At 43.1% G+C, this 71838-nt stretch overlaps 4 protein-coding genes across 6 annotated transcripts in view; 3 read left to right on the top strand and 1 right to left on the bottom strand.

The window, feature by feature from the left end:
- LOC311125634 (inactive serine protease PAMR1-like) overlaps positions 1-7100 on the top strand; it is a gene marked incomplete at both ends in the record, with an annotated part of 14389 nt that extends 7289 nt beyond the window's left edge. Inside the window, 9 exons of the mRNA XM_084199667.1 lie at positions 1814-1928; positions 2124-2341; positions 2580-2687; positions 3246-3446; positions 3706-3933; positions 4368-4434; positions 4869-5110; positions 5509-5825; positions 6528-7100. Of these exons, the coding sequence (XP_084055793.1) occupies positions 1814-1928; positions 2124-2341; positions 2580-2687; positions 3246-3446; positions 3706-3933; positions 4368-4434; positions 4869-5110; positions 5509-5825; positions 6528-7100 (2069 nt within the window). The remainder of the gene's footprint in view (positions 1-1813; positions 1929-2123; positions 2342-2579; positions 2688-3245; positions 3447-3705; positions 3934-4367; positions 4435-4868; positions 5111-5508; positions 5826-6527) is intronic.
- A 21893-nt stretch (positions 7101-28993) lies between these two features.
- Positions 28994-37251, top strand: LOC311125635 (excitatory amino acid transporter 2-like; the record flags this gene model as incomplete). Its single annotated transcript, XM_084199668.1, has 9 exons — positions 28994-29123; positions 30948-31100; positions 32375-32734; positions 32843-32969; positions 33218-33451; positions 34226-34420; positions 35468-35602; positions 35793-36003; positions 37159-37251. The coding sequence occupies 9 exons, from the start codon at positions 28994-28996 to the stop codon at positions 37249-37251; spliced, it is 1638 nt and encodes a 545-aa protein (XP_084055794.1).
- Positions 37252-41094: 3843 nt separating this feature from the next.
- Positions 41095-49215, bottom strand: LOC311125622 (uncharacterized protein). Its single transcript, XM_084199649.1, has 5 exons — positions 49035-49215; positions 44560-45921; positions 44149-44211; positions 43771-43849; positions 41095-43661 (listed from the first exon to the last, which is right to left on the bottom strand). The coding sequence occupies exons 1-5, from the start codon at positions 49120-49122 to the stop codon at positions 43481-43483; spliced, it is 1773 nt and encodes a 590-aa protein (XP_084055775.1). The 5' UTR covers positions 49123-49215; the 3' UTR covers positions 41095-43480.
- Positions 49216-56757: 7542 nt separating this feature from the next.
- Positions 56758-60406, top strand: LOC311125627 (methylthioribulose-1-phosphate dehydratase-like). 3 transcript variants are annotated; one of them, XM_084199660.1, is made up of 8 exons: positions 56758-56999; positions 57505-57761; positions 58173-58273; positions 58454-58502; positions 58629-58746; positions 59082-59217; positions 59489-59656; positions 59901-60406. In XM_084199660.1, exons 2-8 carry the CDS (start codon positions 57696-57698, stop codon positions 60016-60018), a joined length of 756 nt encoding a protein of 251 aa, XP_084055786.1. In that variant the 5' UTR covers positions 56758-56999; positions 57505-57695; the 3' UTR covers positions 60019-60406. The 3 variants fall into 3 exon arrangements, with proteins under 3 accessions (XP_084055786.1, XP_084055787.1, XP_084055785.1); XM_084199661.1 differs by lacking the exon at positions 57505-57761 and having other exon boundaries at positions 56759-56999; positions 59901-60405; XM_084199659.1 differs by lacking the exon at positions 56758-56999 and having other exon boundaries at positions 57331-57761; positions 59901-60405.
- Positions 60407-71838: the final 11432 nt, after the last annotated feature.

A 71838-nucleotide genomic window follows, 5' to 3' on the forward strand; every position in this document is an offset into this window, starting at 1 on the left:
GTTTGGCCATAATGACCATCGTTATGTTTGGAGGAAAATGGGTGTGGCTTGCAAGCCGAAGAACACCATCCCAACCATGAAGCACGGGGGTGGCAGCATCATGCTGTGGGGGTGCTTTGCTGCAGGAGGGACTGGTGCATTTCACAAAATAGATGGCATCATGAGGAAGGAAAATCATGTGGATATATTGAAGCAACAGCTCAAGACATCAGTCAGGAAGTTAAAGCTTGGTCGCAAATGTGTCTTCCAAATGGACAATGACCCCAAGCATACTTCCAAAGTTGTGGCAAAATGGCTTAAGGACAACAAAGTCAAGGTATTGGAGTGGCCATCACAAAGCCCTGACCTCAATCCTATAGAAAATGTGTGGGCAGAACTGAAAAAGCATGTGCGAGCAAGGAGGCCTACAAACCTGACTCAGTTACACTAGCTCTGTCAGGAGGAATGGGCCAAAATTCACCCTACTTATTGTGGGAAGCTTGTGGAAGGCTACCCGAAACGTTTGACCCGAGTTAAAAAATTTAAAGGCAATGCTAACAAATACTAATTGAGTGTATGTAAACTTCTGACCCACTGGGAATGTGATGAAATAAATAAAAGCTGAAATAAATAATTCTCTCTACTATTATTCAGACATTTCACATTCTTAAAATAAAGTGGTGATCCTAACTGACCTAAGACAGGGAATTTTTACTAGGATTAAATGTCAGGAATTGTGAAAAATTGAGTTTAAATGTATTTGGCTAAGTTGTATGTAAACTTCCGACTTCAAATGTAACTGCTGGAACTACACACTACTTTATAGCCATGTAGCATTGTAGCTAACTACTGGAACTACACACTACTTTATAGCCATGTAGCGGTGTAGCTAACTACTGGAACTACACACTACTTTATAGCCATGTAGCGGTGTAGCTAACTACTGGAACTACACACTACTTTATAGCCATGTAGCAGTGTAGCTAACTACTGGAACTACACACTACTTTATAGCCATGTAGCAGTGTAGCTAACAACTGGAACTACACACTACTTTATAGCCATGTAGCAGTGTAGCTAACAACTGGAACTACACACTACTTTATAGCCATGTAGCGGTGTAGCTAACAACTGGAACTACACACTACTTTATGGGGCGGCAGGTAGCTTAGTGGGTAAGAGCGTTGTGCCAGTAACCGAAAGGTCGCTGGTTCTAATCCCTGAGCCGACTAGGTGAAAAATCTGTCGATGTGCCCTTAAGCAAGGCACTTAACCCTAATTGCTCCTGTAAGTCGCTCTGGATAAGAGCGTCTGCTAAATGACTAAAATGTAAAATGTAAAAATGATAGCCATGTAGCATTGTAGCTAACAACTGGAACTACACTACTTCATAGCCATGTAGTAGTGTAGCTAACTACTGGAACTACACTACTTTTTTTGCACAAAGAAAATGTGTGAAGTAGACAATAATGTCCTTTCTTTTTCGGCATCAGACCTGCCTAATTCTCACTAGAAAGTTCTTATGTTTAATAGTCTATATTACACATTCTGTTATCATCTGACTCCAGAGTGATCTATTCTTGCAATTTTGTATTCTATGACATTTCAGATTTATATATGTAACTTTAGTTAAGTAAACTATGTTTAGAACTTTAGTGTAGCTTAACTTCTGTCAATGTGATGTAATTGGTAGCTTGGTAAACTATATTTTCAGAGTAGCTTCCCCAACACTGTTCATTACAAAAAAATGTAATGACTTGCTGCAAACCATAAAAATGTTACAATCTTTTTGTGTTGCATCATGTGAGCTCAGAGTATGTGTTCTTGTTCCTAGCATGTGGAGGGGTGATTCGTAGAGCCCAGGGCCACATCATGTTGGAGAGTTACCCCATCAATGCGCACTGTGAGTGGAGGGTGCAGGTAGAGAGAGGGGAGAACGTGGAGCTCAGGTTGGTCCCTGAATTGATCATACTGTACTATACCGTCAAAAATCATTGAATCGCTCATTGGTTTTCATGAAGTTGAATGGTATTCTATGAGGAAGTTGTCTGTCACAATCCATGGACACCGGATATAGATTTGTATCTTCTCCTACTTAACAGCCGAACATAATCATAACCAAGACCTTGTTTGGTTCCGTCCAGGTTCTCCATGCTTAGTCTAGAGCCTGACCTCAACTGTCACTATGACTACGTGGAGCTGCGGGATGGTGACAGCCTGAGCTCCCCTGTCATTGGCCGGTTTTGTGGGAATGAGCTGCCTCCACCAATCAGAACCTCTGGAACCAGGCTGCACGTCCTGTTTGTCTCAGACGGCTACAACAACTTTGATGGCTTCTTTGCCACTTTTCAGGAGATCTCGGGTAGCTACAGGCAGGGATTATTGCCATCATGAACAACACTTTAGCATAGATTGTTGCATGTCCTTACATGGTTATATTTTGGCCAATATTATTTAAATGATTTTAATCCATCAGCCGGTCGGTCAGTCAGTCATCCTGTCTGTCGCTCATCCTGTCTGTTTATTCAAATTATTATTATTCATTATCATTAATAATTTGTCTAATTGTCTGTTTGTTTCATAGTTGTGCTCCCTTGCAGCGTGCAGCCCCTCCCCTTGTCAGCACCATGGCACCTGTTTCCGGGACCCAGTACAGTCTTTTCGCTGTGCATGTCTGGCAGGTTACACAGGTCAACTCTGTGAGAATGGTTAGTGATCCGTCTGCTCCCAATAACCTAATTTCCCCACCAAACAAAGTGAGTTATTCATTTCATTCAGGTATTATAAAACCTAGCTCTACTGCTTGCTGGGAGGATAACCTTTTACTGCAGTGGGTTAAAATCAGGGTCACACAGAGTGTTTCTTGGTCGTCTTAAACAAATCTACTCTGAAAAAAAAGTATACACCTCACACACATGGTTATGGGCTTTAAAAAGAAGACACCTGCACCATGTCAGATATAGAGTTGAAATGTCTTCAATTTTGAGTTTGCATCCCAATATTACACTATATATACACAGAAGACTGAAATATAACAAAACTGTTTTACATAGAAACACTGGATTTTCATCAGTAAAAAAAAAAAAATCTTTAATACAAATATTAACATTCCACCCATGAGGCCAAAGAGGGCGCTTTCAGGGTCATTTCAGGAGTCCAGACCAAACTGGGGATGGTTGATATAATATTTCTACACAGACCACACTCTCTCTCTCTCTCTCTCTCTCTCTCTCTCTCTCTCTCTCTCTCTCTCTCCCCCCTTCCAGTTGCTAGGAGACAGGTGTGTGTGTTGCCGGCGAGGCCCGTGAACGGAGAGCTCCTCTCTGTGTACGGCCTGGGGGATGAACTCCTGGCTGTTCAGTACCTGTGTCACCCACCCTACACACTGACTGGCACCCCCCAGAGGACCTGCCTGCCCAATGCCACCTGGAGTGGCACAGTGCCCATCTGTGGAAAGGTAGATAAAGGTAAAGTTCAAGATCATGGAAATGAATGGATCAACTTTATTGATCCCCAGCACAGACAGGAATGAAGCAGACATGAGTACTGATGGAACAGGTACATTACATTAGATGATGCCTCACGTGTCAATAAAATAAACGACACAATGAAAACAAGAAGAGAGTACACAAGGAATGAACATACGTGACAGAGTCATGGTAGACCATTGAATGACCAGTACATTTCTCAATACATGATTCTCCTCCCTCTCTTCACCTCTCTCAGAGCCCATTAGACCCAGTCAGAGGGGTGCAGACCCAGTCAGAGGCCCGGGGAGGTGTCCTCCTCCAGCCAGGCTGCACCATGGCTACCTCCAGCTGGTCCGGGGCTCTGGGGGAGGTCCTGACACAGTGGACTACTTCTGTAACACCTCCTACATCCTGAGTGGAGGCTCCCGGAGCACCTGTCTCTCAGACGGCTCGTGGAGTGGCCGGCGACCACTGTGTGTGAGAGGTATACTGACAGCAATCAGTCAGTTGGATAAAACCCCTGCACATGTTTATCCACATTTATAAACTGAGTTGTTCGAGCCCTGAATGCTGATTGTCTGAAAGCCGTGGTATATCAGACCGTATACCACAGGTATAACAAAACATGTATTTATACTGCTCTAATTACATTGGTAACCAGTTTATAATAGCAATAAGGCACCTCGGGGGTTTGTGATATATGGCCAATATACCACGGCTAAGGGCTGTATCCAGGTACTCCATGTTGCGTCGTGCTTAAGAACAGCCCTTAGCCGTGGTATATTGGCCATATACCACACCACCTTGGGCCTTATTGCTTAAATAACATCAGACTGTACAGTGCTTTAGTGTTGTTGTTTAGGTTATTGGACAATACTGTTGATTACGTGGTTAAGTGCTCTTTCTCTGTGTCCACAGCCTGTCGAGAGCCTAAGGTATCTGAGCTGGTGAGACACAAGATTGTGAAGCCAATGGCCCCATCCAGGTATGACCCGTACTAACACTACTATATGTCTCATTCTGACTGTTTGTATGTCAATCTGTACAAAGCCGGCACCTTGGGTGAATTTAAACACTGCTACTGGTTTTTAGAGTGGATTAGGTTTTATTTTACAGCAGAGGTGTCAAACTCATTCCACAGAGGGCCGAGTCTCTGCAGGTTTTAGTTTTTTCCTTTCAATTAAGACCTAGACAACCTGGTGAGGGGAGCTCCTTACTAATTAGTGACCTTAATTCCTCTGTCAAGTACAAGGGTGAAGCGAAAACCCGCAGACACTCGGCCCTCCGTGGAATGAGTTTGACACGTGTTTTACAGACAATAACTTCCCAGTAAACATTTATTCTATATCTATTTTAAACGTGTCCATTGTTAAGTGTATTCTCCTTGTCCATAGACACCTTCTCTGTCCCCTACTACAGGAAAAGTCCAGTCCACAGGCTTTACACCTCGTCTAGGCATAAGGTCTATGACCCACCCTCCTCGGGGAAGCTTCCCAGCACCCAAGACCCTACCCTGGGGGAGTTACCCCGTGGTTTCCACCACCTGTACACCAGCATTGATTATGCGTGTGCCCTCCCTCTCTACCAACACCGTGGTAGCCCCCGGCGCACCTGTCTGAAGACAGGCAGGTGGAGTGGGCGTCATGTCTCCTGCTCGCCAGGTGAGGGCAGCACTGACTTATAGAAAAGCTGCAAAGAAAGGGAGATGTACTCAAACTTAGTCAGCCAATGAACAGATTCGTTTTTTCGAATATGGTCCAACTTTATTGGATCCATTTATACAATTTAGTACACATTAATCACTGTACAAGTGTCCCTGATACATTTACGTCATTTAGCAGACTCTCGGGTTAAGTGCCTTGCTCAAGGGCACATTGACAGATTTTTCACCTAGTTGGCTCGGGGATTCAAACCAGCAACCTTTTGGTTACTGGCCAAACGCTCTTAACTGCTAGGCTACCTGCCTCCGCAGGTGTACATGGAGGTTAGAAACATAGTCAGAAAACAACCTATTTCCTCTCCCATCTCTGACACCTACTCCTCTCTCTTTCTGTGACAGTGTGTGGTCAACTCCCAGCAGCCTTTAGCCCTCAGAACCTCACTGAGATTGGCTGGCCCTGGCATGCAGCCATCTACCTACGCTCCCCCAGCATCCGCAGTGCTGGCTCTAGCCTACAGGGGGCACCAGAGGAGGCCTCCTCTCCCTGGCAGCTGACGTGCAGTGGAGCTCTAGTCACCCAGCTCAGTGTGCTGGTGGCAGGTCACTGCCTGGTGGTTGCAGGAGTGGGCAAGCCCCAGTGGGTAGATCCAACCAACATTAAAGTGGTGATGGGAATACACAGCCAGGGCCAGATGAAGACACTGCAACAACTGCAGGTGGGTGTGAGTGATACTAGGCTAGGGGGATGCTGTTTATTTTGTATTTATTTTATTTAACCTTTATTTAACTAAGCAAGTCAGTTAAGAACAAATTCTTATTTACAACGACTGCCTACTTGTAAAGCACCCCCGGCCAAAACCTCCCCTAATCCGGACGACGCTGGGCCAATTGTGCGCCGCCCAGCTGTATCTACACAGGGCGTAAAAGTGTGGGCGTGATACACTTTATGTAAGGGAAAATCAAGTCTGGCATTTCAAAGTGGAAATTACAAACTTCAGAAGCCTTTCTAAACCTCAAATACACTACAAGTTTTACCTTTCTGCACTGTTCTCCTTCAACAGGGTGATCAAATTAAGATCCTACATCTGTATGACACACTGGTATAACTAATATATTGTCATGTCAATGGGAGATGTTGGAAACTAAGGTTGGGAATTTGTCCTAAACAATTAGACCTCCTTGCGTTATGCACAAACACTTGTCCCCTCCAGAGAACAGATTGTAGGAGTGTTGTCGCCAACCGCACCGACCAAATCTCAATGCACATGGCAAGTCTGTAAGCTGTGCTTAGGTCCTGCCAAGTTGCATGCTGGGGCACTTATGTGTTTAGACTGAGCCAAGCAAGCTGCCACTGCTCTAACTCTCTGTACGGCATTCATTTTGGTTCGATCTGCCTCATGTCTCCTCTGATCCAACAGGTTTCCTCTGTCTTGACTCATCCCAGCTTCGATCCTGTGACACTGGACTCAGACCTGGCTGTTCTGAAGCTACGGGACAAGGCCAAGATCAGTGAGCGTGTGCTGCCCGTGTGTCTCCCCAAAATGCAAGGCGGGGAGGTGACCGCCACACAGGGCTATGCCACAGGCTGGCTCCTTGCATTTGAATCAAGGTCCAGTTCCAAACCCAGTGTAGCCGGCGAGACAGCCCAGACTGGAGTGGTCGAGCTGGGGGATGTCGTTCAGTGCGAGAGGCAGTTTGCTCTGAGCGGGGCCCCTGTCACCATCACTGACAATATGCTGTGTACAATGCACCACCCTCTCAATCCCACCAAGCCTTGTCCCACTGTCAGTGCAGGCATCACAATCATACCATCTCCTGCCACTAAGCCATCATCGGGTCCTTCGGAGGGACAGGGGGACAATAGTGTTGTCTGGGAGCTTCTGGCTTTAGAAAGTTTTGGTGATGAGAAATGGAACTGTGGCCCAGTGCTTTACACAGTCCATGCCCGGATAAACAACTTCAAAGACTGGATAGAGAAAAACATGAAGTAGATCTCTGATTTGACTCCACGTCTCAGCCACTGTCACCATCATCGACAGTCTGTTTTTTATTTTCTAACAACTCACTTCCTCACTGTGCGAGTTCCCTGAAATAGATGGCAGGGCTAAGCGCTTGGCAGTGTATTCTGCTGAGCCAATTGGAAACTTCCTAAGACGAGATGTGGGGAGGACAGTCATCCCTGGCACTATTTACTATTATGTATATTTTGCACTAATTACTATTATGTACACTGAACAAAAATATAAACGCAACATGTAAAGTGTTGGTTTCATGAGCTGAAATAAAAGACCCCAAAAATGTTCCATACGCACAAAAAGCTTATTTCTCTCAAATGTTGTACACAAATGTGTTTACATCCCTGTTAGTGAGCATTTCTCCTTTGCTGAGATAATCCATCCACCTGACAGGTGTGGCATATCAAGAAGCTGATTAAACAGCATGGTCATTACACAGGTGCACCTTGTGCTGTGGACAATAAAAGGCCACTCTAAAATGAGCAGTTTTGTCACACAACACAATGCCACAGATGTCTCAAGGTTTGAGGGAGAGTGCAATTGGCATGGTGACTGCAGGAATATCCACAAGAGCTGTTGCCAGAGAATGTAATGTTCATTTCTCTACCATAAGCTGCCTCCAATGTCTTTTTAAAGAATTTGGTAGTACGTCCAACTGGCCTCACAACCGCAGACCACGTGTATGGTGTCGTGTGAGCGGTTTGCTGATGTCGACGATGTGAACAGAGTGCCCCATGGTGGCGGTGGGGTTATGGTATGGGCAGGCATAAGCTACGGACAATGAACACAATTGCATTGTATCGATGGCAATTTGATTACACAGAGATACCGTATTTGTATTTATTATGGATCCCCATTGTCTGCTGCCAAGGCTGCTGATCCACGCCCCTACTTTTTTTTAAGGTATCTGTGACCAACAGATGCATATCTGTATTCCCAGTCGTGAAATCTGTAGATTAGGGCCTAATGAATTGATTTCAATTGACTGATTTCCTTATATGAACTGTAATTGTTGCATGTTGCATTTATATTTTTGTTCAGTATTTATTTACCACTAATTACTATTATGTCTATTGATTTACTACTCATCCCAAGGAGAATGATGACTGCAAATGTCATAACCATATCATAACCATATCATAAGCATATCATAACCATAAAATAACCATATCATAATCATATCATAATCATATCATAACCATATCATATCCTTGTTTAATCCGGGGTTAAATACAAGCTTTTTGTACATTTTGGATAATTTAAATAACATAATAATAAATATTTTTTTGTTGAATGTATGTGTGTACTGAACTGTACTGAACTGTCGAGCCCTATGTACAGTAGGTCTATGTACTATACTATACTCTATTATACTGTACTGTACTATACTGTATTGTTCTGTATTATACTCTATTATACTGTACTGTACTATACTGTATTATACTGTACGTACTGTGTACATTAAATGTAAGTGTGAAAGTGAATGTGTGTTGTGTGTATCTGCGTGTCTGTGTGAGCGAATGTGAGCCTCACTGCAGACAGTCAAACATGTGCTGTCACTCATTGGGGAACACTCAGAGGATTTGCCGTCCTTATCCTTCTGTTTGTCCGACTCAGACAGACACCTCAGCTTCCCCCCAGCTCCTCAGACAGACACCTCAGCTTCCCCCCAGCTCCTCAGAACAGGATGTCTGTTTGTCAGACTCAGACAGACAGCTCAGCTTCCCCCCAGCTCCTCAGACAGACACCTCAGCTTCCCCCCAGCTCCTCAGAACAGGATGTCTGTTTGTCAGACTCAGACAGACACCTCAGCTTCCCCCCAGCTCCTCAGACAGACACCTCAGCTTCCCCCCAGCTCCTCAGAACAGGATGTCTGTTTGTCAGACTCAGACAGACACCTCAGCTTCCCCCCAGCTCCTCAGACAGACACCTCAGCTTCCCCCCAGCTTCTCAGACAGACACCTCAGCTTCCCCCCAGCTCCTCAGACAGACACCTCAGCTTCCCCCCAGCTCCTCACAACAGGATGTCTGTTTGTCAGACTCAGACAGACACCTCAGCTTCCCCCCAGCTCCTCAGAACAGGATGTATGTTTGTCAGACTCAGACAGACACCTCAGCTTCCCCCCAGCTCCTCAGACAGACACCTCAGCTTCCCCCCAGCTCCTCAGAACAGGATGTCTGTTTGTCAGACTCAGACAGACACCTCAGCTTCCCCCCAGCTCCTCACAACAGGATGTCTGTTTGTCAGACTCAGACAGACACCTCAGCTTCCCCCCAGCTCCTCACAACAGGATGTCTGTTTGTCAGACTCAGACAGACACCTCAGCTTCCCCCCAGCTCCTCACAACAGGATGTCTGTTTGTCAGACTCAGACAGACACCTCAGCTTCCCCCCAGCTCCTCAGACAGACACCTCAGCTTCCCCCCAGCTCCTCACAACAGGATGTCTGTTTGTCAGACTCAGACAGACACCTCAGCTTCCCCCCAGCTCCTCAGAACAGGATGTATGTTTGTCAGACTCAGACAGACACCTCAGCTTCCCCCCAGCTCCTCAGACAGACACCTCAGCTTCCCCCCAGCTCCTCAGAACAGGATGTCTGTTTGTCAGACTCAGACAGACACCTCAGCTTCCCCCCAGCTCCTCACAACAGGATGTCTGTTTGTCAGACTCAGACAGACACCTCAGCTTCCCCCCAGCTCCTCACAACAGGATGTCTGTTTGTCAGACTCAGACAGACACCTCAGCTTCCCCCCAGCTCCTCACAACAGGATGTCTGTTTGTCAGACTCAGACAGACACCTCAGCTTCCCCCCAGCTCCTCAGACAGACACCTCAGCTTCCCCCCAGCTCCTCAGAACAGGATGTCTGTTTGTCAGACTCAGACAGACACCTCAGCTTCCCCCCAGCTCTTCAGACAGACACCTCAGCTTCCCCCCAGCTCCTCAGAACAGGATGTCTGTTTGTCAGACTCAGACAGACACCTCAGCTTCCCCCCAGCTCCTCAGACAGACACCTCAGCTTCCCCCCAGCTCCTCAGAACAGGATGTCTGTTTGTCAGACTCAGACAGACACCTCAGCTTCCCCCCAGCTCCTCAGACAGACACCTCAGCTTCCCCCCAGCTTCTCAGACAGACACCTCAGCTTCCCCCCAGCTCCTCAGACAGACACCTCAGCTTCCCCCCAGCTCCTCACAACAGGATGTCTGTTTGTCAGACTCAGACAGACACCTCAGCTTCCCCCCAGCTCCTCAGAACAGGATGTATGTTTGTCAGACTCAGACAGACACCTCAGCTTCCCCCCAGCTCCTCAGACAGACACCTCAGCTTCCCCCCAGCTCCTCAGAACAGGATGTCTGTTTGTCAGACTCAGACAGACACCTCAGCTTCCCCCCAGCTCCTCACAACAGGATGTCTGTTTGTCAGACTCAGACAGACACCTCAGCTTCCCCCCAGCTCCTCACAACAGGATGTCTGTTTGTCAGACTCAGACAGACACCTCAGCTTCCCCCCAGCTCCTCAGACAGACACCTCAGCTTCCCCCCAGCTCCTCACAACAGGATGTCTGTTTGTCAGACTCAGACAGACACCTCAGCTTCCCCCCAGCTCCTCAGAACAGGATGTATGTTTGTCAGACTCATACAGACACCTCAGCTTCCCCCCAGCTCCTCAGACAGACACCTCAGCTTCCCCCCAGCTCCTCAGAACAGGATGTCTGTTTGTCAGACTCAGACAGACACCTCAGCTTCCCCCCAGCTCCTCACAACAGGATGTCTGTTTGTCAGACTCAGACAGACACCTCAGCTTCCCCCCAGCTCCTCACAACAGGATGTCTGTTTGTCAGACTCAGACAGACACCTCAGCTTCCCCCCAGCTCCTCACAACAGGATGTCTGTTTGTCAGACTCAGACAGACACCTCAGCTTCCCCCCAGCTCCTCAGACAGACACCTCAGCTTCCCCCCAGCTCCTCAGAACAGGATGTATGTTTGTCAGACTCAGACAGACACCTCAGCTTCCCCCCAGCTCTTCAGACAGACACCTCAGCTTCCCCCCAGCTCCTCAGAACAGGATGTCTGTTTGTCAGACTCAGACAGACACCTCAGCTTCCCCCCAGCTCCTCAGACAGACACCTCAGCTTCCCCCCAGCTCCTCAGAACAGGATGTCTGTTTGTCAGACTCAGACAGACACCTCAGCTTCCCCCCAGCTCCTCACAACAGGATGTCTGTTTGTCAGACTCAGACAGACACCTCAGCTTCCCCCCAGCTCCTCACAACAGGATGTCTGTTTGTCAGACTCAGACAGACACCTCAGCTCCCCCCCAGCTCCTCAGAACAGGATGTATGTTTGTCAGACTCAGACAGACACCTCAGCTTCCCCCCAGCTCCTCAGAACAGGATGTCTGTTTGTCAGACTCAGACAGACACCTCAGCTTCCCCCCAGCTCCTCACAACAGGATGTCTGTTTGTCAGACTCAGACAGACACCTCAGCTTCCCCCCAGCTCCTCACAACAGGATGTCTGTTTGTCAGACTCAGACAGACACCTCAGCTTCCCCACAGCTCCTCAGAACAGGATGTCTGTTTGTCAGACTCAGACAGACACCTCAGCTTCCCCCCAGCTCCTCAGAACAGGATGACACCCTTACAGCCAATGGAATTACACAATGGGAGATTCTTAGTTGGATTTCCTTGACTCCTCGCGTCCTCTCTCCTCGCCCCCTTCTCAAGACCCATTGGAGGAGAAGGTCAGAGGGGTTTTGAGAAGGAGGCGAGGAGAGAGGACGCGAGGAGTCAAGGAAATGCAATTGAGATTCTTCCCGTGCATGCTGCCATAGCAACAGTCACTACCATGGTTAGTGTGGATATCAACGGGTAACCCAAATCTAATGTATTTGAGAAATGGTTGGAATGATGTACTGAAGCTGCTGTTCCTGTTCTCTAAATCAATGAGTCATGTAATAACTGTACAAATTCTCGCTCAAGTGGAGAAGGCAGGTACACCAATGAAAATAAAAAATAATTGTGATTTAATTGTGATACTCAGGAAGACACCATACCAGTTTAGTGGCCTTGCGGTTAAGTAATGCTCTTGTTATAATGAAAACCAAATGTATCTTTAATAGAGATCCATGGGACGTTAGGTGATCGTTCTAGACCCTTCAAACTCAACTCTGGTAGTAGAAGCCAGTTCCACTGCGTTTATTCACTGTTCCCCTCTAATCAGGGAGTGATTTAGACCTGGGACACCAGGTGTCTGACATTAATGATCAGGTAGAACAGAAAAGCAGCAGGCTCCGGACCTCGTAGGGTCAGAGTTGAATACCCCTGCTATAGACTTTCACTTGGAGGTAGCTTAGTGTTTAAGAGTGTTGTGCCAGTAACTGAAAGGTCGCTGGTTCTAATCCCCGAGCCGACTAGGTGAAAAATCTATTGATGTGCCCTTGAGCAAGGCACTTAACCCTAATTGCTCCTGTAAGTCGCTCTGCTAAATGACTAAAATGTAAATGTCATGATACTGTAAATGGTGATGGAAGCCTGATAATCCATTGCTTTTTAGCTTGGAGTACAACCTCCTCCCTCCCCACACCTTTCCATCACACATACACACCTGCATACTAACACCTGAGTGTTTGTCTGAGCTGGACAGAGGGAGGTGCCAGGCTTTCCTGTACTAACAGAATAGTAAGAGTAGAAGCTGTGGGGAAAGACCTGATGCTGCCCTTGAATGAAACTACGCACTTGCATCATTGAACACAGATTTGAAAGGATTTCATTTTCAGAGTATTCAAGGCCTATGTCTGAGTGAAAGTTTCAATATCTAGGGCCCGTATCCACAAAGTATCTCAGAAAAGGTCCTAGGAATCCTGTTAAACCCTGTTTTAAGACTAAAAAACCTACCAGCCCCGAAAAAACTCTGAGCTATAGGAGTAAAATCAACCCATAAAAGTTTCTCAGCTGGTAATCACGAAAGTTTGAGGTATCGCAAAGGAAAGATATTGATGACGTTCATTGACATTGTTGCAAATGACTGGGAATAACCAATCGCGATGAGGCATCGCCAGCTGTGAACTCTACAGTACATCAAATGTTGCAATGATAAAATATTTTATATAATTTTCGCCTGACACGATCACTTGCCTTCTCTTAATTATTGCCCAATATGTTGGCATGCATAATTATTATATTTCTTTACCAATTCTAATGGTTGTTAAAAGCAGAATTTGGACAATATTACTGTTACATGAACACACTCGTCACTCCCGATTAGTTGCATACAACGCTGCGTACAACATTGGAAACGTCTATAGTTTTCATCGAACACAATCAAAGTTAACATAAACCCTAGACGCCTTCTATTGCCCAATTTATAGGCATGCCCAATTTAGGAATATTTTTGTACAATGTGATATTGCGTTTCAAAGGGATAACTTGAAATAACATGATGTACTGTAGGTAATTAAATAATCGAAAGAAAAACATGTTTATTTATTAGTAGGCTATAAGTATTTAGGTCTCGTGAAATCATTGTCAAAGGCGCAAGAGATACTGTTGCATGTAGGTCTAGATTATTTATAAATACTGTTGTATGTAGGTCTAGATTATTTATAGATACTGTTGTATGTAGGTCTAGATTATTTATAGATACTGTTGCATGTAGGTCTAGATTATTTATAGATACTGTTGTATGTAAATCTAGATTATTTATAGATACTGTTGCATGTAGGTCTAGATTATTTATAAATACTGTTGTATGTAGGTCTAGATTATTTATTGATACTGTTGTATGTAGGTCTAGATTATTTATAAATACTGTTGCATGTAGGTCTAGATTATTTATTGATACTGTTGTATGTAGGTATAGATTATTTATAAATACTGTTGCATGTAGGTCTAGATTATTTATGGGCGGCAGGTAGTTTAGTGGTTAAGAGTGTTGTGCCAGTAACCGAAAGGTTGCTGGTTCTAATCCCCGAGCCGACTAGGTGAAAAACCTGTCGATGTGCCCTTGAGCAAGGCACTTAACCCTAATTGCTCCTATAAGTCGCTCTGCTAAATGACTAAAATGTAAATGTCATGATACTGTAAATGGTGATGGAAGCCTGATAATCCATTGCTTTTTAGCTTGAAGTACAACCTCCTCCCTCCCCACACCTTTCCATCACACATACACACCTGCATACTAACACCTGAGTGTTTGTCTGAGCTGGACAGAGGGAGGTGCCAGGCTTTCCTGTACTAACAGAATAGTAAGAGTAGAAGCTGTGGGGAAAGACCTGATGCTGCCCTTGAATGAAACTACTCACTTGCATCATTGAACACAGATTTGAAAGGATTTCATTTTCAGAGTATTCAAGGCCTATGTCTGAGTGAAAGTTTCAATATCTAGGGCCCGTATCCACAAAGCATCTCAGAAAAGGTCCTAGGAATCCCGTTAAACCCTGTTTTAAGACTGAAAAACCTCCCAGCCCCCAAAAAAACTCTGAGCCAGGAGTAAAATCAACCCATAAAAGTTTCTCAGCTGGTAATCACGAAAGTTTGAGGAATCGCAAAGGAAAGATATTGATGACGTTCATTGACATTGTTGCAAATGACTGGGAATAACCAATCGCGATGAGGCATCGCCAGCTGTGAACTCTACAGTAGTCAAATGTTGCAATGATAAAATGTTTGATATAATTTTCGCCTGACACGATCACTTGCCTTCTCTTAATTATTGCCCAATATGTTGGCATGCATAATTATTATATTTCTTTACCAATTCTAATGGTTGTTAAAAGCAGAATTTGGACAATATTACTGTTACATGAACACACTCGTCACTCCCGATTAGTTGCATACAACGCTGCGTACAACATTGGAAACGTCTATAGTTTTCATCGAACACAATCAAAGTTAACATAAACCCTAGACGCCTTCTATTGCCCAATTTATAGGCATGCCCAATTTAGGAATGTTTTTGTACAATGTGATATTGCGTTTCAAAGGGATAACTTGAAATAACATGATGTACTGTAGGTAATTAAATAATCGAAAGAAAAACATGCTTATTTATTAGTAGGCTATAAGTATTTAGGTCTCGTGAAATCATTGTCAAAGGCGCAAGAGATACTGTTGCATGTAGGTCTAGATTATTTATAAATACTGTTGTATGTAGGTCTAGATTATTTATAGATACTGTTGTATGTAGGTCTAGATTATTTATAGATACTGTTGCATGTAGGTCTAGATTATTTATAGATACTGTTGTATGTAAATCTAGATTATTTATAGATACTGTTGCATGTAGGTCTAGATTATTTATAAATACTGTTGTATGTAGGTCTAGATTATTTATTGATACTGTTGTATGTAGGTCTAGATTATTTATAAATACTGTTGCATGTAGGTCTAGATTATTTATTGATACTGTTGTATGTAGGTATAGATTATTTATAAATACTGTTGCATGTAGGTCTAGATTATTTATGGGCGGCAGGTAGCTTAGTGGTTAAGAGCGTTGTGCCAGTAACCGAAAGGTCGCTGGTTCTAATCCCCGAGCCGACTAGGTGAAAAACCTGTCGATGTGCCCTTGAGCAAGGCACTTAACCCTAATTGCTCCTGTAAGTCGCTCTGCTAAATGACTAAAATGTAAATGTCATGATACTGTAAATGGTGATGGAAGCCTGATAATCCATTGCTTTTTAGCTTGGAGTACAACCTCCTCCCTCCCCACACCTTTCCATCACACATACACACCTGCATACTAACACCTGAGTGTTTGTCTGAGCTGGACAGAGGGAGGTGCCAGGCTTTCCTGTACTAACAGAATAGTAAGAGTAGAAGCTGTGGGGAAAGACCTGATGCTGCCCTTGAATGAAACTACTCACTTGCATCATTGAACACAGATTTGAAAGGATTTCATTTTCAGAGTATTCAAGGCCTATGTCTGAGTGAAAGTTTCAATATCCAGGGCCCTTATCCACAAAGCATCTCAGAAAAGGTCCTAGGAATCCCGTTAAACCCTGTTTTAAGACTGAAAAACCTCCCAGCCCCCAAAAAAACTCTGAGCCAGGAGTAAAATCAACCCATAAAAGTTTCTCAGCTGGTAATCACGAAAGTTTGAGGTATCGCAAAGGAAAGATATTGATGACGTTCATTGACATTGTTGCAAATGACTGGGAATAACCAATCGCGATGAGGCATCGCCAGCTGTGAACTCTACAGTAGTCAAATGTTGCAATGATAAAATGTTTGATATAATTTTCGCCTGACACGATCACTTGCCTTCTCTTAATTATTGCCCAATATGTTGGCATGCATAATTATTATATTTCTTTACCAATTCTAATGGTTGTTAAAAGCAGAATTTGGACAATATTACTGTTACATGAACACACTCGTCACTCCCGATTAGTTGCATACAACGCTGCGTACAACATTGGAAACGTCTATAGTTTTCATCGAACACAATCAAAGTTAACATAAACCCTAGACGCCTTCTATTGCCCAATTTATAGGCATGCCCAATTTAGGAATATTTTTGTACAATGTGATATTGCGTTTCAAAGGGATAACTTGAAATAACATGATGTACTGTAGGTAATTAAATAATCGAAAGAAAAACATGCTTATTTATTAGTAGGCTATAAGTATTTAGGTCTCGTGAAATCATTGTCAAAGGCGCAAGAGATACTGTTGCATGTAGGTCTAGATTATTTATAAATACTGTTGTATGTAGGTCTAGATTATTTATAGATACTGTTGTATGTAGGTCTAGATTATTTATAGATACTGTTGCATGTAGGTCTAGATTATTTATAGATACTGTTGTATGTAAATCTAGATTATTTATAGATACTGTTGCATGTAGGTCTAGATTATTTATAAATACTGTTGTATGTAGGTCTAGATTATTTATTGATACTGTTGTATGTAGGTCTAGATTATTTATAAATACTGTTGCATGTAGGTCTAGATTATTTATTGATACTGTTGTATGTAGGTATAGATTATTTATAAATACTGTTGCATGTAGGTCTAGATTATTTATAGATACTGTTGCATGTAGGTCTAGATTATTTATAGATAGTGTTGTATGTAAATCTAGATTATTTATAGATACTGTTGCATGTAGGTCTAGATTATTTATAAATACTGTTGTATGTAGGTCTAGATTATTTATTGATACTGTTGTATGTAGGTCTAGATTATTTATAAATACTGTTGCATGTAGGTCTAGATTATGTATTGATACTGTTGTTTGTAGGTATAGATTATTTATAAATACTGTTGCATGTAGGTCTAGATTATTTATGGGCGGCAGGTAGCTTAGTGGTTAAGAGCGTTGTGCCAGTAACCGAAAGGTCGCTGGTTCTAATCCCAGAGCCGACTAGGTGAAAAACCTGTCGATGTGCCCTTGAGCAAGGCACTTAACCCTAATTGCTCCTGTAAGTCGCTCTGGATAAGAGCGTCTGCTAAATGACCTATTTATTTATAGATACTGTTGCATGTAGGTCTAGATTATTTATGGATTGATCATATAGAAATATCAAAAGCGCAGGAACCACTGACTCACTGCATATTTCTATAATCAAGACACCTGCTGTAACTCTGAAGTGGTTAAGACAGCTCATGAGGCGTCCTAAATATCTGTCGACTAGGTGTGACTCTTATGACTAAAGAGGCTTCATGCATAGCTTTTATTTTTACTACTACTACTACTACTACTACTACTACTATTACTACTACTACTACTACTACTATTACTACTACTACTACTACTACTACTACTACTACTACTACCACTACTACTACTTCTACTACTACTATTACTACTACTACTACTACTACCACTACTACTACTACTACTACCACTAATACTACTACTACTACCACTACTACTACTACTACTACTTCTACTATTACTACTACTACTACTACTACTACTACCACTACTACCACTACTACTACTACTACTACTACCACTACTACTACTACTACTACTTCTACTACTACTACTACTACTACTACTACTACTACTACTACCACTACTACTACCTCTACTACCACTACTACTACTACTACTACTACTACCACTACTACTACTACTACTACTACTACTACTTCTACCACTACCACTAATACTACTACTACTACTACTACCACTACTACTACTACTACTACTACTACTACTACTACTACTACTACTACTACTACTACTACTACTATTACTACTACTACTACTACTACTACCACTACTACTACTACTACTACCACTACTACTACTACTACTACTACTACTACCACTACTACTACTACCACCACCACCACCAACACCACCACCACTACTACTGCTACTACTACTACTACTACTACTATCACCACTACTACCACCACCACCACCACCACTACTACTACTACTATTACCACCACTACTACTACCACTACTATTACCACTATTACTACTACTACTACTGCTACTGCTACTAATACAGCTGTGAATGATGATAATGATAATAGTAGCTAATAGTAGTAGTAATAATAACAATAATAATATATAATTGTGATCATTGCAACTCATTTGTTTGCTATTGTCATTACAGTACTATTGGTGGATATTGTTTTTATTGGTGCATTGATATAGAAAGAGTGAAGTGGGTGGTGGGTTGAGCAGGTTGGGAGGAAGGGGATCTGGCGTAGGGAACACTTCAGTCTGTCACCTACAGAAAAGGACACATTAGTGCAGAAAAACATGGATTCATTTATGACGATTCATCAATTAATTTTTTACTGTAATTTACTGTAAGAATTACTGTAAGACAACTTTTTTGCTCTTGAAGTAGTTATATTCTTGAAACAAAAAGCATTATTTTGCAAACTAGCGCAATTACTGATTACCTACCGCACTTCACACTAGGCCTCACACCAGACTGGCTAACCAGCGGAGCAATCTATTAGTATAGTAGCTACTGTAGTTTCCCTGTAACAGACTAGTTAGTACAGATGCAGGATCTTAATTTGAGCCAGTTTGTTACAGCAGGAAAATAATCCTGCAGCAGCAGGAAATGTAAATTATTATGTGGATTATAATGAATGGGCATTTTTGTAGGGGTTGATATATTTTTTGTGTGGGAAAATCAAGTCTGAATTACAAACTTCAAAAGCCTTTTTAAACCTTAGCTTCGCAGCTTGTTCAGATTAGCTCCAGTGCTAACCAGCGGTAGCATATGCTAGTGGTAATGCTAACATACAGTTTCCCATGGTATGGCTGTGATTGCTCAGAAATGCACACTCATCTTTGAGCATAAATTAGCAATGATACAGGAAAAAGGGCTTCCCCTTTGGAGGGTACGTAAATTCATGAATTGTTTTGATTGATCATTTTAACATTATGGACGTGGTAGGGAATTCTTGACTCTCTGTACATTCTGCCAGTTTTAAGATAGTCTGTTTCAATTAGCTCATGGCGCTTGCAACGCCAGGGTTGTGGGTTCGATTCCCACGGGGGGCCAGTATGAAAAATGTATGCACTCACTAACTGTATGTCGCTCTGGATAAGAGCGTCTGCTAAATGACTAAAATGTAAATGTAAATGTTCAAAGATTATGAAACAATACTTCAGTAGGCCATTTGCCTTATTCAGCTGGTGGCCATTTTGGCAGGAAGTCTCACATGAGTTGAAAAAGAGTCCATTTGGGAAGGAGGCCCAATAGTGGCAGACATAATAAACATAAATGTCTACATTATGCCCGTGTACCTTGCTGAATCAGAGATATGGGAAGAATTATGTAATTATTATTATTTGGTGTTGTTTTGATTAATCATAATTGTGTGCATGAGCGTCTAGTCTCTAGACAGACAGGTGGTTTTGTAGTGAAGAGAGGCTGAATCTGCTGTTTCGCCGCTTTCGCCCTTAGAAATAGTAAATAGAGTTAGCTAGCTAGCTAGATTTGGTTCAGGGTTCTGAGTTTACATTGAAATTAACTAAATTATTTTTTAAAGACTGAACAGCAATGATACTTGTTGTGTAAAAATTGCTAAACTGATGTGTCCAACTAATTGTAATGTTATTTTCAACTATGCTAAGATATCAATGGTAGGAAAAAATAAGATGCAGGGAATTACCATCGTAAAACGACTGGATGCAGAAACCCGGTACAGATTATAATTCAGGGAAAGGGGTGGCAAAGACCGTGGTCTCAATTTGAGCCAATTCACCACCTTAGGTGTCCAGGACACTGTGAGCATGAAAGGATCAATGTACATGATATAAGAGGATCGGATGCATGCTGGGAATTGTATTTCTATCTAGCATGGTATTGACATGATTTAAATGCTCATTACTGGGAGGACAATCTTTAAATTTTTGGATTGTAAGATGGTCTATTAGTGAGTTTTAAAAATAGAAAAGAATAGCAAAAAAAAATGTTTTGCTTAGGGATTCTTAGGGAGTGGTAAGTTAACTCATATCATGGTACATCTGTTGTGTCATGAGTGTGTACGTTTGCGCATGTGTGTATGTCCCTGTGTGTGTATGTGTGGTGGATTAGGAGAGCTAAGGACAGATGAGTTATTTAGAGACACCGTGTCTCATCACGGTTTGATTGGTCAGGTGGAGTTGCATGAGGAATGTGTACCTGAGGGGGTGGAGTCCCGCGTAGGGAGGAATGAGCTAGAAACGGATGCGTTACTTCTTCTCCCTCCCTTCATGACGACCAACCTACTGGACACAAACTGGTTGAATCAACGTTGTTTCCATGTCATTCCAACAAAAACATTTGAGGTGATGATGTTGAATCAATGTGGAAAACTGATTAGATTGACAAAAAAGTCCTCAATGTAAAGGGATGTTGGAATGTAAGCCTTTTTTTTTAACACAAATTTTAACCAAAATCCAAATGACATGGTAAAATTATTTTGGGGAATTCACGTTGAACTCAATCAAATGTTAATCAAAACTAGACGTTGAAGTGACGTCGGTGCCCAGTGGGAACATGGCTCAGAGACGGATAACTCCATACCCATAATAACTCCATAATTGACATCATTTGAGTCAATTGGAGGTGTACCTGTGGATGTATTTCAAGGCCTACCTTCAAACGCAGTGCCTCTTTGCTTGACATCATGGGAAAATCAAAAGAAATCAGCCAAGACCTCAGAAAAAGAATTGTAGACCTCCACAAGTCTGGGTCATCCTTGGGAGCAATTTCCAAACGGCTGAAGGTACCACGTTCATCTGTACAAACAATAGTAAGCAAGTATAAACACCATGGGACCACACAGCCGTCATACCGCTCAGGAAGGAGACACGTTCTGTCTCCTAGAGATGAACGTACTTTGGTGCAAAAAGTGCAAATCAATCCCAGAACAACAGCAAAGGACCTTGTGAAGATGCTGGAGGAAACAGGTACAACAGTATCTATATCCACAGTAAAACGAGTCCTATATTGACATAACCTGAAAGGCCGCTCAGCAATGAAGAAGCCACTGCTCCAAAACCGCATAAAAAAGCCAGACTACGGTTTGCAACTGCACATGGGGACAAAGATCGTACTTTTTTGAGAAATGTCCTCTGGTCTGATTAAACAAAAATTGAACTGTTTGGCCATAATGACCATCGTTATGTTTGGAGGAAAAAGGGAGTCACTTGCAAGCCGAAGAACACCATCCCAACCGTGAAGCACAGGGGTGGCAGCATCATGCTGTGGGGGTGCTTTGCTGCAGGAGGGATTGGTGCACTACACAACATAGATGACATCATGAGGAAGGAAAATTATGTGGATATATTGAAGCAACATCTCAAGACATCAGTCAGGAAGTTAAAGCTTGGTCGCAAATGTGTCTTCCAAATGGACAATGACCCCAAACATACTTCCAAAGTTGTGGCAAAATGGCTTAAGGACAACAAAGTCAAGGTATTGGAGTGGCCATCACAAAGCCCTGACCTCAAGCCTATAGAAAATGTGTGGGCAGAACTGAAAAAGCGTGTGCGAGCAAGGAGGCCTACAAACCTGACTCAGTTACATCAGCTCTGTCAGGAGGAATGGGCCAAAATTCACCCAATTTATTATGGGAAGCTTGTGGAAGGCTACCCGAAATGTTTGACCGAAGTTAAACAATTTAAAGGCAATGCTACCAAATACTAATTGAGTGTATGTAAACTTCTGACCCACTAGGAATTTGATGAAAGAAATAAAAGCTTAAATAAATAATTCTCTCTACTATTTTTCGAAAAACGTCACATTCTTAAAATAAAGTGGTGATCCTAACTGACCTAAGACAGGGAATTTTTACTAGGATTAAATGTCAGGAATTGTGAAAAACGGAGTATAAATTTATTTGGCTAAGGTGTATGTAAACTTCCGACTTCAACTGTAAACTAAACTTATTTGCAGATGATCTACTGATATACCTGACCAATATTGAACACTCAATGCCCCCTTTGCTAAACACATTTTCAGAATACTGTAAAATTTTAGGATATCAAATTAAAGTGGGAAAAAACTAAATAATGGCAAAAGGCCTGCAGGCGTCCTAGAGCAAAACAACCAGCATTCAGACCCTTCACTTTTTCCACATTTTGTTATGTTACAGCCTTATTCTAAAATGGATTAAATAAATAAAAATATTCATCAATCTACACATAATACCCCATAATGACAAAGCAAAAACAGGTTTTTAGAAAAAATTTGAATATATATAAAAATCAAAAACAGAAATACCTTATTCACGTAAGTATTCAGACCCTTTGCTATAACATTCGAAAATTGAGCTCAGGTGCATTCTGTTTCCATTGATCATCCTTGAGATGTTTCTACAACTTGATTGGAGTCCAGCTGTGGTAAATTCAATTGATTGGACATGATTTGGAAAGGCACACACCTGTCTATATAAGGTCCTACAGTTGACAGTGCATGTCAGAGCAAAAACCAAGCCATGAGGTCGAAGGAATTGTCTGTAGAGCTCTGAGGCAGGATTGCGTCGAGGCACAGATCTGAGAAAGGGTAGCAAAACATTTCTGCAGCATTGAAGGTCCCCAAGAGCACAGTGGCCTCCATCATTTTTAAATGGAAGAAGTTTGGAACCACCAAGACTCTTCCAAGAGTCCGGCCAAGCTGAGCAATCGGAGGAGAAGGGCCTTGGTCAGGGAGGTGACCAAGAACCCGATGGTCACTCTGACAGAGCTCCAGAGTTCGTCTGTGGAGATGGGAGCACTTTCCAGAAGGACAACCATCTCTGCAGCATTCCACCAATCAGGCCTTTATGGTAGAGTGGCCAGACAGAAGCCATTCCTCAGTAAAAGGCACATGACAGACCACTTGGAGTTTGCCAAAAGGCACCTAAAGGACTCTCAGAACACGAGAAACAAGATTATCTGGTCTGATAAAACCAAGATTGAACTCTTTAGCCTGAATGCCAAGCTTCACGTCTGGAGGAAACCTGGCACCATCCCTACAGTGAAGCATGGTGGTGGCAGCATCATGCTGTGGGGATGTTTTTCAGCGGCAGGGACTGGGAGACTAGTCAGGTTTGAGGGAAAAATGAACGGAGCAAAGTACAGAGAGATCCTTGATGGAAACCTGCTCCAGAGCGCTCAAGACCTCAGACTGGGGTGAAGGTTCACCTTTCGAACAGGACAACGACCCTAAGCACACAGCCAAGACAACGCAGGAGTGGCTTTGGGACAAGTCTCTGAATGTCCTTGAGTGTCCCAGCCAGAGCCCAGACTTGAACCCGATCAAACATCTCTGGAGAGACCTGAAAATAGCTGTGCAGCGTCTCTCCCCATCCAACCTGAAAGAGCTTGAGAGGATCTGCAGACAAGAATGTGAGAAACTCCCCAAATACAGGTGTGCCAAGCTTGTAGCGTCATACCTAAGAAGACTCGAGGCTGTAATCGCTGCCAAAGGTGCTTCAACAAAGTACTGAGTAAAGGGTCTGAATACTTATGTAAATGTGATATTTCATATATTTCTTTAAAATATAAATTAGCAAAGATGTCTTAAAACCTGTTTTTGCTTTGTCATCTGGTATTGTGTGTAGATTGATGAGGGAAAAAAACGATTTAATCCATTTTAGTCTAAGAATGTAACATAACAAAATGTGGAAAAAGTGAAGGGTCTGAATACTTTCCGAATGCGCCATACGTGTTTGTGAGAGTCTCACCTCATATTAGTGTGTAGCCCAAACTGTTCGGACGCTACAGTCAGAAGTTGGCAGATCGGCTGTACCGACTCCATATGAGTCCCAAGACGCTTGTGGGGGCAGTAGAGCAAAACGGAGAACACCACTATGTTCGTGAGTCCCATCATATAGTCATAATAGTTTTCTAGGCCAAACCGTTCGGACACTACAGACGATTTTGTGAGAAGACCGATTTTCAGGATGTCTCATGGTCTGACAAACACCGCTCTAGCTCTGTCACAAGTGCGACATAGGCGGATGTGGTGGATTGAGACACATCCAATGCAAATAAACTATCTTAAACTGACAGATTTTTATGGGGATTTTTGTATTCTGCTAATTCGATTTTTGCGGGGATGCGGACATCGACCTTAGTTAAACAACGGCAGCACAAAAAGGGTTCTTCTAAAGGGTTATTCTACGAGGACAAGGGTTCTATATGGAACCTTTTTCATCCTTCTCCAAGAAAGGGTCATAAAAGGCTTCTTTGTATGGAGAAAATGTTCTACCTGGAATGATAACGGGTTCTTCTAAAGGACAAGCCGAAGAACCCTTTATTGTTCTAGAACCTTTTTTCTAAGAGTGTGGGTTGAAAGAACCCATCTTGTCTGATTCATTACTACTCAAACTTCCCTCTCCTCTTTGTTTACATCTGGCTTGGCCATACAACGCAGAGGTCACTTAAATGCAACAGCCAAGTATTCCTGCTCTTGAGCACTTCAGCTTGCAGGCTTGCTTTGATAGTTTGAGAATCTCGTGCGTCTTTATCCCGCCTCACATCTGAGGGAAAAGCATCACAGCTTTAAGGACGGATTAGACAGGTGGAGAAGGAGATGGAGGAGGGCTTCACCCGCTGAACTTGTTGACTCCGCCCTTCCTACCCTGGGAGCCCACGGTCCAGCCTGCAGGTTGGTCACTTCAGGTCTACACACATGCTTGGATGAGTCGGCTTCAGTGACTGCGGATACCATTCTTAGTCTTCCATGGGCATTGTTGGTTGTTCATTGTATTTTGATTGGATGCTGAGAAGGTGCTGCTGGCTTTCTTGTTGAGATCTACTACTGCATAGCCTCCAGATTTCTACATTCCCTTATTTAAGGGGCAAGGGACCTTCATACGTTTGTGGATCTTCAGTGAATCTCCAAGATGGATAGACCGTGAATTTCCCTTACTTTCTTTGACTCTATCCATGCAGCCCATGGCTGACTGAGTGGTAACTGTTTCCAAAGTCACTTTCAATTCCAAATTACAGACAACAACTACAGGTAAGCTAGATTTAAAGGTTTCGTTTTATTATGAAAGGTTTGAAACATTTTATTGAAGTGCTACAGAATGATTCTCTTGAAACCTTCTGCATTCTACTTTTACCGTGCTGTATTTATTTTACTGCTGCTAGGCAGTTGCTGTTACGGCTTTTTGAAGGCATGATTGAAAGTTTGCATCTCACAGTATTATGCTACATTATTGTCAGGTAGAATATCCTCATCACAGTATTATGCTACAGTATTGTCAGATGAGGTTTGCATCTCAAGTTGTTGTTGTCCCCTGACGCAAAAGGGCAAATGCCCTGGCGTCTGCGACTTGTCCGAACATTGTTAATTTATTGTTGTTTGACCTTTGGGAATCAGAGGTCATTCCTTTCTGGAGAAAGAGCTGAGACACTCTCCCCGTTGACCTCCTCTGCATCAGCCCAGCCAGGTGATGTACCCTATCTAATGAGACACATAATGACATTAGCAAATCGTATGTGCCCTGGCTCCTGATTCAAGTGCTTCACCATTGCGACAGTCAGGCTGCAGTTGACTGTAGCAGTACAATGGTGTATTGTTTAGGCTTTGAACATAAAAGCTTTTGGTACTGATACATTGTAGAGCAGATAGGCTATAGGGAGGACTCTTGGTAAGGGGACCGTTTCTTGCCAAAGAGCTATGTGAAGAGTTGTTGGTTTTTAAATATGTGATTTCGTCTGTATGTATTGTGAATCTGTATTTCTGAATCTGTGAATCAAACAGTAATCCCTTGCCCAAGACTGTCTAATCGCAGCTTGGCACACCTTGACAGTTCCTGGGTCACCCCTGAGCGGTTATGTAACTAAACCACTGGTGTGCTTGACAGGCTAATTTTGTCGGCCTTAACAGGCTTATGTCCGGGCACTGTGTATCAGACAGCCTTTGATTGATTTGCCAGTCACAACCTATTAACTGTCTCACCGTCACGTCTTTGGTTATGGGAATGTAAACAGTATGCAATACGAACAGTTACTCCAATTACAAATTCGCTGAATATGGTTTTAGATACAGGGAATTTCGTCAAACCTCACTTTTCCTCCCAATCCGAGATACATTTTCGCAGTGAATACAGGGCTGTTCAGGGGGGGAGCAACATTTTTAGAACAGTGCAAAACTGTAGCAGGGGACCCCAGCAGAAATCCCCATGTCAAGAAATGGACAGTATTGACAGTGAGTGTTAGTGTAAATATGAAACAATATGGGACACTGTGACAACACACGGATGTGTCCGAATGACAGTGGGGGACAAAGTTTCGTAACAGCACACAAGGTTATACTCCCCAAGGGATGTGATTTAAAGGATGCTAGGAGCAGGGACGGTCGGGGACCTTTAAGTCGAAGAGCTTTTAAGCCAGACCACAACAAAGCCGGGAGACTTGTAGCTGCAGTGACGTGATGAGGCGACTAGGTAGAGGGATGGAGGGAGGAGTGTGAGGAGTGTGAGATGGGGGCATGACCTGAAAGTGAAGACTTCCATCTCAGAGGAATAAGATTACGAAGAAGCTCCATTCACTGGAAAATCACTGCGTCCTCAGACCGGCCCAGATCAGAGGGCAGAGATCACATAGGTTAAGGTTAAGTCTGGGCAAATGGGGAATTGCAGTGGGGTCGCCCCCTCAAAAATAATACAAAAAAGAAGAGTACAGATAATTGTAGAAATGTTTTTGAAAAATATAATTAGAAAAATACAGTTTTACTGAGTAAATGAATGTATTAATTCTCTTAACTTTGAGAGAGATGAAAATGTAAATAACTGAAGGTTATTTGTTGATGTAAAAATCAAAATGTACAGATTTGAAGGTTGTAACGCTAGATTTGGGGTGGGCTCACAGAAATGTACCTGTGGGGACAAACAAATAACCCTTTTTTAAAAGAGTGTAGCCTAGTTCAGTGGTTCCCAACTCCAGTCCTCCAGTTCCCCCAACAGCACACATTTTTGTTGTATCCCCGGACAAGAACACCTGATTCAAGTCATTGAGGGCTTGATGATTAGTTGACAGGTTGAATCAGGTGTGCTTGTCCAGGGTTACAATAATAATGTGTCCTGTTGGGGGAACTGGAGGTCTGGAGTTGGGAAACACTGGCAGTGGTGGAAAAAGTACCCAATGTCATACTTGAGTAAAAGTATAGATACCTTAATAGAAAGTTACTCAAGTAAAAGTGAAAGTCACCCAGTAAAATACTACTTGAGTAAAAGTCTAAAAGTATTTGGTTCTAAATATACTTAAGTATCAAAAGTAAATGTAATTGATAAAATATACTTAAGTATCAAAAGTACAAGTAAAAGTATAAATCATTTAAAATGCACAATTTTCTTGCCACCTGACACCCTCCCTGTCTCTTACTGTCTCTTTCTCTCTGTCTCCCATGTCTCTCTCTTTACCCACTCGTTCAGTCTCCTCTCTCTTCACCCACTCGTTCAGTCTCCTCTCTCTTCACCCACTCATTCAGTCTCCTCTCTCTTTACCCACTCGTTCAGTCTCCTCTCTCTTTACCCACTCGTTCAGTCTCCTCTCTCTTTACCCACTCGTTCAGTCTCCTCTCTCTTTACCCACTCGTTCAGTCTCCTCTCTCTTTACCCACTCGTTCAGTCTCCTCTCTCTTTACCCACTCGTTCAGTCTCCTCTCTCTTTACCCACTCGTTCAGTCTCCTCTCTCTTTACCCACTCGTTCAGTCTCCTCTCTCTTCACCCACTCGTTCAGTCTCCTCTCTCTTTACCCACTCGTTCAGTCTCCTCTCTCTTCACCCACTCGTTCAGTCTCCTCTCTCTTCACCCACTCGTTCAGTCTCCTCTCTCTTTACCCACTCGTTCAGTCTCCTCTCTCTTTACCCACTCGTTCAGTCTCCTCTCTCTTTACCCACTCGTTCAGTCTCCTCTCTCTTTACCCACTCGTTCAGTCTCCTCTCTCTTTACCCACTCATTCAGTCTCCTCTCTCTTCACCCACTCGTTCAGTCTCCTCTCTCTTCACCCTCTCGTTCAGTCTCCTCTCTCTTTACCCACTCGTTCAGTCTCCTCTCTCTTTACCCACTCGTTCAGTCTCCTCTCTCTTCACCCACTCGTTCAGTCTCCTCTCTCTTCAACATCATTGTGATAGTATGATTATATTATCATTCTGTTTGCCAATCAGTATCCGAGCCATTATTACAAATGGACAAGAAACCACATCAAACCCTTATTGTGTGCTGCATCAGTGACCTTTTCACCAGAACAAATATGGTAATACCTGTCGACACAGCTAGGCATTATGGGTCAAGGAGGAGTAAATTAATAAACCACCTCTCCATCTCTTTCTCTTTCTCTCTCTCTCTCTCTCTCTCTCTCTCTCTCTCTCTCTCTCTCTCTCTCTCTCTCTCTCTCTCTCTCTCTCTCTCTCTCTCTCTCTCTCTCTCTCTCTCTTCTCTCTCTCTAGTGCCAACACAATGCAGAAGCAAGTGGAGGTCAGAATGCATGAAAGCCATTTGGAGCCCATCGTGGAGCCTCCTCAGCCTATGTGTTGGGGAATATGCAGCAAAATCATGAATAACTTGGTTCTTTTCCTCACCATCCTTGGTAAGTTAGCCTGTTGTTTAGATGTGACTGTGGTTGTTTCTGTCTTGGTAAGTTAGCCTGTCGTTTAGATGTGACTGTGGTTGTTACTGTCTTGGTAAGTTAGCCTGTCGTTTAGATGTGACTGTGGTTGTTACTGTCTTGGTAAGTTAGCCTGTCGTTTAGATGTGACTGTGGTTGTTACTGTCTTGGTAAGTTAGCCTGTCGTTTAGATGTGACTGTGGTTGTTACTGTCTTGGTAAGTTAGCCTGTCGTTTAGATGTGACTGTGGTTGTTTCTGTCTTGGTAATTTAGCCTGTCGTTTAGATGTGACTGTGGTTGTTACTGTCTTGGTAAGTTAGCCTGTCGTTTAGATGTGACTGTGGTTGTTACTGTCTTGGTAAGTTAGCCTGTCGTTTAGATGTGACTGTGGTTGTTACTGTCTTGGTAAGTTAGCCTGTCGTTTAGATGTGACTGTGGTTGTTACTGTCTTGGTAAGTTAGCCTGTCGTTTAGATGTGACTGTGGTTGTTACTGTCTTGGTAAGTTAGCCTGTCGTTTAGATGTGACTGTGGTTGTTACTGTCTTGGTAAGTTAGCCTGTCATTTAGATGTGACTGTGGTTGTTACTGTCTTGGTAAGTTCGCCTGTCGTTTAGATGTGACTGTGGTTGTTACTGTCTTGGTAAGTTAGCCTGTCGTTTAGATGTGACTGAGGTTGTTACTGTCTTGGTAAGTTAGCCTGTCGTTTAGATGTGACTGAGGTTGTTACTGTCTTGGTAAGTTAGCCTGTCATTTAGATGTGACTGTGGTTGTTACTGTCTTGGTAAGTTAGCCTGTCGTTTAGATGTGACTGAGGTTGTTACTGTCTTGGTAAGTTAGCCTGTCGTTTAGATGTGACTGTGGTTGTTACTGTCTTGGTAAGTTAGCCTGTCGTTTAGATGTGACTGAGGTTGTTACTGTCTTGGTAAGTTAGCCTGTCGTTTAGATGTGACTGTGGTTGTTACTGTCTTGGTAAGTTAGCCTGTCGTTTAGATGTGACTGTGGTTGTTACTGTCTTGGTAAGGTAGCCTGTCGTTTAGATGTGACTGTGGTTGTTACTGTCTTGGTAAGTTAGCCTGTCGTTTAGATGTGACTGTGGTTGTTACTGTCTTGGTAAGTTAGCCTGTCGTTTAGATGTGACTGTGGTTGTTACTGTCTTGGTAAGTTAGCCTGTCGCACAATTGTGTACAACGTCATCCATTCCGTATGATATATCCTACGAATAGCAAAAAATGTATATTTTCTTTCATTTTTTGCAACTCGTATGTTATGCTCCGAATTCCAATTCGTACAACATGTACAACAGCATCTTTAACATTGAAAGGTGTGGGGGTTTGATATAATTGAGTTTTTAGATATAATTGAGTTTTTCTGTACTTGTTCACCTCCCAGCCCTCACAGTGCATAAGGTTGCCTAAAACATGTGGGTGAAAGTGTAGCGAGAGCCGAGGTAGAGCTTGTTGTGTTCAGGGAATAAACACTAGCTGATGTGTATGAATACAAAATAACCCGGTGTGTGTAACAGTAGGTTATTTATAAGACTATTATAAGCACTAAGCATCGAGGTCTTAAATGACCACTTTAATCGGAAAACACACATCTTTAGGTTGAAGAACACAGCTTTAGTGCTCCATTTTTTTTAAAATAAAAAAACAAACAAGCAGTGAGCAAAATAACAGTAACATTTTAAATAGATGGGATGACACACCTAACGGGAGATCTGAATAATGCAACAGGAAACCAATGTGAGGTCCAGTTGATATAACCGTGGGTTCTCTCTCTCTCTCTCTCTCTCTCTCTGTGTTTTAGGGGTGATCGTTGGCTCTGTTTCTGGAATACTACTGCGTCCCATGTCGCCGCTCCCCCCTGATGTGATCATGGTCATCTCGTTCCCAGGAGACATCCTGATGAGGATGCTGAAGATGCTCATCCTGCCCCTGATCATCTCCAGTCTCATCACAGGTGGGAGACCATAACCCTGACATTATTTGTATGTGTATTTATTATGGATCCCCATTAGTTCCTGCCAAGGTAGCAGCTACTCTTCCTGGGGTTTATTATGGATCCCCATTAGTTCCTGCCAAGGCAGCAGCTACTCTTCCTGGGATTTATTATGGATCCCCATTAGATCCTTCCAAGGCAGCAGCTACTCTTCCTGGGGTTTATTATGGATCCCCATTAGTTCCTGCCAAGGCAACAGCTACTCTTCCTGGGGTTTATTATGGATCCCCATTAGTTCCTGCCAAGGCAGCAGCTACTCTTCCAGGGGTTTATTATGGATCCCCATTAGTTCCTGCCAAGGCAACAGCTACTCTTCCTGGGGTTTATTATGGATCCCCATTAGTTCCTGCCAAGGCAACAGCTACTCTTCCTGGGGTTTATTATGGATCCCCATTAGTTCCTGCCAAGGCAGCAGCTACTCTTCCTGGGGTTTATTATGGATCCCCATTAGTTCCTGCCAAGGCAGCAGCTACTCTTCCTGGGGTTTATTATGGATCCCCATTAGTTCCTGCCAAGGCAACAGCTACTCTTCCTGGGGTTTATTATGGATCCCCATTAGTTCCTGCCAAGGCAGCAGCTACTCTTCCTGGGGTTTATTATGGATCCCCATTAGTTCCTGCCAAGGCAGCAGCTACTCTTCCTGGGGTTTATTATGGATCCCCATTAGTTCCTGCCAAGGCAGCAGCTACTCTTCCTGGGGTTTATTATGGATCCCCATTAGATCCTTCCAAGGCAGCAGCTACTCTTCCTGGGGTTTATTATGGATCCCCATTAGATCATTCCAAGGCAGCAGCTACTCTTCCTGGGGTTTATTATAGATCTACATATCTACAATACAAAATGTTTAATACCACCGTACAACAATATGACAATGTACTGTACGTGTGTGTAGATTGCGTGTGCTAGCGTGTCTGCATTAGCACTAGTAGCATTGTACGATAGAGTGTTATTATAGCATTTATCCACAGGAGGTTGGTGGCACCTTAATTGGGGAGGACGGGCTCGTGGTAATGACTGGAGCTGAATCAGTGGAATGGTATCAAACACGTCAAACACATGGTTTCCAGGTGTTTGGTTCCATTCCATTTGCTCCGTTCCGGGCCTTTATTATGAGCCGTCCTCCCCTCAGCAGCCTCCACCGCATTCATCACTAGAGTATTTGGAAGTCATATCTTCTGCAGTTTGCGTGACCGGTTGTTGAACTGCGGGCCTCTCTCACCTCTCTCCCACTCCAGGACTGGCAGGGTTGGATGCCAAGTCCAGTGGTCGCCTGGGCACCAGAGCCATGGTTTACTATATGTCCACTACGGTAATCGCTGCCGCTCTGGGCGTCATTCTGGTGCTGGTCATCCACCCAGGGAACCCCAAGCTGAAGTCCAACCTCGGACCGGGCAAGAAGAACGACGACGTCTCCAGTCTGGATGCCTTCTTCGATCTCATTCGAAACCTTTTCCCAGAAAACCTGGTTCAGGCCTGCTTCCAGCAGATCCAGACTGTCACCACAAAAGTCCCCGTGCCTACCAACAGGACCAGGGGTCCACCACAGTTTACCATCAAAAAGGGTCTCCAGTACAAGAGTGGGATGAACGTGCTAGGTTGGTACACTTACTGGAAAACATGCTCAACTCTAAACTGGAATTAATTATTTTCTTAGCAGTCCAAATAACTGACTTTCCACCTTTTTGCCTCCTTTGAAACTGTAGGTTTGATTGGGTTCTTTGTGGCTTTCGGGATAATCATGGGGAAGATGGGAGAAAAAGCCAGGCTCATGCTGGAGTTTTTTAACGTTCTCAATGAGATCGTCATGAGGATTGTTGGCATGATTATGTGGTAAGTGTCATCCTCTCTAGAGTTATATTACCTCTTGAATATAGTTTTCCCCTCCTAAACTAGCAGGTATTCTAGGAAGTCCACTCTAGTCACTGTGGCCAAAGGAGAAAAGTGTTATTTATTACAGGAAATTAGCCCCCGATGTACATGTTTGCCCCAATGTTCTCAATTAGATACTGAAAATATACTACTTACCTTTTATTTGTGTTACCAAACTGCAAAACTAATCTCACCAAGGACTCTCCCAGGTATTCCCCTTTCGGTATTGCCTGTCTCATCTGTGGGAAAATCATCTCAATCGATGATCTGGAAATGGTTGCCAGGCAACTGGGAATGTACATGGTGACCGTGATCGTGGGCCTTGTCATCCACGGTGCCATATTTCTACCACTAATATACTTAGTCATCGTCAAGAAAAACCCCTACGTCTTCTTCATGGGCATCTTCCAGGCCTGGGTCACCGCTATTGGGACAGCATCTAGGTACAAGACCAAAACCTATTCTCTAACCTATTCTCTTCCTCTGTGATACTTATTATCGCATTCTCTAGAACCAGTTCTAGAACCCATTCTAGAACCTATTCTAGAACCCATTTAGAACCCATTCTAGAACCCATTCTTTGGATATGTAATGCATGAGATCATGGTCCTGCTTTTTCATGTCTGCTTGCATTTCCACTGGCTTCACTGACACTGAATTGTATTGGAGCTCTGGTTGTCAATCTGCTTGTTTATGATAAGACAGACAAAACAACATGGCGTCACTTGTTTCGTCTCCAATCTACAGATAAACTAAAAACAAGAGTAATGTCTTCAATGTGCATACAGTGCAAAGTTGCTTCAAAGATGAAAAACCTTAGCCTAGTTTAGGATACAATGTTAATTTATATTAAGGACTCTGCATTACCCAACCTATTTGATAGATTGTATGACAGAGTAGGTTTTGAGCCACAGCCGAAGCTCACACTGAGATGATAACAGCAACAGAGATGTGGTTCATGCCCTAGAGGGGTGTCCACATTGCACGTGTCGTCTGATACCTTCATGCATGAGACCAGCTTTGTGGTGCTTAGCTACCACCATGTAAATAGACTCTTGTCGACTAATATTACTGCTTAAAGTAAGATCCTTTAAAAGTCACCCTTTGGGAGAACATGATGCTCAACTTATAATATACATATTATGCAAATTCAGTGTTTAATACAATTCCAAGGCTTGTGATATGTACTAAGTACAAGTTTTGTACCCGTCTCTCAGCGCTGGCACCCTGCCAGTCACATTCCGCTGTCTGGAGGAGAACTTGGGCATCGACAAGCGAGTGACGCGATTCGTGCTCCCCGTGGGCGCCACCATCAACATGGATGGCACTGCGCTTTACGAGGCTGTGGCAGCCATCTTCATCGCCCAGATGAACAACATCGACCTCGACTATGGCCAGATCGTCACTGTCAGGTAGGACACTTCGGATTCTGGTCCTACATGACTAGGCCCCTGTGTTTTGGACTATCATGTCACATGACCTAGGATTTAACCTTTTTTTTTTTAAGCCTTTTCCAGAAATGAGAATGACATCAAAAATAAAAGCAATTGTCTGAGGATGGTGCTGGACCATCTGACATAAAAAGAAAAGGGACTGTTTGTTGAAAACACTTTACATAAAGGTTCAAATTCAGGTCATGTGACATGATTGTCCAAAACACAGGGCCTTATACATGACAGATTGACCTTGACAAAGGACATTTATTCATGTAGCTACAATATAAGGTTGAAATTAGTGTATGTGTAATTGACTGAGATCTCTCATCCTAACCGTAGCCTGACAGCTACCTTGGCCAGTGTGTAATTGACTGAGATCTCCCATCTTTACTGTAGCCTGACAGCTACCTTGGCCAGTGTGTAATTGACTGAGATCTCCCATCTTTACTGTAGCCTGACAGCTACCTTGGCCAGTGTGTAATTGACTGAGATCTCCCATCTTTACTGTAGCCTGACAGCTACCTTGGCCAGTGTGTAATTGACTGAGATCTCCCATCTTTACGGTAGCCTGACAGCTACCTTGGCCAGTGTGTAATTGACTGAGATCTCCCATCTTTACTGTAGCCTGACAGCTACCTTGGCCAGTGTGTAATTGACTGAGATCTCCCATCTTTACGGTAGCCTGACAGCTACCTTGGCCAGTGTGTAATTGACTGAGATCTCCCATCTTTACGGTAGCCTGACAGCTACCTTGGCCAGTGTGTAATTGACTGAGATCTCCCATCTTTACGGTAGCCTGACAGCTACCTTGGCCAGTGTGTAATTGACTGAGATCTCCCATCTTTACGGTAGCCTGACAGCTACCTTGGCCAGTGTGTAATTGACTGAGATCTCCCATCTTTACGGTAGCCTGACAGCTACCTTGGCCAGTGTGTAATTGACTGAGATATCCCATCTTTACGGTAGCCTGACAGCTACCTTGGCCAGTGTGTAATTGACTGAGATCTCCCATCTTTACGGTAGCCTGACAGCTACCTTGGCCAGTGTGGGAGCAGCCAGTATCCCCAGCGCTGGATTGGTGACCATGCTACTGATCCTAACAGCCGTTGGGTTACCTACCCAAGATATCAGTCTGTTGGTTGCCGTCGACTGGCTGCTGTGAGTACCTGCATTCACATGTACAGAGAATACATTTCCACACACACACACACAATATCTTCTTGTTACCTCAGGACAAAACTCTGGTCTTCCTCCAAATATAGTCCTCAGCTTTGTTCCCCCGAGAGATTACCTTCTGCACTTGTCTGTCTCTGTGTCTCCCTCCCCCACCCTAAAAAAAAAAATACAGGGATCGGTTCCGAACCTCCGTCAATGTGGTCGGGGACTCCTACGGGGCGGGTATCGTATACCACCTATCCAAAGATGAGCTCGACGCGTTTGACGCCGCGCAAAAAGTTGATGAATTTGAGTTGACAAAATCCCAATCCTTCTTCGAGAACAACACCAACCAGTGTGTTTACGCTGCAGCCCACAACACAGTCATGATAGATGATTGCAAGGTACTTTTCATCTTTAAGGATATAGAGACGTGTATGTAGACTTCCCCTTAACTGCTGCTTTTTCTTTTCTTGTCATTTGGTATGTCGACATACATTGAAGTCACCTTATACACTTATTTTGGAGAAAACGATATTACAAGGTGGAGAAGTTAAATAAATATGCTCTTAAATTTATTTACTCATCCGCTAATTATTTGGAAAAGCAGTTTTTGTGATACCTGTGTACTTTTGATCGGAATTCTGATGTTATGTTTTTGACACAATTTGTATTTTGAAAATATTTTTCGCACTTTACTTTTCTTCGTATGTCTTGTATTAATCTGTGACATGAGTGGGATTTTTTTTCTTCATTGGACATGTATTTGTGGCAGCCCTGCTTACATGATTCGATTCAGTTTTAGGGCACATTTTTAATTCAACATTGTATGGCTAGTGGTACACATGAAGACTGCTATTTCATCATGTTCATCCAAACAATGACAGACATATTATGGACCTGTCAAAAATCCTTATTTCTACTGTAGATAGTTATCTTTTATACCAAAAACTCAATGCTCTTATTATCAGAGCATTTTACTTATCCATTTGTCATGGATCATTGTTCTATTGCATTGCTTCTATTGCATCTTTATCTTGGCCAGGTCGCAGTTGTAAATGAGAACCTGTTCTCAACTGGCTTACCTGGTTAAATAAAGGTGAAATAAAATAAATAAAATAAATGGGGCAATTACTAATCTCTGTTTTATACTGTTATTTAGTTGTTTTCTTACAATCGATTTATTCAACATTATCGTACCGGTAATTCTGTTGGGCAGAGAATCCATAAAATACATGGCCGAGATAGAAAACAAAACTGACTCATCAATGTTTGACGTTCTCCTGTCAGTGAGAAAACACTGTCTTCTGTATCTACTGTCGCTTAAGTATTCAGAGAGTATTCATTTCTTTCTTTTTCTTTTCTATTTGGACCAAATTTGCGGGATTCCCAGTAAATTCAACCAATTCAACCAAAATTCAACCAACCAGCCAAAATTCAACCAAAAGGATGGCCTGCAAGTATTACCACCTTGGTTTCTCTGCTCCAAAAAACTTTGACAGCTTGAACATGACTGTGCCTTGGTCTTACGGTTAGATGTCCCTGGTAATTGCTTGCAGGTATCCATGGGCAATGGAAACGGCCATCCCAACGGCCACACCAACACTGCAGATTTCTCTCTTGTTGAGGAGGAACCATGGAAACGAGAGTAAAGCAGCACCTTGCTCCGCCTCATCCTGACTTCCACAAGCTTCCCTTCCTGGCCAAAATAAAGAAAGTAACCACACCTAGCCCTGTAACCACTAGCTTTGGTGCACTTCCTGTGGTCTGAATGTGGTCAGTTCATTGACTATGGGATGAAGCTGCCCCTCCCACAAACAACGTAGGCACCACAAGTTAAAAATGACCTATCCACTTGTACCTATCGTAAACAATTGTCTCAATTAGATTAGGACTTCCAAATGACATTGCTTAAGTCGCTCTGGATAAGAGCGTCTGCTAAATGACGTAAATGTAAAATGTAAATGTTAACCTGTGCTGGTGCTTTGTAAGGCACTGTTTAGTGTGATGGACCCATTCAGGTGGCTGTATTCTGAACCTGTTTAGTGTGATGGACCCATTCAGGTGGCTGTATTCTGAACCTGTTTAGTGTGATGGACCCATTCAGGTGGCTGTATTCTGAACCTGTTTAGTGTGATGGACCCATTCAGGTGGCTGTATTCTGAACCTGTTTAGTGTGATGGACCCATTCAGGTGGCTGTATTCTGAACCTTACTCGACACTGCATGTTCTCTGATATACGCAATGCAGCACTTTTGTTGCTGCACAACCTTTTGGGGAAAAAGCAATCCTTCTCTCTGTGTTTTATGTATAACAAATGTAGGGGTTTTGTTAGCGCCAGAGGCAGATCAGAGAATGTGTGCTCATGGGATGTGGCCTTGTCAGTTGTACAGAAGGACCAGTTGAGGAGTGTTATGATGGGAAGCCCCTCCTTAGAGAACTATTCTGCCAGTCATTATTATTCCTGTCATGAGTTGTGCAGGGTCACAACCTCATAGCTATGTTCCAGAAACGCTTGATGTTCCAGGGATTGCTGGATATTCAGTGGTGGTCGATTCAATTTTCTATGGTTTCCAGAGTGGCTTTGACGCTTTCTAAAAACCTGCTGCCTTCTAATAGCACTAAGAATAAAATAACTTAAAGAGCCTTGGTAATGCACATTTTCTTAAAGATAAAACAAGTGCAAAACGCCAAGGCAAACACTGAACTATCTAAAAAAGCCCTTGACTTTACTACTGCCTCTTGTTGCAGTCAACCCATAGCAGTGAACAGGTTCTGAAAACGTTACCGTAACAACAACCCCGCAGTAAAAGGGAAGTAGAATGTTGACTATGTGGCGTCCCCAGGGCCAGAATAAAATGAAGTGCCGGTTGTTGAAGAAGCTGCAATACCTTTGACTGTTTTGACTTTGAGGATTAAACTCTGGCATCGGCACACATGATCAGCCTCTAAGCACTGGAGCTTACCTCTGGACTTAACATCACTAAATGCCTCCAAATGTGGCTGCTACGTATTTATAGACAGCCAACGACGCAAGGTGCATATGGACAGCATTAGGAAGACATGTGCAGAGGCAGGTAGAGTATTTAATGCGTTCCCTCCCCTGGCTGTTTAGAGTACAAACACACCAACAATTAACATATTATATATGTTTTTGTGTGTGTGTGTCTGTATATACTGTATGTGTGCATTTGAGTGTGTGTGTGAACGTGTGTGTCAAAGAAAGAGTGAGAAAGCGAGAACAAAAGAGAGAGTTAGAGATGGCAGGTAGAGAGAGAGTTAGAGATGGCAGGTAGAGAGAGAGTTAGAGATGGCAGGTAGAGAGAGAGAGTTAGAGATGGCAGGTAGAGAGAGAGTTAGAGATGGCAGGTAGAGAGAGAGAGTTAGAGATGGCAGGTAGAGAGAGAGTTAGAGATGGCAGGTAGAGAGAGAGTAGAGATGGCAGGTAGAGAGAGAGAGTTAGAGATGGCAGGTAGAGAGAGAGTTAGAGATGGCAGGTAGAGAGAGTTAGAGATGGCAGGTAGAGAGAGAGAGTTAGAGATGGCAGGTAGAGAGAGAGTTAGAGATGGCAGGTAGAGAGAGAGAGTTAGAGATGGCAGGTAGAGAGAGAGTAGAGATGGCAGGTAGAGAGAGAGAGTAGAGATGGCAGGTAGAGAGAGAGAGTTAGAGATGGCAGGTAGAGAGAGAGTTAGAGATGGCAGGTAGAGAGAGAGAGAGTTAGAGATGGCAGGTAGAGAGAGAGAGTTAGAGATGGCAGGTAGAGAGAGAGAGTAGAGATGGCAGGTAGAGAGAGAGTTAGAGATGGCAGGTAGAGAGAGAGAGTTAGAGATGGCAGGTAGAGAGAGAGTTAGAGATGGCAGGTAGAGAGAGAGAGTTAGAGATGGCAGGTAGAGAGAGAGAGTAGAGATGGCAGGTAGAGAGAGAGTTAGAGATGGCAGGTAGAGAGAGAGAGTTAGAGATGGCAGGTAGAGAGAGAGAGTAGAGATGGCAGGTAGAGAGAGAGAAGAGATGGCAGGTAGAGAGAGAGAGTAGAGATGGCAGGTAGAGAGAGAGAGTAGAGATGGCAGGTAGAGAGAGAGAGTAGAGATGGCAGGTAGAGAGAGAGAAGAGATGGCAGGTAGAGAGAGAGAGTAGAGATGGCAGGTAGAGAGAGAGAGTAGAGATGGCAGGTAGAGAGAGAGTAGAGATGGCAGGTAGAGAGAGAGAGTAGAGATGGCAGGTAGAGAGAGAGAGTTAGAGATGGCAGGTAGAGAGAGAGAGTTAGAGATGGCAGGTAGAGAGAGAGAAGAGAAGCCGGTCAGTGCATTGTGTGTTTGTATTTCTATGCTAAACAACAACCTTGCCTTGTCAACTACAATCTGTTTAGTCAGTCAGCGTGATGATTACGACAATGTTAATTACAGTCAAATAATCCATATCACCAGAAATATTGCCCTTCGATTTGGATTTGAAAAGTCCAGCTCCATTTCCAGCATGCTACTTTGTGACACTCTCGAAAAAGGAAGGCCGGTCCTACCTTTTTGTAAAGTTTTATTTCAGACACTTCCTAAAATGCATGCCGTATCAACATGCTAAATATAAAGACAGCAAAAGTAGCTTGTAATTACAGATAGGACTATTTGGGGCTAGGCGTGTGTTCACAGCACTGTACAAACCTCTGGACCAGTAAGGTTATATAACAACAAGTCCATAACCTTGCAATGGATGCTGGGTAGTATCGCAATTAGGGCACTGAGCTTTACACCAGGACAGTGTCTCAGAACCACTCTGAACGGAACCTGATTAAGAGCAACGCCATCTTAAATCTCCATGTTTAAAGTGCCTCCTTGCACTTTGTGTATATAACACATACTAGGTCCAGGTATATATTTAGGTGAAAAGTTGTATAGAATCCTGAACAAATATGATCTCCCAGAGTTTTTGCTCAGGGTTTCTATAATGATAGGAAAACCATATGAAAATGTAGAACTATGTTGTTTGTCCTTTTACTTTGGGTAGTAGTCAACTAGTCTCACAGAGATGTTAACTTTCCAATATGCATATCTAATAGTTTTGTCTTTTTCAGGGAGATAGATGTTGTTAATAGTCTTAATGCATACACAGAATGATGGAGAAAATGTGACTGGAAAGAGAGAAAAATAAGTATAATAATGTATTTTTCACTAATATGGACTGGGTGGTGTTATTTTCTGGTTTGTTTTACAGTATCATTGTCACTTTTGTTATTAGGTTGACAAGAGGGAAAAGTCAAATGAAAGGTGTAGTTTTCTCATAGAGGAACCAAGATGACAGGGCAGGGGTCAAAAGGGCATTAGTGCTGGCAGCTACTGTATGTGTGTATGTTAGCTGAATATCAGGTTATCAGGCAACGTTTTCATAGCAGCTAAGTCCACCCCACCTATGCAAAATACTCTTGAGTCTTGTCCAGACATACTGTAGCTTAATATTGTTAAACATCAGTGCTTCATAAATGCATCCTTTCTCAGTTTGGCTTTTCCCTCTTTTTATTTTTCTATGAATATACATTTAGACCATTCTACTTCTGTCTATTTTCTATCCTTGATTTTGATTCAGTGCACGTATGAGTCCAAGAACGTGTTGAACGTTTTCCCTCATTGTTGTGTAATCTGTCTGATGTTGACTGTGTGAGTGTGTGGTTCTGGAATCTGTCTGATGTTGACTGTGTGAGTGTGTGGTTCTGGAATCTGTCTGATGTTGACTGTGTGAGTGTGTGGTTCTGGAATCTGTCTGATGTTGACTGTGTGAGTGTGCGGTTCTGGAATCTGTCTGATGTTGACTGTGTGAGTGTGTGGTTCTGGAATCTGTCTGATGTTGACTGTGTGAGTGTGTGTGGGAGTGAGAGTGAACTAAAGAAAGTGTGAATTTAATTTTACAAAAATGTAAAAATATAATTTTCTCTGTCAGACAAATGGACTAAAAGTGTGTAAAGTGTTTTACTACTGCTCGTGTACATATAATTATGGAAACCAATAAATGAAAAAAATAAAACAAATAGCAGATTGTTTCTTTCATTTTACATTTTAGTCATTTAGCAGACGCTCTTATCCAGAGCGACTTACAGTTAGTGAGTGCATACACTATTTTTATTTTATTTTTTTTCATACTGGCCCCTCATGGGAATCAAACCCACAACCCTGGCGTTGCAAACGCCATGCTCTAACTACTGAGCTACATCCCTGCCGGCCATTCCCTCCCCTACCCTGGATGACGCTGGGCCAATTGTGCGCCGCCCCATGGGTCTCCCGGTCACAGCCGGCTACAACAGAGCCTGGATTCGAACCAGGATCTCTAGTGGCACAGCTAGCACTGCGATGCAGTGCCTTAGACCACTGCGCCACTCTACTGCTCGTGTACATATCATTATGGAAACCAATAAATGAAAAAAATTAAACAAATAGCAGATTGTTTCTTTCATGACTTATGGTCCCAGAGTAGTAATGCATGATAATAGTTGTTGGATTTAAACAACAATAGCTGTAGTTAGTTCATAGGTTAAAATGATCTGAAGTGCACTTTATATGAATAGAGAAAGCATTTAGTGTAGGTGACTAATGAAGTGCTATATTGGTTTATAAATGTATCCATTATCCTGTAGTTGTACCTATGCATTGGGAATGATAACACTCTCTAATACTAAAAGAACACTTTGAGTGCTTAAAACAAATAAAAATAAAAGTATATTATACTTACTACAACTCACATACTGGCATTCATCCGAATAATACATAATGCCATAAGTAAGCAGGATTTTACACCCAGTGGCCCCTAGGTAGGTTGGTATTAAGACTTAACTTTCTAATATACTTGACTTATTCTGGCTGTGTACCATTTATGGGAGTACCTGAGTAAACGTGGAACTAGGAAACATCTAGAAAGCCATTCATCTATATTCTGAATGAAGTCTGTATTTTGTTTTACAGGATGATCAACAACATGTACACAATTAATGTTTGTTGATAAAAAATAGTGCAATATCAAAACAAAAACAACAATGACAACAACAACAACAACAATGACAAAAACAACAATGACAACAACAACAACAACAACAACAACAACAACAAAAACAACAATGACAACAACAACAACAACAACAACAACAACAAAGGTCGGTGAGTGAGAATTTGAAATACAGTATTACCTTTTTTTTTGTTTTCTTGTTTCTATCAATGGATATGACAATGTTTGATAACAGACATAATGTCAATAGAGATATAGCAACGTGTTTATCCATAGCCCGACGGAACAGGTGTTTATCAACCTGATTTATCTGGGCTACCAAAGGTCAAAGGGACAGCTCAAACTCACACGCCACAGATCTACAATCTATAATGTCTCCATTCATAGTCATAGAATCCGGTATCACTAGCTACAGATGTAGGGTCTTAATTTGATCACCCGGTTGTTGCAGCAATTTTCCTGCAAGGCAGGAAATGCAAACTTGTAGTGTATTCGAGGTTTAAAAAGGCTTCTAAAGTTTGTAATTTCCACTTAAAAATGTCAGACTTGATTTGCCGTAACTACAAAAATGCTTTATCAACCCCTACAAAAATGTCCATTAATTATAATCCACCAATAATTCACATTTCCAGTTGCTGCAGGATTATTTTCCTGCTGTGAGAAACTGGTAAAATTAAGATCCTACACATTGTGGTCCTCTGTAGCTCAATTGGTAGAGCATGGCGCTTATAATGCCAGGGTAGTGGGTTCGATCTCCGGGACCACCCATATGTGAAAATGTGTGCGCACATGACTGTGTGCGCACATGACACCCATTATACCATCATTGACTAGAATGGGGAGACCCATTCTATTTCTATGGTCTTATTTTGTCCCCGTTCTGCATCTCCTTGACTCGTCTCAGTCCAGCGGCTCTTTCTCTGGGAGGTCCTCCAGAGGTATAACAGTGTACTCTCCAGCGTGGCCGTTTTCCCTTGGCCTCTCTTTAGACAGAAACCTCTCCATTTCCCGCTCCACCTTCTCATCTCCTGAGCTCGCTCTGGCGACATTCTTCTCAGATGCCTGGGTTGGTGCATTCCACCTGCAAGGCGATTTGACATGGTTTAATTCCATGGTTGTAACTAACTGACAACATGATTCAATCTCATGAACATATTTTGCAGGATGGGTTTGAAAGTGGTGGATTTTACCTGTCTCTGGTACCTATGGCGACACAGATTACGACCAAGACCGCCACGCCCGCGACGAAGGCAACGATGACCAACCAACCTGGAGGAGAAGAAGCAGACAGTGAGTGTAGCTCAGTTGGTAGAGCATGGCGCTTGCAACGCCAGGGTTGTGGGTTCGATTCCCACGGGGGGCCAGTATGAAAATGTATGCACTCACTAACTGTAAATTGCTCTGGATAAGAGCGTCTGCTAAATGACTAAAATGTAAATGGTCTACTGGTCCCCTAATATGTTCACAAAACATTGTCTTCAAATTGAAACTGGAAAAAGGAGCGGAACGTTTCCTGGTGTAACAGTAGAATATCTTGTTAGCTGGGCATGTATGATTCAGGAACTGACCTGATGTATATGAATCATGTTGTCCTGATGGGGTTGGTTTTACAGCAGCTCCCTCATGAAGAACTGTGGAAACAGAGATAGATTAACTACAAGGTGGCAACTACAATATACACTCAAAAGAGATTTGTTCAATGCGAACAAGAAAACGTTATGTTCTCATTAGAGCAGATAAGAGACCTGCCATAGTGCTGACTATTATAGCAATGGACATTCCCTAGCCCACTCTGCTAACAGATACAATGGGGCGTATTCAGACTCCACAACCCAATACATTTGTGCAAGCCTTCCATTGACATCGATTAATGATTTACGCAAGAAGTATCAGTAAAGTACTAGGATCTCAATTCTGAATGCCACCCAATATGAACACAATAATATTGGTACACTTCTCCTGGATAAACAGTACTGTACCTGTTGTGGTATCCACTGCCGGTTCCTCCCGTGATGGAGCAAGCCTATTGGTGTCTTGAATTCTTGTCTTCATTTCAATTAATGGCTTTTCGACTAGGGGATTGTATATTTGGTCCTCCTCACCAGCAGGGGCTGCTACTGTGGTGCTACTCTGAGGCAGGAATCCTGACCCCGACCTTTCCATCTCTGCATTCATCCTGACTGTTGTAGGTACGGCAGAACGGGTGGTTGAGGTGGAGGCCAGCTCTGTATTCATCTTTGCAGCCCTGCCTTCCTCCAAGCCTGTCATACTGGTTAGGTTAGAACTAGGTGTGTGGCTGGTCCCGAGGCTTTGGCTAGGTCTGGAGGTGGTAATAAAGCTTGGATCAAGGCTAAGAGGTAACAGGTCTTCTTCTTCTAACTCTGAGATGGGACTATGGCTGGGGCTGGGGCTGGGGCTGGGGTCCGATACACGACTAGGGCTGGGGACGAAGTCTGGGCTGAATATATCATCCTCCAGCTCCTCTAGCTCTGTTGTGGTACTAGCGTCATGAGTTGGATAAGGACTGGGGCTGGGGTTAGGGTCAAGGATTGCGTTAACATCCTCCAAATCCATCGGAAACTCTGTGGTGGGGACGAACTCTGTGGTGGGGACGAACTCTGTGGTGGGGATGAACTCTGTGGTGGGGACGAACTCTGTGGTGGGGACGAACTCTGTGGTGGGGACGAACTCTGTGGTGGGGACGAACATGGTGGTGGGGTCGAACTCTGTGGTGGGGACAAACTCTGTGATGGGGACAAACTCTGTGGTGGGGACAAACTCTGCAGTGGGGACAAACTCTGTGGTGGGGACAAACTCTGTGGTGGGGCTTTCGGTATCCAGGATCAGGCCCTCCTCATCTTCCTCTGTTGAATCATAGTCATACTTTTCATAATCCTCCTCTGTGCTGCTTCGACTAGGGCGAGGAGTTGGACTGGGGCGGACGTTCAAGTTAGGTTTAAGATTGTCGTCAAACAGCTCCCCTTCGTCTTCTTGTCCCGAAGTGGAGTGTTTTGTACTGCCCTCAGCAGCGCTGCCCTCTGTAGTACTGCCCTCAGCAGCGCTGCCCTCTGTAGTACTGTCCTCAGCAGCGCTGCCCTCTGTAGTACTGTCCTCAGCAGCGCTACCCTCTGTAGTACTGCCCTCTATCTCATCCGTGCTGCCCTCCTCTGGGTCAAAGGTGGGCCACTGGTCTTCCGGGTCAGATGTCACAGGGTCCAGTGTTTCATCACTGCTGGATGTTCCATTGGTGGCATCCGGGGAACCCACTACAAGCTTCATGAAGAACTTGAAAGCTTCGCCAGGAAAATCCCCAGCAGCCGGAGAGGGGAGTTCTGTAGAAGCTGTGGCAAAGAGAAGGAAAGACCACAGATCAATGTTTACCTCCTGACGTCATGTCCTGACCTTTACAGCAGAGGAAAATTACTGAGCTTTGATGTCTTTGCATGACAAAAGAAGGCCTGGGAGTATCGTAGCTTTTCAGGCTCCTCCCTGGAATACCTGTGTGAACCTGTCGTGTTCTGACTAACCATACAGGAAACATCATTATTAACTGGGATGACTAATCGTCTGCCTTTGTGTGTGACTGAGGCAGTTTCATCAAATCATTCGGTTTGATTGAACCGCAACATCAACACACCCAACTCTTTAAAATAAACAATGTCTTGGCTCGTTTCTTTTCCCTGTTCTATTGCCATAATTAGCCAACAGTGCTAATTCAAAAGAGTTTAGGATAGGCTTTGGATAGGTGCCCAAATGTTATGCCCCAACAGAGGCATTCACATGAATAATGTGTGCTTATGTCTTATTCCTGCAAAAGGGTGTACTAGGGAGCTAACCAGGAAGAACCTTTTGGGTTGCCACACCGGCAGAACCTTTCCAGTTCAAAAAGGTTATTGGAACCCCTCTGGAACCATCTGTGATGGGAGCGGTTGCACTTTGAACCTTTTTAATAATATATTGTAGAGTTGGCAGACTATGAGAAGACTGGAGGCGTGGCTTATTGGAAGTGTGGCTTTCAGATAGCTCTTTATGGGCAGCCGTTAGAGTAAATGTAATCCCTGTTCACCATGTTAAGTTTGTACACTGGAAATGTCAACGTTAATTCAATATGTATTCATATTTTAATATAATATTAATAATATAAACATTGCTGATTGCATATAGTGATAAAGTAGTAACTATTCCTAGTTTGGGATTTGCATAGGCTCTTGAGGAACTCATACCTCTGTATGCCTCATTACAGCTATGTGTGATGACAATACAGCAGAACAGATGAAGAGGAATGACATTTACTCTGACGGGTGGCCCCAAAAAAAGATATAGCTTAAAGCCACGCCCCTACTAAGCCACACCTCCACTCCAGGGTTCCTCCTGGAACCTGTTGCTACATTGCAACGTTAAAGGTTCCTCCAAGAACCCCTCAACTAACCAAGGGTACAAATATGAACCATTGACTAGCAATGATTCCTTGAGAAACTCAAAGGTTCCTTGAGGATCTCCAGGGGTTCCTTGAGGATCTCCAGGGGTTCCTCGAGTCACCACTAATTCTAAGTGTGTACTGTGGCAAGAGGGCTCACTGGGGAGCTAACCAGGGATACTGTGACCCAATCCCAAACTTATCTCTAACCCCTTTCCCAAGGTACTTGTTGAATCCTGCAAAGGATCTTAAGTGTTTGATTGAATGTTGAGTGTCATTAAATAGTGTTTTCAAACAAAAGGAGCAGTTACTGCTCTTAACTTTGACATCAAGTACATTATCCTGTACATCAAGTACATTATCCTGTACGTCAAGCAATCTCAGGCCTCCATTTTTAACACACTTGCGAACAGTTTTACCTGTACGAGGTTTCTCCCTTCTCACCCAAGCTTATATGAAGCTCACCAAAGCACTTTGATTTCACAGTAATTCAGGATATACACATTAATGCACCTGCTGGAACAGCTCAGCAAATGCTACAAAGACTGCTGTGTCTGTCTATGTGGGTTGGGTGGGGGGGGATGAGACGTAGGCGCTAACCATGTAATGAATATGTTCCCCCGGTATTCACTGAGCCAGAGTACAGGTAGGCTTGAAACACGACGAGGCTCTCCGGTGGAGTAGAAAAGTGCAGACTCATCAGACGTGGAACAGGACGCACAAAGGATGACTTGAATTCCAGGAGGTCTTAGACAATGACCCATTTTACCTGGCTGCACAACCAATGGCCAGCTGGGAATGCCTTAATAACTCAGATTAATACACAACCAATGGCCAGCTGGGAATGCCTTAATAACTCAGATTAATACACAACCAATGGCCAGCTGGGGATGCCTTAATAACTCAGATTAATACACAACCAATGGCCAGCTGGGGATGCCTTAATAACCCAGATTAATACACAACCAATGGCCAGCTGGGGATGCTTTAATAACCCAGATTAATGCACAACCAATGGCCAGCTGGGGATGCTTTAATAACCCAGATCAATGTCTCCTGAAGTCCAGTTATACAATACATAATCAGGTCCATAATTATTGACATCCTTGATAAAGGTGACCAATAATAAATAAATACAAATACAAATACTGAGCTACATTGTATGCTCCAAAAAAATTGGGAAATTATATTATTTTATACTAATACAATGACTCAGAGAAAGAGATTTCATTCAACAAGGTTAAAAAAAAAATACTGTACTGAATTAAACTGAACTGTACTGTACTGCACTGCACTCTGCTGAATTAAACTCTACTGGACTGAAATGTACTGTGCTCTACTGTACTGTGCTGTCCAAACTTGTGAAACATAGACGTCTTTTCAACGTCCGGAAAATAAGTATTCTAGGTGTCTTTTCAACGTAATTTAGCTTACTGGGTATGTTGTTACAATGGGGATGGTTCTCAGACTGTGACAAGCAACCCCAACTATAATATCTGATCTTGTTTAATGTGTGAACACAATTTTTCATGCATGCATATATTTGTACATATGGATGGCCCTGGGAATCGAACCCACAACCCTGGCGTTGCAAGCACCATACGCTACCAACTGAACCATAGAGCAGGGTTTCCCTAATTTGGTCCTGGCACCCCTGGGTGCGTGTTTAGTTTTTTTGCCCTAGCATTACACAGCTGATTCAAATAACGAACTCATCATCAAGCTTTGATTATTTGAATCAGCTGTGTAGTGCTGGGGTGAAAACCCACATGTGCACAGGGGGGGCAGGACCAAGTTTGGGAAACGCTGACAGTAGAGGACCACACAATGCAATGCCAGGTGCTAGGTCTGGAGTACAATAACCGGACTTTCTCCCTCTCAGAAACACAAAATCAACATTCCAACTCTTTCACATACAATGTCAAACTCTCATCAGACTATTACCACTTTGTGTCCCTATCTCATTGCATTAGTTACCATGATAGAAAGAGAGCAATACAGAGAGAGAGAGAGAGACAGTAGTACATTGTTACTCACCAGGTACTGGGTCGGACTGAACAGGTGCCAAAAGTCCCAAAATGACCCCAAGCAGTAGAGTCCACATCTTCAGATCAGAGATAGGCATTGAGGGAGAGATGAGAGACAGTGTACTGCTGTGCTGTGTGGTTCTGTTCCCAAGAGGGATGGCTTGTTTTCCTAGGAGTGTCTGTGGGATGACTGAAGTGGTTTAAAGGATGTAGCTCAACTTTTTTATACTGGGATGGGAGTCACATCAACGCATCATCAACGGCTAGTGACAGTCTGTGTGTTGGCGGAGGGGGGGGGGGGGGGGGGGGGGGGGGGCTAGAACACAGAACACACCCTCTCTTTCATAAACTCTCCCTCTCTGGCTTTCTCTCTCTCTCCCTCCCTCTCTGGCTTTCTCTCTCTCTCTCTCTCTCTCCCTCTCTGGCTTTCTCTCTCTCTCTCTCACTCCCTCTCTCCCTCTCTGGCTTTCTCTCTCTCTCTCTCTCTCTCCCTCTCTGGCTTTCTCTCTCTCTCCCTCCCTCTCTCCCTCTCTGGCTTTCTCTCTCTCTCTCTCTCTCTCTCTCTCCCTCTCTGGCTTTCTCTCTCTCTCCCTCCCTCTCTCCCTCTCTGGCTTTCTCTCTCTCTCCCTCCCTCTCTCCCTCTCTGGCTTTCTCTCTCTCTCTCCCTTCCTCTCTCCCTCTCTGGCTTTCTGTCTCTCTCTCCCTCCCTCTCTCCCTCTCTGGCTTTCTGTCTCTCTCCCTCTGGCTTTCTCTCTCTCTCTCCCTCCCTCTCTCCCTCTCTGGCTTTCTGTCTCTCCCTCTCTGGCTTTCTCTTTCTCTCCCTCCCTCTCTCCGGCTTTCTCCCTCTCTCTATCTCTATCTCTTTCTCACACACACACACACACTCTCTCTCTCTCTCTAACTCTCCATATCTCTCTTTCTCACATTACCAATGGGAAACTAAATTTGTTTTATTAACCTGCTTTAAGTGTGTAGGGGAGAGTTGAGACATTCCTTGTTTCTAGGGAACAATGCACAAAATTAATCATGACCAAATATTTAGGAAGAGGTCATAATTTCATGGAGTCTGTGAAGGAAGAAACTACATGGAAAAAGTGGTAAGCAAGTTAGGTCCAAAAAACTGTTATCACAAAGTCACATGAATTTATTAATACGTTTCATGATGCTTGTATCTAACCCAAAGTAGATAGTTTTAAGATAGATTTACATATGTAGGATCTTAATTTGATCACCCTGTTTCAAGAGAACTTTTCTGCAATGCAGGACATTTTAAACGTGTAGTGTATGAGGTTTTAAAAGTTTGTAATTTCCCCTTACAAAAAATGTATCAACCCCTACAGAAATGTCCATTATTTATAATACACATAATATTTCACTTTTCTGTTGCTGCAAGATTATTTTCCTGCTGTAGCAAACTGGCTCAAATTAAGATCCTACATCTGTATACATCAGCTGGGGTCTCTTATAAGCTACAATACGAGGTCCTAAACCTAGCAGAAAATTGCATCCTTGTAGCTGTGTGGACTAATATAGTATATATGTTTGCCTTGGGGTAAGTTGAGCCAATGGCCACCATAACCTATACAAATGATGATTACATTTGGTCCGTTTTATGCATAATATGCATAGTATATATATTTTTAAAACTAAAGATAGTGCATTTTTATTGTTACAGAGCAGACATCATCATGTCCCATGTATACAAACGTAAAAAAAAGCAGGGGTCTAGTCCCCCTTGACGTTGTTGAGGGAGCCGCCAAGGAGGTGAGAGAAGGGAAGAAGTCTATTAGAGCAGCAGCACGGGATGAAACAAAGAGACTGAATGACTCTGAAGAGGTACACTGATAAAAAAAATAACATGAACATGTACCTGTGCTAAAGAGAGGCTAAGATAGAGTAGCAGAGGTCTTATCTGGTGACATGGAGTCTGAGCTTGATAAACAAAGAATCTCACGGACCATTTTCATGGGTTTAGTAGCCTAAAATGCAGAGAACTTGCCTACGAATTGGCACATCGAAACAACATCCCTGTCCCAGACAACTGGTCAAGAAATGGAAGGGTAAGTGATATTGAACAGAGAGATCTATATCTGAATGTAGGCATACATTTAAGATATACAATATACCACATCCCCATTCCATGAATTAAACTTTGACCTACCAGCACCATCACCCCCAATGTCACAGGACACCATTACTCACTTCCCCTAAAGGCAGCTCAACCTACTCTGTCCCTATACTCAGCCTACCTCATACCCGCGCCAAGTTATGTCAATAGACCACTTTTGTGGATAAGCTATGTTTTCAAAACTGTTATGTTTACATAAATTATGATTATTTCCAGGGATACACAATATCCTGATATATGTGTACTGTAGATAACTTTGTTAGAAAGAATGCTATATTTCACTTGACGTAGTGATGCTGAATGTAAAAAATGGCTCAACATGCCCCATTCTCCTCTATAGTCATTGAGCTGCAGTACCTGATGGGAATAGAGGGTCTTTGGTGGCCCGGTCAGGACCAACAGGAAGTCAGGATGACTCAGTTGCAGCATCTACGTAGAGAGGTGTGTTTCTCAGATGACTAAACATGTGTGGGCTGGGTAGAAGACACCTGTCCCGTCTCGTCCACCACACCCCCTCTGACTTTCAGCAGGATTGTCATCACTTCCTGGTCGGGGTGGTGCTGCCTTTGAAGCTTTAAACAGCCTGAGAGAAAATAAAACGTATAGTCCTGCTCCTACACGCACACACCTTCCATGTGTAACGTGTTGCTTCCGTCCCTCTCCTTACCCCAACCTGGGCTCGAACCAGGGACTCTCTGAACACACTGACAAACGCATCGTTACCTCTCGCTCCACAAAAGCCATGGTCCAAGCAGAGCAAGGGAAACAACTAGTTCAATGTCTCAGAGCAAGTGACGTCAATGATTGAAACGCTACTAGTGCGCACCGCTAACTAGCTAGTCATTTCACACCGGTTAAACATGCATGCACACCAAAGACAGACAGACACACACACACACGGATGGAGGGATGCATGACATTCACACATGCACACAGACAGACACACAATTTACCTATTTCTCCAGTAGAACAAACCATGTGTGACTGCAATACATGTTTTTATTGCTTTTTCAGCGGAAAGAGATGTCCATAACTTGGAAGCAGGATGGGGAAAGAGATGTCTGTAACTTGGAAGGAGGATGGGGAAATAGATGTCTGTAACTTGGAAGGAGGATGGGGAAAGAGATGTCTGTAACTTGGAAGGAGGATGAGGAAATGATCATTAATCCTGTGGGGAATTTCCAAACATGCTTCATATTAACTGAAGTTTCCTGTATATGGTTACTTGTGGCTAGGGTGTGTGTGTGTGTGTGTGTGTGTGTGTGTGTGTGTGTGTGTGTGTGTGTGTGTGTGTGTGTGTGTGTGTGTGTGTGTGTGTGTGTGTGTGTGTGTGCGAGCAAGCGAGCAAGATTATAAGTGAAAGACTTCAACCATAGTGAGCAATACTAAATGCTGATTGGGGAGGACCATGTAGAACATAACTAGTAGAGAGGTATGGGTGGTAGTGGACAAGGTTCAGCCACCACAGGACGGTCCGGCAAGAACAAATCACATGTTTTCAGAACAGGTTTATTGCAGGTATTGGGTTCAACACGCCCCACTCCTAAAAGTTGTTCAATGGAAAGATACAAGAAAAGAATAAGCATAAATACAAGCTTACAGACGACGTACGGGGCAAAGCCAAATACACACAGCTGGTAGAATACACTTACAGGACTAAGGCCCCAATTACTGGTAAGCGTATAACAACTGAAACATGACTGCCATGTAACTAAGGTCTGCGCATGTGCACAAGACCACGACCGACGTGGAACAGCAACTGCGCCACGAGGAAAAGCACAGGCTAAATTAGGCTACATACGTACATCATAAGGCTACATACAGCTCATGGTAGCATGAGGCTACATAAAGACTGTATATGTACATAAACACAGCTATATGCATAAACAGACAACACAAACAGAATATATTTCCCTTGAGAAGGGTACGTGAGCTTCATCACCAAGCCTAACGAGCTAGCATTAGTGGCTAACATTCTGGCTTAGCTGGCTAGCAGTAGCATGACACACGTGAAAGGGAAATACCTCATAAATATGGTGAATATGAACTTGACCGCCTTAGCAACACCCTTAACCTCTCCCATCTATTGCTGATGTCCATCCAGTTTGATTTCTATTTGCCATATATTTTTTAACTGTGCTGTTTCACAAAAGTTCTGAACCTATATACATTTTACGGACACAGTATATTTTACATGAGTTATCTTGTTGTTATTAGTCCCACCATTTCAGCTCCATTCAACCTCTCCCATCTATCTCTGAACACCATCCATATTGGATTTCTATTTGCCATATATTTTTCAACTGTGCTGATTTAGGCACATACTTAATGTATACTATGGTGATACTAAAAGTATCTAAAGTTCTGAACCTTTCTATTCTCATAGTTTATACAGGTTTGTAAATTAAAGATAAACATTTTTTGCTAAAAGTATTATTGAGTCCATTCTCTTCTGACCGCGATCTCACTCTGCAGACAGCAGCGAGGTTCAGTAGGTGCACAGGGAATGGCGGACTGTGATTGGCTGATACAAGTGGGGTGACTTGTAGGTATCACTAATGAGAAAATAAGGGGTGTTGGGCAAGTACAACTAACTAGTAGATTAGGGGTGATGTAACTGCTACATAAGAGCTGGCCTTTTTAACACCTAGTATCACCGTAGCATAACCGTAGTATACATTAAGACTGTGTCTAAATCAGTCTTATCTGGTCCTTGTCAGGAAACTCAGCGTTGGTGAACATGCCTGTTAACATGCCTTTAAATATCCACTCCCTAAGTGATGGCCTAAGCCTTCACCATGCAACGATCCAATGCTTATCACATGTCCCCTGCACTTCTGTCAACACAAGGCGTTTTATCCTGTCTGACGAGAACCTAGAAATCCCTATTGGCCTGGTCCTACCCCTACACTTTTCACCCCAGCCATCTATAGGCTACCTCCCCATGATATCCTACTACTGCACACTATCAGTCCAAAAAACAAAAAAAGCAAAAGGCAGACTTGTGGAAAATGTTTCTTGATAACAAACACGGTCATCTGTCAATTATAAAAACAATGTATCTAAGGACGACTTTGGTGAAGTAAAAGCTGTCCCAAGGGAACATCCCTCCCCCTGGGATGGAAAGGCCTACAACAGGGTTGTAAACCAACATTATATTAAAGTCCTAATGGTCATGGTTCAGGTTGCAGGAATAGATGGAAATGTTTGTTATGAAGAGTTCATGTCACAGCTACACTATCCTCTAAAATGCTGAAAGATACAGTCGTGGTCAAAAAGTTTTGAGAATGACACAAGTATTGGTCTTCACAAAGTTCGCTGCTTCAGTGTTATGAGATATTTTTGTCAGATGTTACTATGGTATACTGAAGTATAATTACAAGCATTCCATAAGTGTCAAAAGCTTTTATTGACAATTACATTAAGTTTATGCAAAGAGTCAATATTTGCAGTGTTGACCCTTCTTTTTCAAGACCTCTGCAATCCGCCCTGGCATGCTGTCAATTAACTTCTGGGCCACATCCTGACTGATGGCAGCCCATTCTTGCATAATCAATGCTTGGAGTTTGTCAGAATTTGTGTGTTTTTGTTTGTCCAACCGCCTCTTGAGGATCGACCACAATGGGATTAAGGTCTGGGGAGTTTCCTGGCCATGGACCCAAAATGTCGATGTTTTGTTCCCCGAGCCACTTAGTTATCATTTTTGCCTTATGGCAAGGTGCTCCATCATGCTGGAAAAGGCATTGGTTGTCACCAAACTGTTGGATGTTTGGGATAAGTTGCTCTCGGAGGATGTGTTGGTACCATTCTTTATTAATGGCTGTGTTCTTAGGCAAAATTGTGAGTGAGCCCACTCCCTTGGCTGAGAAGCAACCCCACACATGAATGGTCTCAGGATGCTTTACTGTTGGCATGACACAGGACTTATGGTAGCGCTCACCTTGTCTTCTCCGGACAAGGTGTTTTCCCGGATGCCCCAAACAATCGGAAAGGGGATTCATCAGATAAAATGACTTTACCCCAGTCCTCAGCAGTCCAATCCCTGTACCTTTTGCAGAATATCAGGTCTGTCCCTGATGTTTTTCCTGGAGAGAAGTGGCTTCTTTGCTGCCCTTCTTGACACCAGGCCATCCTCCAAAAGTCTTCGCCTCACTGTTCATGCAGATGCACTCACACCTGCCTGCTGCCATTCGTGAGCAAGCTCTGCACTGGTGGTGCCCCGATCCCGCAGCTGAATCAACTTTAGGAAATGGTCCTGGCGCTTGCTGGACTTTCTTGGGCGCCCTGACGCCTTCTTCACAACAATTGAACCTCTCTTCTTGAAGTTCTTAATGATCCGATAAATGGTTGATTTAGGTGCACTCTTATCAGAAGCAACATCCTTGCCTGTGAAGCCCTTTTTGTGCAAAGCAATGATGACGGCACGTGTTTCCTTGCAGGTAACCATGGTTAACAGATGAAGAACAATGATTTCAAGCACCACCCTCCTTTTAAAGCTTCCAGTCTGTTATTCTAACTCAATCAGCATGACAGAGTCATCTCCAGCCTTGTCCTCGTCAACACTCTCACCTGTGTTAACGAGAGAATCACTGACATGATGGTAGCTGGTCCTTTTGTGGCAGGGCTGAAATGCAGTGGAAATGTTTTTGGGGGGATTAAGTTCATTTTCATGGCAAAGAGGGACTTTGCAGCAATGAATTGCAATTCATCTGATCACTCTTCATGACATTCTGGAGTATATGCAAATTGCCATCATCAAAACTGAGGCAGCAGACTTTGTGAAAATTTGTATTTGTGTCACTCAAAACTTTTGACCACAACTGTACAGTAATATAACCCTGCAGCCCGCCTGGTTTTCAACCTTCCGAAGTTTTCTCATTTCACCCCGCTCCTCCGCACACTCCACTGGCTTCCAGTTGAAGCTCGCATTCACTACAAGACCATGGTGCTTACCTACGGAACAGCACTAGGAACGGCCCCTCCCTACCTTCAGGCTACGCTCAAACCCTACACCCCAACCCAAGCACTCCGTTCTGCCAGATTGGCCCTCCCACCCCTACGGGAGGGCAGCTCCCGCTCAGCCCAGTCCAAGCTCTTCTCTGTCCTGGCACCCCAATAGTGGAACGAGCTTCCCCCTGAAGCTAGGACAGCAGAGTCCCTGCCCATCTTCCGAAAACATCTTCAAACAGTATCTTAAATAATCCCCCGCCCCCCCAAAAACATACTTAACAAGAACTTGCACTCGTTCTAGCTCGGACTCTACTGATAGCTACGTTGCTGAGGAAAATGTACTTTATATGCCTGTGATATGTGGTTGTCCCACCTAGCTATCTTAAGATGAATGCACTAACTGTAAATCGCTCTGGATAAGAGCGTCTGCTAAATGACTAAAATATAATAATAATATAATATATTAGTAGGCATCTGCACTGTAATTAGACTGCAGCCTGCAAGCACCATGATGTAAATTGGGGACTCTAGTCGGGAAGTGAGACACCACTTTCATAACTAGACAATAAAAAAATACCTGCCCTTGCCATAAATGTGGTTTCATTTATTTGGGCTCTGCTACCACCTAGTGCTTAGTTATACTTGTGCACCACCCTCTCCAGGTAGAAATTACCCTGATATATGATATACTTGTTCTAACTCAAATATGAACAAATAATGAAACACGTTTGATTTTGAATTGCGTAATCTCATTTTAGCCGATTATCAAAGATCTCTGCGATTATTCGATAATTGTCTTCAGGCACAATACAAGGCCACGTGCAAGAGATCTGGAGGTCCTTGCTATATCCTGTCGCACTTATGACGAACCCCCTGCTTTCAAACAAACACACAAAGGTATTTAAAACGCGATAAAACTGGATTTTTCCATTTAAACAGGTGGTGAAATATTGTATTTAAACGATATGTTGTTAAATTTCCATTTGTTAGATTTCGTTGAGGAGGAATAACGTCACGTGTGTTTGCATGCTAAAGTAGCAGCTGTTAGTTAGTTACCCAGAGCCTAACGTTAGCTAGTTATCTAGTTTGCTTTTTGGCCAGCCTGTTATAGTTGCGCTCTAGTGTATTGACACCCTTGTACGTTTTTTACAAATACTTCAATACGTCTTCAAAAATAAGTTACAATTGAAAAAAAACGTTGTTCACACGTGTACTGTGGTAAGTTACAAGTAAGGTAAAAATAGCCATTCAACCAGTTTAGAAAAGAGAAAACAGGACATTCCGCTTCATTATAACGTTACCACTGTGAACATGGTGAAGGGGAAAGAACTGTCTGAGGATGTCAGGAATTTGATTATAACCAAACATGGGCTTAAGCAAGGTTACAAATCCATCTCCCGAGACCTTGGGATTGCTGTTTCCACAGTTCGCAATGTTATCAGGAAGCATGCTGTCCATGGAATTGTAGTCAACCTCCCAGGACGTGGTCGCAAGAAGAATCTGGTTCCACCGGTTGAAAAAGATAAAACTCGCAAGAAGAATCTGGTTCGAACGGTTGAAAAAGCAGATCGTTCTGCAGCTGTCCAAAAGAAAATGGCATCTGTTTGTGACGCCACCAATGAAGACAAGGAAAATGGTTCAGAGTCGACGGAGTCTCAGGTGCGTTAGAAAGGCTGCTAACATTAGCAGGTGATCTAACTAGGCCAGCTAACAATCTTAAAACAAGTCTTACATTCAGAAATTGCAAACAAATAGCTCGCTAGATACACACTTTAAATTGTAGGCTGGACAGAAAGTGAGGGGGAGTAGAGGGAGAGTATAATGAAGCAATGAGGGAAGTCGGAGGAAGATATTTTGGGAAGTCCAAAGCAAGGTAGCTAGAGAGCAACAACAGAGGGGACTTTAACAGGGAGAGAGAGAACACACACGGCTCCAGTTTGAGAGCCATAAAGCATGAGGAGAGGCCACATCACAACCTTCATATCATTTGCACAAGCCCCTGAAGGTAAATGAAGGGTCTTTATGATACATGTCTAGGTAATGTACTGTGTCCCCACCACCTTGTTTCAGGACAAGGAACATCCACGGGTTCTCATCCCAGAGTTGTGTCGTTCTTTCTACCAACTCGGCTGGGTTACTGGGACAGGGGGAGGGCTAAGTTTGAGACGTGGGTAAGTGCTCTTATTTAATATTGTTGGATCATTTTTTAATTCTAAACCTCATACATGACTTGTTCTTTAGTTAAACATGGCAGCCCGCCATGAAAAATGGCAAAGAGAATCTGCAAACAAAAATCTATGTATATGTAGGCTAGCTAATGAACATTCACCTCCCCATTTCTTTCTACCTAGAGATCAGATCTACATTGCCCCGTCTGGAGTCCAGAAGGAGAGAATACAGGTGAGCTGGACTGGTGTTTTGCTTTCATATCGTCATAGATCCAACTTGGGCTACTTAGTTTGACCAGTTTTCTGGAGATATATGTAAATGTTTCTCGTGTGTGTGTGTGTTTGGTGCACCCTGTAGCCAGATGACATATTTGTCTGTGACGTGGAGGAGAGGGACATCAGCTGCCCACCCCCCTGGAAGAAGCTGAAGAAGAGCCAGTGCACCCCTCTATTCATGAATGCCTACACTATGAGAGGTGAGGTTTCTGTTCATGAATGCCTACACTATGAGAGGTGAGGTCTCTCTGTTCATGAATGCCTACACTGAGAGGTGAGGTCTGTGTCTATAGTTCTACAGCTTACCTTGGAAACAAACCCACTTTCACAACAACAACCACAGCTGTCGTAAGCGTTAGCTCCATACGTTAGGTGTCAGAGGAGCTGATGTCACTGCTTGATGGTCTGTCACTGGCTAGCTAATATATTTAGTTGCCCTATTTCAACATCTTTGAGGCATGGAATGAGGCTGTATTGTATTAAACCCACAGACCTAATAGGCCAACATGCTAACTGTCTCCCTCCTGTTCCTCAGCGGCTCAGGCCGTCATCCACACCCACTCCAAGGCTGCCGTCATGGCAACTCTGTTTTATCCCGGCAAGGAGTTCCGCATAACTCACCAGGAGATGATCAAGGGAATCCGCAAGGGCACCTCCGGCACCAACTACAGGTGGGTAAGTGGCTAGGTGCAGTAGTTGTGCTTTCATGTTGAAAGTACAGGCGTGAAAACATCCAGCCAGAGTGCTCAATGGACTGTAGTGTGAATGTATGCACTGAAAAAGTCCAGCGACGGCAGTTTATGGAAAATCCAAATGTTACCTTGTAACTCCCATAAACTTTGGCACATTTTCACTAAGGGGAAACTGACACTTGATTTTAGATAGTGGCCCTATGACTATGCATTCTGCACACACACCCACGTTGACTGTGTGTGTGTGCAGATATGATGAAACGCTGGTGGTGCCCATCATTGAGAACACCCCGGAGGAGCAGGACCTGAAGGAGCGCATGGCGCTGGCCATGGAGCAGTACCCAGACTCCTGTGCTGTCCTCGTCCGGCGCCACGGCGTCTACGTGTGGGGGGAGTCCTGGGAGAAGGCCAAGACCATGTGAGTTCATGAATAATTATGAAGTAACACAATTAATGTTTATATAAGTGATTAACTAATAATTATAAATAGTATACAATTAATGCTTGTATAAGTGTTACTGTGAATGTGTCATTAGACTAAATGTATCACTGCTCCACGTGTGGCATGATTGTGTGTAGACAGACATATATTCACTGTTTTTAAATGCGTGATTGGTGCCTTCCAGAGGTTTGTGTGGTAATGGATTATCCGTGTGTCCCAGGTGTGAATGTTATGACTACCTATTTGACATCGCCGTCCAAATGAAGCAGAGTGGGATGGATCCTTCGGCACCACCCGTTGAAGAGAACCATTACTACGATGTCCAACAATCCCAATAAATGGAGGCAAACAATCAGCGCCTAAAATGAACACCTGACAAATGTGGGTCGATTTTTGGAATTGGGTAAGATGTCTATTTCACCAGCCACATTGGCGGGTGGACAGGGCTCCACAGTGCGAGCATTTCACTCGAATTTGTGAATAAAAAATAGTCAAGTTTGATCACATTTATAGTAAAATAAATGCTGCAGTAGCTATTTTCAAAGGATTTCTGCCGTTTTGTTTCATAGCTGGTGATGTATAGCTTGTTCCGCCTCGCGCTGCAACGCTGTCTGGCTGGGGGCTGTGCGCACGTAAAGAGCTGAGTGAAAGATTACATTTTAGAAGCGCTGTGCACAGGTATAAAGGTTGGTCTAATTTACTTGAAAATAAAGTCTACTGAAGTGATACTCTGTCCTTGTTTTTCTTGGCTTTTTACATTGTTTTGTTCACATGCTAAGTTGCTTTTCTATGTTTGAGTTTCAACTGCTAGGGAAGAGAAGACAACGCTTCTACTGGTCAGACTCGATCTCACAGGCAGAAACATTGGCACATTTTTGTCTGTGATATTTTGGTTAAAAGACTTGGGTCACAAAAAATGAAATTAAACAATATACCACTTTACTACTTACTAGTAATATATTTATTGTTTTAGAAACATTACAAAGCATGCTCATCAGTTTTTTGTGTTTATTTTAAGTGAAAAAAATATTTAGCCTGGTAGATTTATTTTGGGTATATCTTCCTGCCACAGTGGCTGGGTACCAAAAAGTTACTTTTATGTCCTGAAAACAATCATTAGAAATGTCAGAATGTTTTTAATATACCGTATAGACAGTAATAGTGGAATGATAGTGTTTCACAATATTTTACCACAACATGTGTATTAGAGGCCCACACAACATTGCATTCTAATGGTGCAGCCTTCTTATTTGTCAACAAAAGACGGACTGGCTCTTGTCAAATTGACTGGGCCTGAGGCCACACGCTAACCGATTGTGCCACAGACTGTAGCACAATCCGTGTGCGTGCAGTACTTCTACAAATCGCTCAGCCCCAGTCAATTTGACAAGAGATTTGCTGGCCACAAAGATATGACATGTAGCTCCTTTTAAAAATACTTTGGGGGGAGTTTTAATTAAATCTCTTTTTAAAGATTAGGCTTTCTGCCATAACGCCAGGTCTATTGGCCTCTCGTATTGACATAGGCTCCTCATGATGCTCTAGTACTGCATGGTCTAATGTTAAAGTGGGTGTCAAAGAAACGTTTTGAGCTGTTAAAGGTGACTACAGGGTATAACTCTGACCAGACAGTCTGTATCAGTATCATCTGAAGTATAACAAGATGAAGTGTCTATTCTCTCAGCACTCTCTCTAAAGCCTTTCTTGAGCATTCAATGTAATCTGAAAGAATACGTTTTATAGAAGGGGTGGGTGTCATATCGAGCAAACGCCTGTCTGCACTTATAGAATTCAGGTTTAGCGGGAGTCAACTAGGGTTACTGTCTCGCATACTGCAAATCAAACAAAGCCTGACCGATGTGGATTGGACACAGGCAAACAGACATTCACATAATAAAGGAGAACATGAATCATGTCTGATCAATTAAAAATGAGAATTCATGTTAGTGTGTTGGAACAGTTTTTTCTCTCAATTGTATTGTGAAATGAAATGTGCACTGGGATTGGTTAATACTTGCACTGAGGCAAAGAGAGTTGCATAGAAATGGTGTAGTTTCAAGATAGTTTGTGTGGGAGTCTTCCAATTCAGACCTGTCTCTTCCTGGTTTTGTCTTCCTTCATCCCATGTCACTGCATGGTCGCTGTCCACGTTAAGGTGGTGCTGAACCTCAAATTCCAGGATTTGGATTCTGCTGCTGTCCATGGTGCTGAATCTCAGATCACTGCTGTGGCCTTGTTTGTTTAGATCTGGCATTCTATGTGTTTTAATTAAGAGTGATTACTGAGGGTAACCAACCTCTGCTTGACTATTCTGCATAGCAGGTTAAATGAATGATTCACCCGAATTAGTAGTGTTGATACCCTCTCCCTGAATTCTTTTTTTGGGTGGAGAAATAAATATATTTGGCTTATACAGTGCCTTCAGAAAGTATTCATACCCTAGTAGTAGCAGGCAAGGTGATCCCATCTCACCTCTGCTATTTTTGTCTATGGAGCCCTGGCCCAAGCAATCTGACAATCGGAAAAACGACACCAATATCTAAAATCCACCGATCACGTCATCTCATTATACGCCGACTATATCTTACTTTATCTAGACCATGTATCTCAATTCCTCCCAAAAGCTTTGAAGATCATAGACAAATTCAGCTCCATCTCAAGTTATAAAGGAAATCTAACCAAATCTGCCCTACTGCCTGTCAAAACCCCGATGGAGGACTCCATCTCTACTTATAGAATCCCAATGGAGGACTCCATCTCTACTTATAGAATCTCAATGGAGGACTCCATTTCTACTTATAGAATCCTAATGGAGGACTCCATCTCTACTTATAGAATCCCAATGGAGGACTCCATCTCTACTTATAGAATCCCAATGGAGGACTCCATCTCTACTTATGGAATCCCGGTGGAGGACTCCATCTCTACTTATAGAATCCCAATGGAGGACTCCATCTCTACTTATAGAATCCCAATGGAGGACTCCATCTCTACTTATAGAATCCCAATGGAGGACTCCATCTCTACTTATGGAATCCCGATGGAGGACTCCATCTCTACTTATGGAATCCCGATGGAGGACTCCATCTCTACTTATGGAATCCCGATGGAGGACTCCATCTCTACTTATAGAATCCCAATGGAGGACTCCATCTCTACTTATAGAATCCCAATGGAGGACTCCATCTCTACTTATGGAATCCCGATGGAGGACTCCATCTCTACTTATAGAATCCCAATGGAGGACTCCATCTCTACTTATGGAATCCCAATGGAGGACTCCATCTCTACTTATGGAATCCCAATGGAGGACTCCATCTCTACTTATAGAATCCCGATGGAGGACTCCATCTCTACTTATGGAATCTCAATCGTTTCCCATTTTAAATATTTGGGAATAGATATTTCAGAATGCTCTATTCAATCCAACCTCAGATGGACTAACATCCCAGTTGCTTTAACTGGCAGAATATCTATTGTCAAAATGAATATACTGACACGGCTGAATTACTGTAGTTGAATATCTATTGTCAAAATGAATATACTGACACTGCTGAATTACTGTAGTTGAATGCTTCCCTTGTCTCCCCCTTCTGGCTATCGGGATAATATCCATAGTGCAGTTTCAAAGTGTGTATGGCAAGGTAAGCGAGCCAGGATAAAATGAACAAACTTTAAATTGTATTTCCAGGCACTAGCATTTCTTCCCATCATACATTGGTTTAGACACGATTCTTCCGCCACCTGGCTGAGTATAGAGAGACATATGGTGTCTCCTATTGCCCTGGAAGAGGTGGTCTCCACTGATATATCCCTTAAACAATGTAATATGGTGTCTCCTATTGCCCTGGAAGAGATGGTCTCCACTGATATATCCCTTAAACAATGTAATATGGTGTCTCCTATTGCCCTGGAAGAGGTGGTCTCCACTGATATATCCCTTAAACAATGTAATATGGTGTCTCCTATTGCCCTGGAAGAGGTGGTCTCCACTGATATATCCCTTAAACAATGTAATATGGTGTCTCCTATTGCCCTGGAAGAGGTGGTCTCCACTGCTATATCCCTTAAACAATGTAATATGGTGTCTCCTATTGCCCTGGAAGAGGTGGTCTCCACTGATATATCCCTTAAACAATGTAATATGATGTCTCCTATTGCCCTGGAAGAGGTGGTCTCCACTGATATATCCCTTAAACAATGTAATATGGTGTCTCCTAATGCCCTGGAAGAGGTGGTCTCCACTGATATATCCCTTAAACAATGTAATATGGTGTCTCCTATTGCCCTGGAAGAGATGGTCTCCACTGATATATCCCTTAAACAATGTAATATGGTGTCTCCTATTGCCCTGGAAGAGGTGGTCTCCACTGATATATCCCTTAAACAATGTAATATGGTGTCTCCTATTGCCCTGGAAGAGGTGGTCTCCACTGATATATCCCTTAAACAATGTAACATGGTGTCTCCTATTGCCCTGGAAGAGGTGGTCTCCACTGATATATCCCTTAAACAATGTAACATGGTGTCTCCTATTGCCCTGGAAGAGGTGGTCTCCACTGATATATCCCTTAAACAATGTAATATGGTGTCTCCTATTGCCCTGGAAGAGGTGGTCTCCACTGATATATCCCTTAAACAATGTAATATGGTGGATCCTATTGCCCTGGAAGAGATGGTCTCCACTGCTATATCCCTTAAACAATGTAATATGGTGTCTCCTATTGCCCTGGAAGAGGTGGTCTCCACTGATATATCCCTTAAACACTGTAATATGGTGTCTCCTATTGCCCTGGAAGAGGTGGTCTCCACTGATATATCCCTTAAACACTGTAATATGGTGTCTCCTATTGCCCTGGAAGAGGTGGTCTCCACTGATATATCCCTTAAACAATGTAATATGGTGTCTCCTAATGCCCTGGAAGAGGTGGTCTCCACTGATATATCCCTTAAACAATGTAATATGGTGTCTCCTATTGCCCTGGAAGAGATGGTCTCCACTGATATATCCCTTAAACAATGTAATATGGTGTCTCCTATTGCCCTGGAAGAGGTGGTCTCCACTGATATATCCCTTAAACAATGTAATATGGTGTCTCCTATTGCCCTGGAAGAGGTGGTCTCCACTGATATATCCCTTAAACAATGTAACATGGTGTCTCCTATTGCCCTGGAAGAGGTGGTCTCCACTGATATATCCCTTAAACACTGTAATATGGTGTCTCCTATTGCCCTGGAAGAGGTGGTCTCCACTGATATATCCCTTAAACACTGTAATATGGTGTCTCCTATTGCCCTGGAAGAGGTGGTCTCCACTGATATATCCCTTAAACAATGTAATATGGTGTCTCCTATTGCCCTGGAAGAGATGGTCTCCACTGATATATCCCTTAAACAATGTAATATGGTGTCTCCTATTGCCCTGGAAGAGGTGGTCTCCACTGATATATCCCTTAAACAATGTAATATGGTGTCTCCTATTGCCCTGGAAGAGGTGGTCTCCACTGATATATCCCTTAAACAATGTAATATGGTGTCTCCTATTGCCCTGGAAGAGGTGGTCTCCACTGATATATCCCTTAAACAATGTAATATGGTGTCTCCTATTGCCCTGGAAGAGGTGGTCTCCACTGATATATCCCTTAAACAATGTAATATGGTGTCTCCTATTGCCCTGGAAGAGGTGGTCTCCACTGATATATCCCTTAAACAATGTAATATGGTGTCTCCTATTGCCCTGGAAGAGGTGGTCTCCACTGATATATCCCTTAAACAATGTAATATGGTGTCTCCTATTGCCCTGGAAGAGGTGGTCTCCACTGATATATCCCTTAAACAATGTAATATGGTGTCTCCTATTGCCCTGGAAGAGGTGGTCTCCACTGATATATCCCTTAAACAATGTAATATGGTGTCTCCTATTGCCCTGGAAGAGGTGGTCTCCACTGATATATCCCTTAAACAATGTAATATGGTGTCTCCTATTGCCCTGGAAGAGGTGGTCTCCACTGATATATCCCTTAAACAATGTAATATGGTGTCTCCTATTGCCCTGGAAGAGGTGGTCTCCACTGATATATCCCTTAAACAATGTAATATGGTGTCTCATATTGTCCTGGAAGAGGTGGTCTCCACTGATATATCCCTTAAACAATGTAATATGGTGTCTCCTATTGCCCTGGAAGAGGTGGTCTCCACTGATATATCCCTTAAACAATGTAATATGGTGTCTCCTATTGCCCTGGAAGAGGTGGTCTCCACTGATATATCCCTTAAACAATAAACTACGCTTTGGTCCTATTATTGCTCACACAATCTCTATTTGGAGCAATATTTTTAAACAATGTAACTGGGAATCAAAATGTCATGCCCTTACTCTAATATTTCGCAATAACTCCTTGTGATCTGGAGTGCAGACTTTTATAATATATAAACAACTTTTGGAATGTTCTTATTCTGAGCTAGCCATTAAAGTATGGTCCACAGATCTAATTGAATCTGAACAATCCTTTAACTGGAACAGAATATGGATTTGCCTGTATTTGGTTCCATTCATTGTTCCCTCTATCCTTACCAGTCTCCCAGTCCCTGGCAGCTGAAAAGCATCTCCATAGCATGATGCTGCCGCCACCATACTTCACGGTAGGGATGGTGTTATGAGTGATGAGCGGTGCCTGGTTTTCTCCAGACACAGCGCTTTGCATTCAGGCCAAAGAGTCACATTTTTGTCTCATCAGACCACAGAATCTTTAGCCTTATGCTCTGAGTCTTTCACTTAACTTTTTGAAAACTCCAGGCGTGCTGTCATGTGCCTTTTTCTCAGGAGTGGCTTCCATCTGGCCACTCTCCCATAAAGCCCAGATTGGTGAAGTGCGGTAGAGACTGTTGTCCTTCTGGCAGGGAACTCTGTAGTTCTGTCATTGGGTTCCTGGTCACCTCCCTGACCAATGTCTTTCTTGCCGGTTTGGTCGGACGGCCAGCTCTAGGCAGAGTCTAGGTAGTTCCATATTTTCCAGACCACTGTGCTCTTGGAAACTTTATACAGTCTAGAATTGTTTCTAAATCATGTTGAAACAATTGAATTGGCCACAGGTGGACTCCAATCAAGTTGTAGTGACGTCTCAAGGATAATCAAAGGAAATTGGATGCACCTGAGCTCAATTTGGAGTGGCATATATTCCACAATTTGTTGTTACAGCCTGAATTCTACACAACCTGAATTCTACACACAATACCCCATAACGACAAAGTGAAAACGTGTTTTCAGATATTTTCGCAAAACTATTGAAAATGAAATACAGAAATATATCATTTACATAAGTATTCACACCCCTGAGACAATACATGTTAGAATCACCTTTGGCAGCGATTACAACGCTCTAAGAGCTTTGCACACCTGAATTTTTCTTTTAGAGATTCTTGAATCTGTCAAGTTGGTTGTTCATCATTGCTAGTCAGCCATTTTTAAGTCTTGCCATAGATTTCCAAGCCGATTTAAGTCAAAACTGTAACTAGGCCGCTCAGGAACATTCAATGTCGTCTTGGTGAGCAACTCCAGTGTATATTTGGCATTGTGTTTTAGGTTATTGTCCTGCAGAAAGGTGAATTTGGAAAGCAGACTGAACCAGGTTTTCCACTAGGATTTTACCTGTGCTTAGCTCTATTCTGTTTATTTTTATCCTAAATAACTCCTTAGTCCTTGCCTACCTATAACATAATATATTCACCACCATGCTTGAAAATGTGAAGAGAGGCACTCTGATGTATTGTGTTGGATTTGCCCCAAACATAATGCTTTGTATTCAGGACATAAAGTTAATTTCTTTGCCACATTATTTTTGCAGCTTTACTTTAGTGCCTTATTGCAAACAGGATGCATGTTTTGGAGTATGTTTATTCTGTACAGGCTTCCTTCATTTCAATCTGTCATTTAGGTTATTATTGTGGAGTAACTACAATGTTGTTGATCCATCCTCAGTTCTCCTATCATAGCCATTAAACTCTGTAACAGTTTTTAAAGTCACCATTGGCCTCATGGTGAAATCCCTGAGCGGTTTCCTTCCTCTCCGGCAACGGAGTTAAGAAGGATGCCTGCATCTTTGTAGTGACTGGGTGTATTGATGCACCATCCAAAGTGTAATTATTAACTTCACCATGCTCAAAGGGATATTCAATGTCAGCTTTTTTTATTTGACACATCTACCAATAGGTGCCCTTCTTTGCGAGGCGTTGGAAAACCTCCCTGGTCTTTGTGGTTGAATCTGTGTTTGAAATTCACTGTTCGACAGAGGGACGTTACAGATAATTGTATGTGTGGGGTACAGAGATGAGGTAGTCATTTTACAATCATGTTGAACACTATTATTGCACACAGAGTGACTCCATGCAACTTATTATGTGAATTGTTATGCACAGTTTTACTCCTGAACCTATTTAGGCTTGCCATAACAAAGGGATTGAATACTTATGGACTCAAGACGTTTCAGCTTTTCATTTTTAATTAATTTGTAAACATTTCTAAAAACATTTAGTCTTAGATGGATTTCTATCAGACCAGGTTTTGTTCTAAGTAGGGATGTAGAATGTGTCTAAAATGACAATGCTCCCGCCTTGATATTCTCCTAAGGATATCCTTCTGCCAGCCAGGCCCCGTTTAGCTCAGTTGGTAGAGCATGGCGCTTGCAACGCCAGGGTTGTGGGTTCGATTCCCACGGGGGGCCAGTATGAAAATAAAATAAATGTATGCACTCACTAACTGTAAAGTCGCTCTGGATAAGAGCGTCTGCTAAATGACGTAAATGTAAATGGGACTATTATTAAATGGGACCATTATTATTATTTAGACTAGAGAGAATCTGGTTTCACCTCTGCATTAGACTTTCAACATAGCCTGATATGTTTTAGAAGTTATTCAAGTTTTAGTTTGCTCCACAGAACGTGTAGATCAGGACTGTTTTGATCTACATTAACTGATCTCCCAGGTGATAAATGAAACATTACACGTGCGCCCAACCTATAGGGCTGACTGTCAGTCAACCTCACAGCCAGTCGTCTCCTGAGGACACTCCCCTGTGTAGTGGCAAATGGAAGTCCCAGCGCTCCTGCCAACACTGCTTCCTTTCATTTCCATCATGGAATTCCACCCTGGCTAGCGTGTGCCGCGCGGTCTCCAGTAACATCAGACGGTGCCTGTGGATCCCATCTCTGAGCGCGCCGCCACTCTCCCGCTCTCATCCCAGTTCTTCATCACACATCAGCGGGGAGTTCTTACAGGATGCTCCTCCGTAAGCCCGACTGACTTCCCTCGTCTAGTCTGCGGTGTGTGCTGAAAATAGGCTTGTGTTGTTAACTTAATAGCGTAGTCAAATATACCACTGGATCCAGAAGATCCCCTCTGTGTTGCTATGCTAATGCTGTAAGAAATACAGATTGTGATGGGCAAGGCACTGCTGGAAAATTGTGAAGAAAATCCTGTTTTGACAATGTATTACACAAATGGTTTTGTTAGCAATCCTCTTTTCAGAAATGTTTTTTTTATATCTATACATTGTCTCAAACACGTATCACATTGAAACATTGAACTGTGGCCTACATCCATGAGTAATTGGAATTAGAGCTCCTGTTTACATGTCCACTGCAAGAGCATCTCCGTCTTGAAGGACCATGAACAGAGTTTGAGTGATACAGTATATTGCTAGAACATGGAAAAGGTTGTATTGTTTTTCCCGTCTTGGTCTATCTCTGAACAGGAGCTGAATACATTGTGGATCACCCACAGGAGGGGGAGGGGGGGGGGGGGGGGGAGCCTCAGGTTTAGTACTTTGTGATTCACCCACAGGAGATAGCCTCGGGTTTAATGCTTTGCAAGAGTTGTGTTCAAAGAACTGAACGTGAACTTAGCTAATTGGGTTTGACTTTAAGTTGTCATTCATGTGCATTTCTTTCTACCAAACTGACCATGGTGTGTTTTCTTCCTGCTTAGGGTCCTGAGCTATACAGCCAACCAAATATTATCTCACTCTGCAATTATCAGCAACACACATTAAACATTTATCAGCCAGTTTGAAGTCTGTGATGGAACTAAACCAAACCAAATATTAATCACACTTGGCAAAATTACCAAGCACAGGAACAATATGAATACTTAATGATTTTAGGATAATGGTTTCGCTGACAAACAACAACAAACAAGTTTTCTTTGGCAATCGCCGTGAAGCATTGTTCTCTCAGACCTAAGAGCACAGGGAAGCAAATACAAGTGATATAAGATACTTCACCTTTTACAGAAAAGTACTTTCTCTGCCAGCTGTTCCCCAGTGCCATCCGCCTCCATCCTTCTCATAGACAAAAGAGAAAGGCGGGGATAAATGCACTAACCACATGAATATGCAGAGTAAGAAGTATAGCCTCTAGCGGGGTGCGTACCGGCATGGCAACAAAGATAATCAAGCCCTCTTTTGATGAGATGTCTGCGTAGACCAGGAGTGTCAAACAAAAGTTCTCCACAGGAGCACATTCGTTCTTCCCCGAGGTCCGGTGGGATGCATTTTAAAATGTTATAATTCCTCACCGTCAAATTTTGCACAAACATCAAATAAAAGTGTTCCCAAAGCTTCCCTGACTGTCTAGCTTTCGTTTCGATGTTAGCAAGCTGGACAGAGTGAAGAGACTATAAATATAGGTATTATCATTTATACACAATTTTCCCGAGGGGAAAAATAATGAATAAAAGAAACTACCCAAGCCACCCGCGGGCCGGATTGAATGGGCCTTGAGTTTGACACGTGGCATAGACTATCCCTTGGCTAATGGTGAGCAGACTGCTCTGGACATCAGAGGATTAGCAGATCCTTCTGCCTCTGCCCCTATTGTCTCTTTAGACAGACTGGTTGCTTCCGGCGATGTACCAATGCTCCAGCTGTTGCCTAGCTTACATTGCTCCAAGGTCTGGGATATCTGAGACTGCTGGCCAGAGGAGACTGCTGGCCAGAGGACACTGCTGGCCAGAGGAGACTGCTAGCCAGAGGGAACCTTGTGTTGCTTCAGGACAGCCTGCTGTGTTGGCCATTCCTATTCAGCATGGATGTTGTCTGTTGATTTGTTTAGTGTGTCTCTTAGTGGCCCCAATGGCATAGTCTGTCATAGTCTGTTATAGTCTGTCATAGTCTTGTCATAGTCTTGTCTTAGAAGGGTATGGTGTACCTATTGTATAGAAGGGTATGGTGTATCTACTGTAGAGAATGGTATGGTGTATCTACTGTCATAGAAGGGTATGGTGTATATACTGTATAGAAGGGTATGGTGTATATACTGTAGAGAATGGTATGGCGTATCTACTATGGTGTATCTACTATCATAGAAGGGTATGGTGTATCTACTGTAGAGAATGGTATGGTGTATCTACTGTCATAGAAGGGTATGGTGTATATACTGTAGAGAATGGTATGGCGTATCTACTATGGTGTATCTACTATCATAGAAGGGTATGGTGTATCTACTGTAGAGAATGGTATGGTGTATCTACTGTCATAGAAGGGTATGGTGTATATACTGTATAGAAGGGTATGGTGTATATACTGTAGAGAATGGTATGGCGTATCTACTATGGTGTATCTACTATCATAGAAGGGTATGGTGTATCTACTGTAGAGAAGGGTATGGTGTATCTACTGTATAGAAGGGTGTGGTGCATCTACTGTCATAGAAGGGTATGGTGTATCTACTATGGTGTATCTACTATCATAGAAGGGTATGGTGTATCTACTGTAGAGAAGGGTATGGTGTATCTACTGTATAGAAGGGTGTGGTGCATCTACTGTCATAGAAGGGTATGGTGTATCTACTATGGTGTATCTACTATCATAGAAGGGTATGGTGAATCTACTGTGGAAAAGGGTATGGTGTATCTACTGTGGAGAAGGGTATGGCGTATCTACTATCATAGAAGGGTATGGTGTATCTACTATCATAGAAGGGTATGGTGTATCTACTGTAGAGAAGGGTATGGTGTATCTACTGTATAGAAGGGTGTGGTGCATCTACTGTCATAGAAGGGTATGGTGTATCTACTATGGTGTATCTACTATCATAGAAGGGTATGGTGAATCTACTGTGGAAAAGGGTATGGTGTATCTACTGTGGAGAAGGGTATGGTGTAT

The sequence above is a fragment of the Coregonus lavaretus genome, assembly GCF_964263955.1.
Source record: "Coregonus lavaretus genome assembly, contig: HAP1_SCAFFOLD_227, whole genome shotgun sequence".
Lineage (NCBI taxonomy): Eukaryota > Metazoa > Chordata > Actinopteri > Salmoniformes > Salmonidae > Coregonus > Coregonus lavaretus.

Excerpts from the sequence above, each read along its gene's own strand:
- LOC311125627 (XM_084199659.1), top strand. The coding sequence starts at position 57,414 with ATGGTGAAGGGGAAAGAACTGTCTGAGGATGTCAGGAATTTGATTATA. Across the intron at positions 58,747-59,081 it reads GAATGCCTACACTATGAGAG|CGGCTCAGGCCGTCATCCAC; the intron begins GTGAGGTTTCTG and ends CCTGTTCCTCAG. Across the intron at positions 59,218-59,488 it reads ACCTCCGGCACCAACTACAG|ATATGATGAAACGCTGGTGG; the intron begins GTGGGTAAGTGG and ends GTGTGTGTGCAG.
- LOC311125622 (XM_084199649.1), bottom strand. The coding sequence starts at position 49,122 with ATGCCTATCTCTGATCTGAAGATGTGGACTCTACTGCTTGGGGTCATT. Across the intron at positions 43,850-44,148 it reads ACATGATTCATATACATCAG|GTTGGTTGGTCATCGTTGCC; the intron begins GTCAGTTCCTGA and ends CTTCTCCTCCAG. Across the intron at positions 43,662-43,770 it reads GCCATAGGTACCAGAGACAG|GTGGAATGCACCAACCCAGG; the intron begins GTAAAATCCACC and ends ATCGCCTTGCAG.